Source organism: Eschscholzia californica, unplaced genomic scaffold (genome assembly GCF_041429995.1).
Source record: "Eschscholzia californica isolate CP2 unplaced genomic scaffold, dmEscCali1.0.p SCAF_5, whole genome shotgun sequence".
In the NCBI taxonomy this organism is placed as follows: Eukaryota; Viridiplantae; Streptophyta; class Magnoliopsida; order Ranunculales; family Papaveraceae; genus Eschscholzia; species Eschscholzia californica.
Window position 1 is genome coordinate 45,250,765 of NW_028238472.1, and position 58,159 is coordinate 45,308,923.

The 58,159-nt window shown below is 35.8% G+C and overlaps 4 protein-coding genes and 1 pseudogene across 16 annotated transcripts; all 5 read left to right on the forward strand.

The window, feature by feature from the left end:
* Positions 1-14,762: 14,762 nt before the first annotated feature.
* SULTR3;5 (sulfate transporter 3;5) lies at positions 14,763-20,647 on the forward strand. Its single transcript, XM_086642583.1, has 12 exons — positions 14,763-15,171; positions 15,821-16,028; positions 16,122-16,293; positions 16,376-16,441; positions 17,362-17,475; positions 18,323-18,439; positions 18,593-18,719; positions 19,248-19,534; positions 19,650-19,840; positions 19,957-20,039; positions 20,131-20,207; positions 20,317-20,647. Exons 1-12 carry the CDS (start codon positions 14,856-14,858, stop codon positions 20,494-20,496), a joined length of 1,938 nt encoding a protein of 645 aa, XP_086498709.1. The 5' UTR covers positions 14,763-14,855; the 3' UTR covers positions 20,497-20,647.
* Positions 20,648-21,702: 1,055 nt separating this feature from the next.
* Positions 21,703-33,623, forward strand: LOC147539677 (ARM repeat superfamily protein). Of its 8 annotated transcripts, XM_086638822.1 has the most exons (25): positions 21,809-21,901; positions 21,940-22,121; positions 22,236-22,391; positions 22,484-22,584; positions 22,812-23,022; positions 23,491-23,572; positions 23,938-24,238; positions 24,415-24,517; positions 24,613-24,749; positions 25,391-25,564; positions 26,004-26,209; positions 26,309-26,452; positions 26,558-26,646; positions 27,301-27,448; positions 27,574-27,685; positions 28,473-28,636; positions 29,388-29,578; positions 29,991-30,060; positions 30,171-30,243; positions 31,647-31,748; positions 31,871-31,967; positions 32,062-32,193; positions 32,348-32,556; positions 32,886-33,026; positions 33,167-33,623. In XM_086638822.1, exons 3-25 carry the CDS (start codon positions 22,238-22,240, stop codon positions 33,356-33,358), a joined length of 3,333 nt encoding a protein of 1,110 aa, XP_086494948.1. In that variant the 5' UTR covers positions 21,809-21,901; positions 21,940-22,121; positions 22,236-22,237; the 3' UTR covers positions 33,359-33,623. The 8 variants fall into 8 exon arrangements, with proteins under 8 accessions (XP_086494945.1, XP_086494947.1, XP_086494946.1 ...); XM_086638819.1 differs by lacking the exon at positions 21,940-22,121 and having other exon boundaries at positions 21,703-21,901; XM_086638821.1 differs by having other exon boundaries at positions 21,805-22,121.
* Positions 33,624-35,847: 2,224 nt separating this feature from the next.
* Positions 35,848-48,379, forward strand: LOC147539678 (coatomer subunit beta'-1). Of its 5 annotated transcripts, none has more exons than XM_086638829.1 (26): positions 35,848-36,040; positions 36,299-36,319; positions 36,406-36,467; positions 36,568-36,622; positions 37,161-37,197; positions 37,297-37,622; positions 37,740-37,871; positions 37,950-38,098; positions 38,497-38,565; positions 39,702-39,852; positions 39,954-40,019; positions 41,048-41,236; positions 41,555-41,695; positions 41,783-41,857; positions 42,084-42,260; positions 42,346-42,437; positions 42,527-42,643; positions 42,910-43,024; positions 43,181-43,252; positions 43,886-44,082; positions 44,281-44,374; positions 44,609-44,715; positions 45,261-45,399; positions 45,886-46,118; positions 46,441-47,222; positions 47,679-48,379. In XM_086638829.1, exons 1-24 carry the CDS (start codon positions 36,038-36,040, stop codon positions 46,072-46,074), a joined length of 2,775 nt encoding a protein of 924 aa, XP_086494955.1. In that variant the 5' UTR covers positions 35,848-36,037; the 3' UTR covers positions 46,075-46,118; positions 46,441-47,222; positions 47,679-48,379. The 5 variants fall into 5 exon arrangements, with proteins under 5 accessions (XP_086494955.1, XP_086494954.1, XP_086494956.1 ...); XM_086638828.1 differs by having other exon boundaries at positions 46,441-46,508; positions 47,975-48,379; XM_086638830.1 differs by having other exon boundaries at positions 45,886-46,088.
* Positions 48,380-51,007: 2,628 nt separating this feature from the next.
* Positions 51,008-52,264, forward strand: LOC147539679 (uncharacterized). Its single transcript, XM_086643162.1, has 2 exons — positions 51,008-51,312; positions 51,568-52,264. The coding sequence occupies exons 1-2, from the start codon at positions 51,008-51,010 to the stop codon at positions 52,262-52,264; spliced, it is 1,002 nt and encodes a 333-aa protein (XP_086499288.1).
* A 997-nt stretch (positions 52,265-53,261) lies between these two features.
* On the forward strand, positions 53,262-56,430 carry LOC147539680 (leucine-rich repeat extensin-like protein 4 pseudogene; annotated as a pseudogene). Its single transcript, XR_015224860.1, has one exon. The product of XR_015224860.1 is annotated as a leucine-rich repeat extensin-like protein 4 pseudogene (transcript).
* Positions 56,431-58,159: the final 1,729 nt, after the last annotated feature.

Below are 58,159 nucleotides of genomic sequence, written 5' to 3' on the forward strand. Positions count from 1 at the left end.
ATCCGGAAGTATATTAACTTACCTTTAGTGGTGGCAGTGTTGATCAATGTTGAAGACAAAATTTAGCATTATCTTTTGTTTGGGCAACAATATAAATGGAACAATAACCAATAAATTTTGGCCTTTGGTATAGGACGAAGCAAAGGCAGTGTATTAGACAGAGAGAGCATTCTGTTTAGAATTGGGACAGGTAAACACTATTTTCTAAAATATCTCAACTAAAAACTTTCGTCCCTCCCCACAAACGATTTTCGACCAAAAAATAGAGAAGAGAGAAAAATCATGTTCGACCAAAAACCTGTTCGTCGATTAAAGAGAGAGAAGAGAGATAAACACCCTTAAAATCTGTTCAACCAAAAGAGAGAAAAAAAAACCCTAAATCTGTTTGTTTTGATTAAAGAGAGAGAGAGAGAGAGAGATGGAAACCTAAACCCTAGATGACTAACACAACACTCATCTCCATAGAGGGGCTTGTAATTCTTTGTTATTGTTTGATTTCTCCATAGATTTTTAAGATTTTAACACCGATTTAAGTAACTTTTGAAGATTTCAAGTATCAATATTGCAATGAAGAATACAAAGAAGGAACGGTAAGAGTTCTTCCTCATCTTCTGAACTGATTAAAGTAACTTTTAACAAATTTCGTCCAGAGCGGATGAAAAAACAGAACAATTTCAGCCGGCTCGCCTGAAATTTATTGTTTTTTTCAGCGGACCCTGCCGAAATTTGTTGGCTTTTTCCGGCCCGACCGAAATTTGTGTCTTTTTCAGTCGACCCAACCGAAAATCCTTTACGAATAAAAAATGACCTAAAACCCTAAAACGCTTATTCAACCATAGAGGAAGACAAGAAAATGATTTTTCTTTACCTGAGACATATTATCTTCATTATATATGTCTTTTTTTAAATCGATATCTTCGTTTAAGTCGATGTCCTCGTTTACGTCGAAGGTTTCGTTTAAGTCGATGTCTTCGTTGAAGTCAAAGGACTCTTCTTTCTTGATGTAGGATTCCTCCTTCTTCATTAATGGTGGTTCCTCACCCATGAGATCTTGAGACATCATTAAAAGCTTGAAACTAAGACTATAGTGATGGTAAACTTTGCAAGTTTTTTAATACTAATGGTGATGTTGATAGTAGTGAAGATATTAAGGTTGAGTTGTTTATGTGAGAGAAAACTACAAGTGAATAAAATATTAGATTTATTATTATTATTTTGTTATCAAAGTCCTTATATTTTAGCACTATTTATTAGATGATCCTTATAACGCCCTCCTTAAACTAATTTGGTAAAGGAATGGCAAATACATAAATTGATCTTTCTAACACACTGCCTTTACTAAACGTTGTTCTTCCTGTACCAAAGGACATAATTTTGAAGGAGTGACTCTCTCACTCTCTATTTATGACCTCTTCATAGCAATGAATACATGTTAGATTCTTGAAAACAAAATTAAGTTAGTCTTTTAAGTCAAAAGGGGTCAAATCTGATTGACTAAAGTTTATTTCCTCGGTAACAAATACTCTATTTTCCCCAATGAAAACTATAATCCCCAAGGTGTCTGTGTACTTCAAGTGGTGCTCTTTATTACTTTTGTACCAAACTAAAAAAAAAAATTTAAACACACTTCTCATTTATGTGCCATAAAAGTTTCCCCGAAGTATTGATAGATGAGTATTCTCATTCGGCTATAAGCACCTACGAAATATTTGTTTTTCAAAGTTGAGTTGTCTAGTGGAGCGGGCACCCACCCCAATTAGGTGCCTCATCGGCCAAGACGAGCTTCGGAGTGCTTTTCCCACGAAGTAACATATTGGATTGCCTATCGCAAAAATGAGGGATCCCTATGTTGAGGTTTGGGAAATTTTATACCCATGGAAGCTTTTTGTTACACAAAACACAAAACCACACATTTTTACTATCCACACATCTCCGGAAGCTTAGTAACTCATCGGAAGTTTGAATCTCACGCGACCGGGAGGAAGAGAGAGAGAGAGAATGCAATTAATTGTATATATATACAGTTAATTGTGTGTGTGTGTGTGTGACTGTAGGGGTGGTTGTTCGGTGAAAAAGGTCGTGTATGAATGACACTTGACTTAATCACTCTAAATTAAGTGAAGGGCAATGTGTGTATGTGTTTATAACAAAAATAGTTTGTTATGGTCCCAAAAAGTTTTTATTAGCCCACGCTCAAATAAGGCACCACCCAAAAGGTTATCTTATATCACTCACCTCCTTTGACTTGGACAAAAAGCTGTAATGTGTGCATAACTGCATACAACAAAAGTAGTGTTCATATAAGATTTACAATTCAACTTTTTTTTTTATATATATTAGTTATGTGAAAATTTGAATAGCATTTGTGTGTATGAAAAATGTGCCCCATGACGAAAGGTTTTTGGGTTCGTTAATAGTGGTTGTTGATCATGAAGAAAACGAAGATGAGATCTTCATTTTGAATGTGGGTTTAGCCAGTGACTTAGAACAATTCGATAATGTCCATGCCTTGGGTAAAAATTGGTATAAATAACTTCCAATTTGACAATAGTTCCATCTTAAACCTAATGGTGCTGCTAAAAGCGCCCATCTCTAGAGTTATTAGTGCCCACAAACTATTTTGACTCGAATCAATCAACTTTGACCAAGACAATTTATACGTAGGTATTTTCTACCCTCAGATTGCCCAATCGGACAGAGTAAGACTGGACAATTTGGGACTTTTTCATTCTCTCCGCCCAGCTAGCCTGAATGGTCAAACTTTGAAAAAACTTTGTCTTTTTGTGAATTCCACGTCATCTAGGCACCATTTTGGGGACCGAGCTCGGCGCTCTAGCATCTCCCATTGCTTATGGGAAATGATAGAGTGCCCACCTAGAATGCTCAAATTTCCTCATTTAGAAACAAAAACGGTCCCCACCGTAGTCAAACTTTGAAAAAACCTTGTCCTTTTGTGAATTTCACGTCAGTTGGACACCTTTTTGGACAGCTGGGTACTCTAGCATCTCTGATTTCTTGTGAGAAATGATAGAGTGCATAGCTAGAATGCCCATTAAAATGCGAAAATTTCTTCATTTAGAAACAAAAGCGGTCCCCACTGTAGTCAAACTTTGAAAAGATCTTGTCTTTTTGTGAATTCCACGTCAGTTGGGCACCGAGTTGGGCACTCTAGCATCTTCCCTTGCTTATTCTCACAGATTAAGACAATTTAAAAGAGTAAGCACGCTCTCGCACTAGACCATCTGAAAGACCATTCAAATTGATCTGCCTCATTCGAATCCCTTACTACTTACAAACCACTTCAAAACATAAGAAATAAAACAAACTGATAGTAAACATGGTTTAAAAATATAATCACTTGGAAAACCTTTTAAACAACAAATGAAAAGTTAAAATTTTCAAAAAAAAAAAAAACTTGGTTCGTCTCCTAAGTAATAGGAATCCTAAGATTTATAGTTACTACATTTGATTTTAAACCTCTTCTTTAGAAAAAATTGAAGAAATTGTTTTGAACCTGTGTTTTTTTTCAAAAAGGTCTCTTTGTTTTTCTTTTTCAAAACTATTTTTTCATAAACCTTTTTTATTTTATCTTTTCAGAAACTGTTTTCGACAAATCGTTTTTTCTGAAACTATTTTTCGAAAAACTGTTTTTTCATGTAAACCCTTTTTTTAACCGTTTTCAGGAAAAAGATTTTTTTTTTCGAAAACCGTTGAAAAAATGTTTTTTTTCTTCAGAAAAACGATTTAGAAAACAACTGTTTGTGAAAAACTGGTTTCTGAAAAATTGATTTATGCTGAAAACGAGATTTGAAAAAGTTATTTTTGTAAACACGTTTTCCGAAAAACCTGTTTCCGAAACAACCAATTTGAACAAAAAACGACTTCTAAAAGAGAGAGTTTCGGGCAACAACAGTTTCTGCATAAAAATAGTTTTTGGAAAAAAAACATATGGTTAAAACAATTATTTTGTAATACAACGTGTTTTAAAGAAATATTATTTTGAGTCTATTTTAAGTTTGAAATTTGGGTTTAATTATTCAAAATCCAAGCAAATCTTATGAGTTAAGGCGGGATTTTGGTGTAATACAAATTTTGGACTTAGAAATCCTCAAGATTAAGAGTCTTAGGATTTTTGTGGCCAAACAGGATAAGTAATCTTGATTCATACAAAATCTCATTTTTAGTAGAAATTCTACATCCAAACGCACCATAAATTTAAATTAACACTTAATTCAATTGAAAACAATTACGGTGACTATATGCTATTTTTCATTTTTTTTTCGATGAGACATATGCTATTTTTCATTGAAAGAATGAAACATCCAATTTTTTGTGTAGAGTCCTTGTAACTTTGTTCTTCATTTTTCAAATTTGAAGTTTATAATGTTGTGACAGTGGATAAAAGAGATTTACAAGAGCTAATTAAAAAATTCTAAAGTTAAATTAAGATTAATATGAAATGATAATTAGCAGCCATTTGAAAGCAATCTTTATCATCTTATTTTGCGTAATTTTTTCTTTTCGAATTCACTTCTGCTTCAAAAACAATGCCCTACGAATCCCACCCATGTGGTGGGTATAGGGGGGGCTTTGGGTATGAGAAAGTTACTGAAAAGATTATCGGAATATCCTACAAGCCAAAGAAAAATAATACCCGATCCTCAGAGCAAAAGGTATCACTACCCATTGATGCCCATGCCCACTCAATTCCCCAATGCCTAATGATGTCAAATGGTCAAGAATGAGATCATATAATATATATTCGTTTGGCAAAGATTCAAAGTGCATTGTTTCAAGAACACATAAGTGTTAAGATGCAATCACCAAAGTAGTGTTTGAAGGTTTGAGCTCTTTTTATATTGACTCTTTCAATTGTCAAAGGTCAAAACGAGTAAAGGACGCCTTATCTAACCCTAATTGTTACCCTGCCTTTTTTTACAAAAAAACTTATTCAATAATTATCACTAGATAGTTGGTTGGTTGATATGGGGGTGGTAGTGGGTTTAGATTTTGTGTAATGATGTCTAATAGATATAATGGAGGCTGGGTAGATTGTCATTTATGTAATTTTATTTTTATTATTTCTTTTGTGCTTACTAATAGAGTTCAATTTTGACTTTTATTAACATTCCTCTATTTTGTTTTATTTTCCATTATTTAAGTTGTAATTTCAACCTCATTATGATTCACGAAAAAAAACACCTTGTGCAACAAATCAAAAAAAAAAAGAAAAAACAAATCAATATTAAACTAAGAAATATATCAATTCACTATTGAGAGAGAATGTTAAAATTAGTGGAAGGTAATTTTAAAGGCCCTCTTCTAAAATTATTGCGCTCTCTTCAAGGCACATGATGGAGGAAAAGTATGAGGTAAAGACACATCAATACCACTTTTGAAGGGCTGCTATAAAATTACCCATAAGTGGAAAGGCATCAATTTATGTTATAGTTAAATATTTTTTATTTTGTTGAGGTGCATCATTTGCTTAAGATACATATAGTTTGGCTTTAGACCATGGCGTTTAGGTCATGGTTTAGTTGGAGTTTAGACATATTCTTGTCAAATTTGATAGTATCGCGTGTATCACGTCTTTGATACTTGTTATTGAAATAGAATAGATTTGGATTAGTATGAGGAGGACGAAAAAGAAGAGATAGGACGAAGATGAAAGAATTATCAACACCATTGTAATGACTATCGTATATCGTAGTCAATTTCCAAAAAGAATACATTAAGATACAGAATCACACTAAGTTGCATCCAACAAGAAATAAGATATAAGACATTAAAATGAATAGTTTGAACTTCACTTGAAAAGCAGTTCACCCAAAAAAAAATTGAAAAGTAATGCCAACTTTATGGGGTCTACAAAAGTTATTATGACCGACATTGATATTGCCATGGAACTATAGAAGTGACAAACATGGCCAAAAATATATGTATAATTGGAGAACATTTACTTTAAATTCATCCATGAGGCTACTAAAACAATTTTTCTAATATAAAAAGACTATATCCAAATTACACACGGTACTTCAAAACAATTGGATCAGTACTTTAGGGAAACAAAAAAATTCGGGGGTTTTTAGAATTTTGAGATGGATAACCCGCTGCTACTTTTGTTCTCCAGAGCAGGCCGGGGACCCTTCAAAAAAATGTTTGGTGGTCATGGGCCTCTCTTACCCCAAAAGCTCGCTCAAGAGGCAAGGCTTCTCCGACGCATATTAACGCACCCCCTGTCCCTTCCACAACCAATGTGGGATTAACCTAACAAAAAAATCATATCATCTTCCCCCCCCCCCCCCCCCCCCCCACCCCATTACTATTTGTCTATCTTCTCTTTCTCTACGGCTCTACCTATCTTTCTTTCTGTACTCCTCCCCCTTTACTCCTCTCTCTTTTCTCCAGAGAAGACGAGTGGGTCTCCTTCGCGTGGAACATCAATTTGGTTTGGAAAACCCCCTAAACCAGGGTGTTTTCTGGTTTGAGTGTTTATCCAAAACTAGGTCCCTCAAACCTTATTTTGTTCTGGTTAGAAATCTAAACCAGTTTACGAGTTCCTGGGAAGAGTCTTACCCCTCACTGGAACAATGAGAGAGAGAAAGAGAGAGGGAATGGTAGCCTATCGGCGATGGTAGGCTATCGACGATGGTAGTATGTCAGCGGTGGTAGTATGTCGGCGACTCACGCCGCACTGAATAAAAAAAGGTGATAGGACTTGGGGAAACAAAATTTTATTAGGCTCAAAATTTTGTATCCCAAAAAACTTCTTTGTTTACCCAAAAAGTGGCCAAAATTGAAGTGTTGGAGAACAAATAAACCAAGACCAAATAACATTACCTGCCAGGATTTAGACTTATTCTGCTTATGGTTTACCTTTATTATGGCAAAAGATAATTCTTTGTGCAATATTTTATGTACAAAATAGCTGTATGAGACAAAAAGTTTATGCTTAATCAACAAAACAACCCATGATGATTTAAATTAACTAAAACTAGGTTTCCGCCGCGTCCTACGGACGCGACAAATCCCTCTTGGCTAACGCCTTTTTGGAGAAGAAAAATAAAATTAAACTACAATTTAAAACGAATAACTTACCTCTAACATCTTCAAAATTATCCCCTGCAAATTAAAAACAATCCAAAATTAATTACAGTCAATTTCATTAACTTCAATTTTAATTCTTAAATCCAAAACAGAGGAGAGGAAGGGGGAGAGATACAACCGCATGCTTATGAGGGAGAATATAGGAGTGGGAAATTTGAACAGAATTTAAAGTCTAACCGAATTGATATTAAGGGGAAGTGTGTGCAATCGTGGGAGAGAAGAGTAGAGAGAGATTTGTGGGTGTAGTTATTCTAGGGAGGTTGTAACCAACTATTCAAAAATATTTCATTCTTGACACTAATACACTTCTATTTTGACTGGATTTACACGAAAAGGAATTTCATAACAGCCGTCAGATGTGATCTTTATGAAAATCCCAATAAAAATGGACGGACAGACTTATCCCCTGAGTAACCGACTGAGCTGTTTTAATATAATAGATTTGCTATAATATTGCTTGTAATTGTAACTCGAGTTCAAAATATTATATCTCTAATAGTTCATTCGGTTAATTTGTATTTCTTCCTCGTCGTCACTTCCGTGATAAAAAAAAGTTCTTTCTTAATTTTTTTCCCTCTCTAAACTCAGCGAGTCTCTCCCGGCTTATCATTTTTTTCATCACCGACTCGTCGACTCGTCATATCCTATCACCACCATCACTAAGCATGACTCTCTCCTTCTTCTCTATTAACTCTGTTGATCTATCTTCTTCTTCATTGACTTCTCATCTTCCCGAAATCAAGTTTGTAGATATAATTTGTTTTGAAAAGAAGAACAAGAAGAAGAATAAATACGCTTTTGAAATGCAGGCAAAGACAAACTTTTAGACGAAGAGGAAAACAAAGCTTCATCAAAATATAGGAAGATGAAGCTTCATCAATCTTATTCTCCTCTCTCTAAGTTGTTTATTGCATTGAAGAGTGTAGATCTAATTAGGTTTTGGTTATGGATGAAAGGGTATTAAATTGTGAGAAATCTAGACTTTGGTTTGTTTCATTATTGTTTTTTGGTTCGATTATGAATCAGGAGTTGGTATGTTTGATTATGGATGAAGAGTTGGTATGTTCGATTATGGATGAGACTGATTTGTTTTCATTGTCCATTAACCTCTTCTAGAAGAAGTTCTGTCAGATTTCATGAAGAATAAACTTTCAGGCCTTTTTGTTCCATATTTGCAAATGGAGTTTGCGAAATCTTCAAATGGGGTTTGTTAAATCTGCAAATTGAAGTTCCATTGTCCTAACAAAGCTTACAAGATCTAGAAAGCAGATTGGCATGGTGCAAACAAAGTTTGCATGATCTGTGAACTAAGTTAACTTGCATTGCGCAACCTGAGTTTGCATTCTACGAAGCACGTTTGCAAGATCTGCAAATTGGCGGACATAGTTTAAGAAATTTGTAAACTTAGTTTGCAAAAAAATTGATAAAACGTCGTTTTTTCTGGATATTTATTTAAAAAAAAAAATTAAAAGTGGATCTTATTAGAAAGATAATGAAAAATCTTTTCCAAATGTAGTACCCAACATTTTTCTAACAAGTGGTTGGACTTTCCAAAATGCCCTTAAATTTACAACAAATAATCATCAATAATCAGATAAGTGTTAGTATTATGTTATTTACAGCTACGAACGAGTTAGGTTGTATTTTTCTTAGAAGTCGAGATACAATACTTATTTGTCCCCGAACATGTGATGATACATATTACCCCAAAAGCGATACTTTGTGAATATTAATCTTATTACCAGAAATATCCTAAAAGATAAGGGAAATTCTTTACTCTCATTAATCTTGATGATACTAAGACTCTATCTCACGACTTTATAAATTTAAAAAGAAGTGTTCAACCACTGCACAATAAGATAGTGGACGAGTATTATTCACTATTACATAAAAATTTGATGTGACATTATCTTAACTTGCTATGTAGCAACTCTTTCTTAGAAGTTTAATTACTAAGGCAATGTGGCCCCTATTGTTTGGTGTGATCTGAAAAAGTTTAAGTTTTGGGGAAAAACTAGATGACGTACAAATTCACTTGAGGGGGGATTAGTTACAAATTCCATACATATATACCTAACTCCTTCAAGTGAATATTCTCACAATATTGTATACTAACTTATTAGAACTTCTTTTAGACATTGATTTGAAACTAATTGTTAGGTTTTGTTTGAGGGAGGAGGAGGAGAAGGAGATGAACAGATACCCATTTTTGTGAATAATCACAAATATGTTTCACAAATCAAAAATGGCAACCACCATTTCGGTAGAACGTTAATGACACATTCAACTTCTTTTCTTTCTCTTGCTCTTATAGAAAACGTTAGGTTATGTTGCTAATCCTTGTTATAGATTTATAAGTGAGATGTATCAGATGGTGATCTTTGAAGGTAAGAAGCGGAATGAGACTTTTGTCAAGAGATGCATGATACATAAGGAGACGAGAGTTCCAGTGTAGTCAAAATTTCTAAAAAAAATCAAAATCAACTCGAAATAATTTGGGATTTTTGTGAGAAAGCATACTTTTGGATTTTGTCAACAATCATGGACTTCAGTAGCTACCAAGTTGGTTTCCTGTCTTATAGGTGGCGAGTTCAAGAAAAGATAACATATATTACACTTCAAAAAGAAAATGTAGTTGTGTGTCAAGAGATGGGTGCCCAATGATTAGGTCAAATGCATTATGCACTCCCCCTTGGTATAGGGTGGCATTTGCAATGTGATACCCATAAGTCAAAAACATGGAATTTAAAGATGAAATCAGAGTTGTCCTAAAATTATTTATTAGAAACAAAAAGAACATTTGAGAAACAACATGAAAGATTCAAATTAACAACTAAAAGTACTGAAATGAGTAGGTTTTTAATAATTTCCAAGACATTTTGATTTGAAAATTGACAATCCGTACAAATTACTTAATTAATAAATATGTTTTAAAAGATCAAAATTTGTGAAGGAAATTGCTTGTCTCTCTCTCTCTCTCGAACAGAAGCTATTCCACCGGAGACGCCAATAATTAAGGGTTTCTTGCCACCTGAATCATTCAGATGCCTCCCCCGCATCAGATGGCAAATCTGGAAAGCTTGTTTTGTTTAAGAGTTTATGAGGAAAAAGTGTCACAATTTATTAGTAGGATGAAAATCAATCGGATTTCAAACTGTGTTATTATATGTGAATTTTCAGAATGCCTCTTTCTTTAGAACTAGTAGACTCTTTGGCCCTTTAACTAGTCACGAAAAACTTGCATTTATGAGTAAAAAGAAGAGCTATTATGTGAGAGAGGGACAACATGGAAGGAAGATATCTAACAAAGTGAAAATAGGGACATTTTGAAAATGAACATGATAGAAAAGACTAAAAGTAGACCTGCTTCTAACCCAAGAATCAACCGACCATTTAGAGAGCGAGAAAGTCCATCAATAGAGAGAATCAGAGAAAGAGTTTACCAGGAAATCAAAGATCGTTGATCTCGTTTTAACACCATTAGAAGCCGTCGCGGAGCCATTAGATGTCGTGGTAAGGATGTTGTTTTTTTGTTTGGAAGGTTGATTATATAGCATGATTTTATGGTGCAACAAAAAACCTGAATTTAAACATTCTAAACTAACGGGCCTATCTAAACTAGAGCCCGTTAAAAACTACTTTATTTTTACCTTCAATAATCCAAGCTCAATAAACCATAGATTCCACCTCCGCCGAGAATCAAACCTGTGACTTCGACGGTTTCATGTACATGTCTTACCAACTGAATTATAAGTTGTTGCCCATAAGGACGATGTTAGTTAGTCACATATTTCCTAATGATTTTTGGTGGGAGGTCCAAAGTATAGACTTTAATAACAAGATAAGTCCACTGTTAACACAAAATAGGTCAAAAGTCAAAAAAAAAATACAAATTTTGAAATGCACCAAACAAATCATTTTTTTATAAACCATTTTTTAGGATTTACCAAATAAATCATTTTTGCATGACATCGTTATCGTATTGCCTTATACAAAACGTTTTAAACCTTAATTGTTTTACTGTTAAACTTCACGCAATTTAGTTTCTGTTGCGTGCAAAACAAAAATATTTATGTAATAAAACAGAAGGGAAAACGCTGACTGGGACAAACACCCTTTTTAATAACAGGAAATTGGGCTGGAGACCCAATTTTTTGTTTTTTTTTGTCAAAAAGACAAGTTATCTTTTTTTCCTTCTAGGCACCATGAAAAGTTTGGAAATAGGCTTGAAGGACAATTCTAAAAATCCCTTAATTTTGTATACCTGAATTGACCTTTGTATAAAGGAAAATTTTAGAAACACCCTCAGATTTTCCAAAAACCCTCACATTTTATATAATCTTACTTCTTAGTTACTTATTTTGTTAGGGTTTGATTTTGCGAAGCTTTGCAAACTAGTTTGCAAACTGATTTGCAAACTGGTTTGCACTACTTTGCAAATTGGTTTGCAATCTGGTTTGCCTTGCAGAGCTTTGCAAACTGATTTGCAAACTGATTTGCAAACTGGTTTGCAATCTGGTTTGCCTTGCAAAGCTTTGCAAACTGATTTGCAAACTGGTTTGCACTAGTTTGCAATCTGGTTTGCCTTGCAAACTAGTTTGCACTGCTTTGCAAATTGGTTTGCAAACTGGTTTGCAAACTAGTTTGCAATAAGGTCAGTTTTGTCTTTTCCCTATATTAGATAATTTACAAAAATGCCACAGGGAGCTGAAGCCCATAAAAAATTGTCCAATCCTTTTTAACCAAAGGCCAAAGTTTTTAGGGAGTTTTGGCCAAATTTCCCTTTTAATAAAGGATATTCCCTTTTAATAAAGGATATTGTCTAGAAGCCATTCTCAAAATTTAAAATATAGTCCTTCGTAGAGATAAAGTTACATATTTAAAAATAACAACCGTATCCTTCTTAGAAATAAAATAACTAATTTAAGAAAAAAAAAACAAAATAAATTCAAGAGTTAAAAAAAGAAATTAAAATCTCTCTCTCAATAAAAATAATAACTAATTTAAGAAAAAAGAAATAAAAAAAATAGGCCAGCGCTTTGGGGAAAGCTAAATAGTTTCCGGGGTGTGAAATTTTAAAGGGAATATGTATAATTTTAGAGATTTTCCGGGGAAATAAATTTTGAGGGAAAATAAAAAAAAACACTCCACCTCACCTCAATCTATCTTCACCTCACCTCACCTCACCTCACTCTCTCTCCACCTCACCTCACTCTATCTCCACCTCACCTCACCCTCTCTCCACCTCACCTCTTTGTCTTCCCCGATTTGGTCGCCGGCCGGAAATTTTTCGGCCGGCGACCATGAAGGAAGAAAAAAAAAATTCACTCTCTCTCTAGAAACTTCCGGCGAAGGGAAACCCCTTCGCCGGAGTTTCTAAAGAGAGAGAGAGAGTGAAAAAAAAATATTTTTTTTTTTTTAGTGGTCGCCGGCCGGAAAATTTCCGGGCGGCGACCTAATCGGAGAAGATAGAGGTGAGGTGGAGAGAGAGTGAGGTGAGGTGGAGAGAGAGAGCTGAGGTGGAGAAGTATTTTGCTTTCCCCCAAAATAAAATTGTCAAACAAAATTGACCAATTTTTGACCAAGTCTTCACACCCCGGAAACTATTTAGCTTTCCCCAAAGCGCTGGCCAAAAAATAATACAAAAAAATGAGGGTATCCAGAATATAACAATAAAATTTCGTCACATTTGATTGATACAACTGTCCGTGACCTAAGGCACGGGATATACCCTAGTTTTTATATGTATCCACACATTCACTAAACAACCAACACATAAGCTATACATTTGAGTATTTGTACGAGACAATAACAAATATTCAAAATAAAATAGACTTTTTACTATTTTATACTATTAAGTTTGGACCTTAGATCTATTATATTTTTTTATTTTGGACTAATCGCACACGGACCCCTATTCCCTACCCGGTAGTGCTACAATGACAAAATCCTTGACATGGCGAGTTTTTTTTTTTTTGAATCCAAGGGAAACATATCCATTAATAAGTGATAAAATCACAATGATACAAGGATGATAATAGTCATTTCTCTCCTCTGAAGACTTCATGAGAGTTACATACCTTTAAATGCAAAGTGCCTCATGAATGGAAAGAAATTAGACTAGACACAGACACAAAGGATCCTAAAGATCCGAGAAAAGAGACCCTAAAGGTCTGACAAAAGGATCCTAAAGATCCGTGAAAGGAGACCCTAAAGGTCTGACAATAACGAAATTATTATACTATTAATAGAAATAAACTCAAAGGACGACAAAATAACTGGAAGAACCAACGCCGCTGTCACCGGAAATCGCGGCCGTCACTGAAAACCGCCACCGAAAAACCGTCGCCATCACCAGATTATCGTCACCGGGAAACCGCCGCCATCACCAGATTATTTATCTTCTCTCAATCTCTCGTCTCCCTTTGAACTCTCTCTCTCTCTCTCTCTCAATCTCTGATTTAAGTCATGAACTAATGTTCAATGTCCTTCTCATGAATTCCATCCCATAAGTTTGAATTTTTTGTTTTCTCTACATTCTAACATTCATTTATTACCATTGAAATAGTCATGAAGGAAGAGAAGAACTTCGAGAAATGGGATTAACCTTCTCTAATCACCATTGAAATAACAATTGAAATGCCCATTTCTCAAAACAGACGAGATGATCCCCTATTCACCATTGTGTCACAAGAGGATTGAAAACCAAGAGAAAACCCTAAAGCCGATCTTCTTGATTCACTTTCGACGAAGATAAATACCTCTACAGATACTATCCAATCGTCGTGTCAGCAAGAACCCAGAATCCACAAGTTGATAGGGAGAGAAAATAATAGAAAACAGAAAAGAGGGAAGTATAAAAGAGGAAAATCCGGCAAAGGGAGACCCTTCGGCGGAGAACTAAACTCCGATCTCTCTTTCTCTCTCTAGAAACGGTTATGCAGAGCCGTTCCTAAAATCCCTTTTACATGACGAATTATTTTCACTAAAAGACAAATGTTTTTCAAAGTTCTCCAAAGTTTGACTTTGGTTTGGACCGTTCTTTTACTTGTGTGACTCAATGTATCAAGAATCTTGTCAAAAATTCTTTTTACACTTAGCATTTTCTTCCCTAAATCCTACTGATCCGACAACTAATAATTTATTTTCAATTTCACTATTCCACTTCATTTCATCGACTTAAGGTTTGTATTTTCATTTCTTTTTTCATTGTTCCACTCTTTAACTTGACCATAGATAATACCTTAAAATCAATCTCTCTGTTATCTTCTTACAGGTACCTAAATATTACGAGAATCTTAATTCGAAAACAAAAATGAATTTACATTTATACTCTTCAATACTTGAACAATTCTTTTTAGTAAATATGAAGAAGATCAATAGGTTAAAATAATTAAGAAAATTCTATATTAACTATGATACTCCACATTATGTAAAAATTTTAAACTAACATTAACTTAATATTGGATTGTGTAATAATTTACCAAATCAAATCTCTGTTGTTCCTTATCCCTTTTTTTTACAGAGGAAGAAAAATAAAATCTCTCTGTCCTTTTACCCAACCTTATCCAATTGAAAATTTTATCTTTAATTACCACAAACAGCTCTATTTATACGGTTGCCCAAATAACTACTTTCTCCACTTCATTCTCAACCCTCTCTCTGTCTCAAATTTCCCTCTCTCTCTTTATATCTCTAAGATCCCTCTCTTTCTCTCTGAAAATTTTCTTTGTCTAAAAGAACCCATGACAAATGGTGGTGAGTTACTTCATCATGTTAACTTCTCAAACCCTAGAAGTTTTTCAACCTCGATTAAATCAGATTTAAAAGAGACATTCTTTCCAGATGATCCATTTAAGCAATTCCAGAATGAAACATCTCGTCTTGGTCGTACAAAAAAAGTGATCGAATATTTCTTACCAGTATTCGAATGGTTACCGAAATATAATTTCAAATTATTTCGTTACGATCTTCTTGCTGGAATCACCATTGCTAGTCTTGCTATTCCTCAGGGAATTAGTTATGCAAAACTTGCTAATGTACCACCCATTGTTGGACTTTGTACGTAAATTTCTTCCTTCTTCTTCCAAATTTATCATTTTCATGGTGTTCCTGTTTTTGTTTTCAGATCCTTGTTTAATTATGTATATTGATATTTAGACCTTCTAAAAATTGGGTTAACTCCTTTAAGAATATTTAGTTTCTTCATTTTGGTTATAAATATAAAATGATTTAGGCTATTTTTCCTATTTTGTTTAATGGGTGTGCTTAATTAGAATTGAGTATCTGATTTGATTTTGGTATTAAATTTTATTTTTATTTTAGATATTGAGGTAAATCTAAAATTCTAAGCAGAAAAGGAAAAAAGAAATCTTGATTAAATTTCTCTTGAGAAGGAAAACATTAACCCAAATCCCAAAAATTATTTCACTTCAAATCAAACACAAATACAAGAATTTTGTAGTTATCCAGAGTTAAATCAAGCAACAGGTTACATATCGATGATGAATCTGGTTAATGGTGTCCTTATTCTAGACTCCGGAGGATTTGATGTATCTCTTTTTTGTAGTATTTTTGTTCAAGGGCCCGGCTCTTTAACCCACTAGCTGATGCAAAAAAAAAAAGTGATTCTATAATTATTAGTTAAAAATTGAAAGAATTTATGATTTATCATATGCTTATAAAAATATAATTATATTTTTAATTGCAGATTCAAGCTTTGTTCCACCACTAATTTATGCAATATTTGGAAGTTCAAAGGATCTAGCAGTGGGAACAGTAGCTGCTGCATCAGTGTTATTATCTTCAATTATTCAAGGTGCAGTTTCACCAACTGATGATCCCAATTTGTATCTTCATTTGATCTTCACTGCCACATTCTTCACTGGTATTTTTCAAGCTACATTGGGAATATTCAGGTAAACAAAAAAAAAAAATTAGAATGAGAGATTTGGGGATTTTGTTTTAGAAGTGATTAATAATTATGGGTTGGTTTTATTTTCTTTTTTCAGATTAGGGATTTTGGTGGATTTCTTATCTCATTCCACAATAGTTGGATTTATCAGTGGGACTGCAATTATAATTTGTCTTCAACAATTGAAGGGGATGTTTGGATTGACACATTTTACACATCATACTGATGTGATATCGGTCATGCATGCGGTTTTTACTCAAAGACATGAGGTACAAACTGGGACATCAATACTTAATTTCGTTAAAAAATTTGGAGTTTCTATTCGTGCAATAATTTTGTATATTTTTGCAGTGGAGATGGGAGAGTGCCGTTGTTGGGATCATTTTCCTTTGTTTCCTACTATTCGGTAAATATTTGGTGAGTTTTAAAGAAAACAAATCTCGTGAGCCAAACATTTTGAATCATCCTAAACTTTGAAAAAAACTTGCGTAATTTAACTGCGTGATTATAATTCGGGCAAAGTGAGCTTCAGTATTATCTAGCATTAAACATCTTATATGTTAGTGGATATAGAAAAAAGAAATAGAAAAATTGAAGAAGTGAAAAACGTGTAAGGCATAGAGAGTAAACAAGAACGATCGCGAATAAATGTCCCATCGATAAGACTATGTAGAGGGGAAAAGAAACAGAGAAATTGAAGAAGTGAAAAACGCTTTGGGCTTACAAGAAACACAGAGACGGAGAACAAATGAAAATGATCGCGAATAACGTCTCGTCGTTAAGACTATTGATCTAATCGATGTAGAAACTCACTTGATTCATCCTAGGAGCTTTGGATTTGAAACTAGTAAATAGATTGAGAAAAGATTTAAGACATAAAATTTCCCTATAAACTAAACTATCCTAAGAATTGGTTAACCATATAGTTTTATTTTGGCCAGCGCTTTCGGAAAAGCTAAATAGTTTACGGGGTGTGAAGACTTGGTAAAAAATTGGTCAATTTTGTTTGACAATTTTATTTAGGGGGAAAGCAAAATACTTCTCCACCTCAGCTCTCTCTCTCCATCTCACCTCACTCTCTCTCCACCTCACTCTCTCCACCTCTCTCCGATTAGGTCCATAAAAAAAAAAAATTCACTCTCTCTCTCTCTAGAAACTCCGGCGAAGGGGTTTCTCTTCGCCGGAGTTCCGATCTGTTGAATGATATATAAAATTTCACACCCTGAAAACTATTTAGCTTTCCCCAAAGCGCTGGCCTTTATTTTCATATGAATGATATATATTCTCATCTCTATTATATATTATTTTATGATTGATAAGCAATTTTATTTTTGCAGAAAAAGAAGAAGCCAGATTTGTTTTGGGTAGCAGCAGTAGGACCAATGGCAACAGTGGTGATAGGTTGTCTCTTTGCTTATTTTGCTCATGCAGAGAAACATGGAATCCAAATTGTAAATTTCTCATCTTCTTTCATTTTTTTCCATTAACAACAACAGATTTCACCAATCAAATTATTTCTCGTCCCAAGTTGTACTAACGAAATTCGGAATTTAGAAAACTAAAATACATACTAGTTGACTTGGTAATATATGTTATCGTTATCGCAACCTTGACAATTTCGTTCTTTTTCAGTTCTCGAGTTTTCTCCTTTCTAATTGCAACCTTATCATTTTCAATACGATTCTACCTTCGTCAAAAAAATTTGTTATCATTATTAGCTTAAACTTGAGTATATTTTCGTCATCGAATTAAGGGTTGAAAAAGAAGAAAAGTGAAGGGATGAGAGTTTAATTTGTGATTCTTAGGCTAGTGGTTTGGTCAGTGGGTAGAAAATCAGGAGAACTTTATGTCTACAAATTGGACTTAATTTGGTATTTTGATTTTTGAGTCAACTTTGGTAGCACAATACAAATCTATTAGGTCATCATTTTACTTTTTTTGGGTCCCCAAGTAAAAGTTCCCTTTTGAAAAATGTTTTCTTATCAAATTCAAAAGTTTTCTTTTGAAAATATTTGTATGGCATGAATTTCAAAAGTTCTCTGCGGAAAATTGTTTCCTAACTTTCTTTTCTTTTCGAATTTAAAGTCGGCTAAAATCAAAATTTGAAAAATGTCATACTTCTTTATGAGAATAAACTCTTTTAGTCGGTAGGCCGCTTTTCACCATAATATTATTGATCTATGTTATTATGTTCAAGCATGAAAATTTTTACAATTGATATTTATCCGTTCTTTTACTATATTTATTTGTTTTTTTTAGTGTTTTCGTTCTAATAAAATACATTGTATTATTTTGCAGGTGGGTCATCTAAGCAAAGGATTAAATCCTCCATCGATCCAATACCTAAACTTCAATGCTAAATATTTACCTTACACCCTTAAAGCCGGTCTTATCACAGGAATTCTTGCTCTCGCTGTAAGATAGTTTGTATACTTAGATTAATTAGTATCACTCACTTAAATATATTTTCTTTTTGTAGTTTTTAAATTATTTAAAAATTGTAAAATAATATTAAAAATTAATTCAATAACTATTAATTGTTCACACATTATACTACTAATTGTGTAGGAAGGAATAGCAATAGGGAGGAGCTTTGCTACTTTGAGAAATGATCAAACAGATGGGAACAAAGAGATGATAGCTTTTGGAATGATGAATATTGTTGGTTCTTTTACTTCATGCTACTTAACTACAGGTAAATGATAGTTACCTTGTTTCATAGAACATAGTGGAAAATGTTACATTCTTTACGATTTTGATCATCTCAATCTAATAGTTGATGAAAGTATGAAACATGAAAATAAATTAACATGATAGCTACTCGTAACTCTGTTTCGGTTCTTTTTGAAAATATTTCTTGTATGACTCAGCTGAGGCCCATTAGCCCAATATGTTGATTAGACATGACATGATTTGACAAGTAGAGACTAGAGAGACAATTAATACGAAAAAAAGGAGCGTCTATAGGCCCGTCTTCTCTCTTCGCGTCCCACAGACTAGGAAGGTCTGAGGACTCGGACTGGGCCTAATCCGTGTTGGACTTGAACAACACAGACTTAGGCCAGCCCAAATGCCCTCAGACTTCCGTGGGCGCAGTTCGAGGCGCACAAGGAGTGCCAAGAAAGGGGCGGGCCAAGAGCGAAAAGATGGAGCACCTTTAAAGGCCCCCAAAAAACTCAGTTTGAAATGTAAATGTTTAATTGTTTTATTATTTTTGTCACAGGTCCATTTTCAAAAACTGCAGTAAATTGTAGTGCTGGGTGCAAGACTCCAATGTCAAATGTAGTAATGGCATTGTGCATGATGTTAACTCTTCTATTTCTGGCTCCCCTATTCAGCTACACTCCTCTTGTTGCTCTTTCTGCAATTATCATTACTGCTATGCTTGGACTAATCGATTTCGAAGAAGCTTATCGCCTTTTCAAAGTCGATAAATTTGATTTTTTCATTTGTTTGGCTGCTTTTGTTGGCGTCGTCTTTTTCAATATGACGACTGGCCTAATGACATCGGTATGATTTCTCGCTCTAACGTAATTGTGGTTCATCTTTTTAAAGTCAAATTGGGAGAAAATATAAGTATGAAATTTAACTATACTAATATGTTTTAAAATTGTATCTTTTGTAGGTAGGAATATCCGTAATAAGAGCACTTATATACGTTGCTAGGCCTCCAATTGTGAAGCTCGGAAACCTATCAGATTCGACAATGTATAGAGACGTCGAGCAATATCCTAATGCAAACAATGTTCCTGGTGTCTTAGTTCTAAAATTAGGATCTCCAATTTACTTTGCCAATTGTACTTATATTCGAGAGAGGTACACATTTTAAACCCATTATAGTTTTTGTAATATGGAGTTTTTGATATTGTTATCATATTCTAATATAACTAATATCAATTTCTAAACTTGATTATGTCAAATAAAATTATTAGGATTTCGAGATGGATTGAAGAGGAAAGAGGCATAAAAAAATCCGAGGCTGGCGAAGTTGAGCATGTTATTCTAGATATGGGAGGTACGCAAGAACGTCGAAGTTGGTTAGGTTTATTGGTTTTTCTTTCTATATTTTGTTTGGTTGTTTACTTTAAAAAAATATATATTTGCAGGAGTATCATCTATTGACATGAGTGGAATTGCAATGTTGATTGAAATTCAAAAAACCATTGAAAGAAAAGGAATGAAGGTAAACCTATTTCTTCTTCTTTCTTTGTTTTTCCTATCAATTTATTTTGATTTTATAATTCATATTAAGAACATGAAATTAAAATGATATGAACTTTTTTTTTTTGTAGATTGCACTTACAAACCCTAGAATTGAGGTGATGGAAAAGTTGATGCGCTCAAATTTCGTTGACTACATAGGGAAGGAATCGGTGTTTTTATCTGTCACCGATGCAATCCAAGCTTGTCGTTTCACTATGAGTACTTCAACAAAGCGAAACGAAGAATCGAATAATAATGTAAATCTATGAGAATAAGAAGAAATTCTAATACATTGTTAATGTAAATTAGGTTTTTGAAGTGGTCATGAAATGAATGCAAGTTCATTATTTGTTCCTCTTAAACGTGCTTATATATAAAGGAGATGGATCACAATTGTTTTTGTGTCCATCAATAAAAGTATGCACATATCTTGTTTAATTTAGCTCTATATAGTTTGAGTTACAAAGTAAGGGTGTATATTCATTATCATATATGGTTCCTGGCAAACTGTTAGAATCAAATCTTTGGTGGTTTTAACTGGCGAACCTTGGGTATATGAAATTAATTAACCTAGAACTCCATTGTCATTTGTGATTAATCTGCACTCGTCATTTGTGATTAATCTGCACTCTTCAATTAACGAAACTATGTAAAAAAAGCTCAAGATTTGGGCCCAAATACGAAAAAAATCCACTCGGGAATAATAATGTAAAAAAAACTCAATTTTTAAACTGTTGGCAACACTTTTAAAACTGTTACAACACTTTTGAAACTGTGACAACATATATAATTATGTTCTTAATTATGTGTGAACAAAAACAAATTTGTTCATACATTTACAAAATTGTTGAGAGTAAATACAAAATTGTTGAGAGCATGCTGTGTTTTGTTCAGAAATTTTCATAAATGTTTTGTAATTTCAAATTTTGGGTTTTTTTTGCATTATTATTCCGGGTTGGCCTTCATTTGATATTTTGACTCGAATTTTGGGCCTTATAATTTTCCTCTCTATCAATTCGCCAAATTTATTCTCATAAATCAGGGGAACTAAAATATATGCCTATCATAGAGGTAGAACTAGGTGTAGAAAAAGAATAACTCGAAATTGGGTTGAACACTCGATTTTAAACGTTTTTAAGTTAAAAAGACGAGTTATATTTTGTTTAGTTAAAAGTCCAAAATTTGTATTTTAGTTGGTTAAAAACCTAATATCCCTCTTGCGGTGTTTGCAAAGTTGCAAAGCTCTTACAAACTTCTTACAAGTTATCACAAATTACAAAATACTTAGCGAACTGAAGACTAAAAAAAATTGAGTGATCGTTTTTCTTTAAAACAAAAAAGTTTTGACGACATTTAATGAGAAAGATAATTTCTCAAAGCAAAATTTGTTTTGGTTGAAAATGGTGCTTATAAGTCTGGGTCGCCTCGTTATCAATCCATTCCATAAAGCCCTGGAACGTACGAAAAACGGTCCAGGTCAATCCAAGTTTTATCTCGGGTCCGGATTGGGGCTCTATTCTGAATCAAGCAGACGGATGAGAAATTTCTAATAAGAGGGGGCAGTCAATGATGATTTTGGATGACATTCAAAAGTTCGTGAATATTAATGGCATTCGATCACGGACATTTCAAAGTTTGCAATGGTCAATGACGTTCAATCACAGACATTTCAAAGTCTGCTATTGTCAGTAGCATTCAAGGACATTTCCAAGGTTGATTACTTGATTCCCTACCAACATAGGTTAGATATCATGACATAGCTTTGCCCGGTTCTCTCTACTCCACCGGAGAACATCTTCCTCTCTCTTTCTCTAAAACCCCTCCTATTTTTCTCTCTACACACTTGTTCCCGCGAGATTTCTAAAACGAAATCTACTAAACAAAAGTAGTTTTGGTATAAGAATCTAAAACCCTAACCATCTACAAAAATCTACCTATACTCATTGATCACATTAGAAAACCCAAAATACCTCTAACTCGAAACTATTTTCTCTGCGTTTGCTTGCAGAAATGGAAGAACACCTATGGACATCATCAGATTCAAATTCAACGTATTCTTCAACTCTAGGTCGAGTTATTAATTCTCTTCTAAGTTCTCGTTCTACAAAACTCGAAGGAGCCATTTCTCATCTAGATTCAAGTAGTTCACTGAGAACCTCTACTGGTAAGCAAATTTTCGCTTCTTTCTTTTATATTCCATGAAATTTTGCTAGGGTTGGGTAATTTTATGTTTGAAGTAAATTTAACTTTTTTCAGGTTCTTTGGAGGAATCACTTTGTATTCTTAGAAAGTATGTAAGGGATTCAGTGGATAATGAGGAGCTGTTAGATCAAATTCTTGTTCCCATGATTGAAAATGTAAGATTTTTATTTTCATTTGTTAACAATGTCAGAAATTTTGATCATTTTTAAGCTAAATTTTGTATATATTGTCTGATTGAAACAGTAATATAAGTATATGTTATGTAGTTATGATCTTTGCATTTTATGTTACAGTTGTTATTTCTATGACTTCAAATTCATTTTCACCCAACATTAATTTGTTTTATCGAATCAAAATATTTACGTCTTTTGAGTTTTTTCAGTCATTGAAGGGGAAGGATTCGAGGCACTCCAACAAAGTTTTGATACTTCTTGATTGGCTATTTCAAGATGAACTTATTTTCGAAGCTCTTGCTACTAATCTTGTTGAAATTATTAAGAGAAAGGATGACCGTTATCTGGCCTTTGGTTGGTGCAACTTGATACGTGGGCTTGTAGATCATTCAATTGCTACTAATGAAACTGCAAATACTGGTAAGCGAGTTACTTGATTTCTTAGTTTCCATGGAGTCGACTAGCCTTTGGTTTTGTCCTTAATTGCCTATAATAAAAAATACTATCTTTACATAGGTAGCATGAGAAATGTCATTCGACTAACCAGTGCTAGTGAGTGTACTTCCAATAAAAATTTGACAAATTATGCTATTACAATGGAAGACCTTGTGGACTTAGTAGGTCTACTAGTGGTCCGATTCTGCGATACAGGTGTAAGTGTACAACGCCTTCTGGGAGGACCATTATGTGCCTAGTCAGTAAGGCGGTCCCAGGATACTGCTGCATGTAGAAGAAATATCCTGTGTTTGTTTGGCTTTTATTTCGGTTAGCTTATTCTCTGAATAATTTTTGTGCAGCATAACTTATGTTACTTGTGCTTACTTATATAACATGATTCTTGCTACTCAAATTAAGGCATATTCATTGATTCACTATATATGAATCTAGGGATACAAGTGAAGCACCAGAGTTTATTGAAGATTCTTATCTCCTCTATTCCACATCTATTGTTTGTCATATGTGATGGAAGGTATGATTTTCTTCAAATCTGTTGAAGATTTATTTGTTTTTGTATAATTGATCAGTAGATACAATCGAACTGATAGAAATTCATAAATGTGAATCTAAGAAAACTACTTTTTACTTGATGTGGTGGAAGGTAAGTTCTAAGATGACCATTACGTTGAGTTTCTCAAATAGTAGATTTATCTAAGGAAACTCTCGTGATTATGGTATCACTGACATATGATAATAGAATAGGTCATTTCCTAGTCCTAAGAAGGCATGCTGGTGATATGAGTGAGAACCCCACCTTGAAGGTTTAAACTCCAATTGTTTTCTTAAGTTACTTGTGTTACTTTATCTTGGTTAATCCATGAGAAATTGTTCTTGTAGCAAATTGCAGGATGGATTTGAATTGCCTACCCGGCTTTCAGTGGCTGCTGCCGATTGTGTTCTTGTTCTTACTGAAGCCTTAACAAGAAAAACATGCACCTCAAGTATTAGGAAAGAGTCAAAAAGATCCGCTGGTACCGATAAAGCAAATCTTCTTGCTACTTCAAAACATATTACTAGTGACAATAAGAAAGTGAAATCACTTGCCACATCTCCACAAGGCACTGAAAACATGGAAATGGAGTTTTGGCTTTGGGATTACTTGGATGAACTCATTGCTCTCGTGCTCAAACTCTTGGCTGTATGTTCTGCACTGAGGTTCTTTTGTTAATTCTTCTAGATGTCTTGTATTCTCTACAGTTGGCATGCTACGATTTTAATAACATTTATGTGGATAATAAATGTCATACTTTCCAGCCCTTCCTGTTTAAAGATCCTTGATCAATAGTAACGTTCAACATATTATGCTATCTGCAGTGGAGTAGAAAGAGTCGTCCTTTACATGCAAAAGGATTAGAGCAAGTTTTAAGGTGGTTGCACGAGATACAGAAGCACTACAGTGTCGCTCGCAATGAGGCAGGTTCTGCCCTTCATTTGTTACTTGCTTTGAACATATCAGACTTGCCACATTATGTTAGATTTCCTCTTTATCAAAATTTATTTTACTGGAAACAGGTGGAGATATTGTCAGACTTGGAGCTTCTCTACTGTCTTCTTGTTGGAAGCATTATGGCATGCTTTTGCGCTTGAATGATCACAGATTTTCTAAGAACTACACGGAGATGTTGAACCAGTACATGTCAGGCATCCAGGTCAAGAGAAAACTTTTCTCGATTGAAGTTTATTAGCGCTCTACAGTTACAGCAAAACACTAAAATTTTCTTCTTGGTAAATACACGATAATTGACGATAATGTCCGTGCTAGGGTACTACTGTGAACAAGCAAAGGGGTGGAAAGTACACATTTAGCATCTTATATATGTATATATTAATATATATATATATAACCTGCGAAATTTTAGTGTAGAATATTGATGAAATTAAGGCTTTCTGCTGTGCGAGTTTGGTCAATTTATCTTATTTTTTGCTGATATTGATGTTATGCATATCCCTAGGAGACATTTTGCTCTCTTTGGTTGTTGAATTTTTATCTATCCTTGTGTTATAGCCTTAACCATCATCACCATCTCCTCGGAGTTTCCAGCATAGTTACCAATAGGGAATTCTGATGTCATATTGTCCTATTATGAGCTAGTTGCCAGAGCTAGCAATCACTTAGTTTGGTTCACTACCATAAAATGACATAATTCTTGGAACCTCTTTCGTGATTTTTACAAAATGGTTGTCTCAAGTACAATAAAAGAAAGTTAATATAGTTCTTATTTTATTTTCCCAGAGCATAACCTTTTTTGATATTTCCAGTAGTTGCTTTCTAACAAACAAAAGTATGCAGTTTTACACAATGGAAAACATCGACGAGCAGTCTGGAAATAAAGATGGTGGGATAGAGACCAGAAAGTTTTTCCTGAGTTGCATTTCTCTTCTATTGGGACGCCTTGATAATAAGCAATTTGAAATTGCAATGTCAGAACAGGGGATGCAGTTATCCCGTAATCTCTTATTGCAGGCAAGTATATTGATTTTAGTAAGAAGCCTTACTGAAACTAGTCTTCATCCCAGAATAAATATCTAAATTACTCTTTTTAAAGTTTTGCCAGTGAAAGGATCATTCACGTCTAGCATTTATCTTCTGTAGGAGTTCACTTTAGCAATTCATTCTTATAAGATCAATACACTAAAAGTAACACGATTAGGCTAGATCATTGTCATTGTACTCGTGAAATTGTACTGCACCCGATATCCACTTTAATTTGCGTTCATTTGTTAGTTAGCCATCTTCCAAATATTTAATTGTCTATCGAGCCGACATTTGAAATCTGTGCGAGTTACTAGTTACTACGTTTGTGAGGCAAACCGCTTCTGTGAATTGCTCGTCATGCTTTTGGTTATCATATTGAGAGTTTTTATTCCCTTATAATAATGATGTTGTATCTCTGCTCCTGAAGCTTCAATGTGCCGATGAAGATGTGATAGAGGGAGCTGTTTGTATCTTAAGGGCGACAATCTTGAAGATAAACCATTCTTCGTCCAGAAGCAGTCTCCTCGATACCCAGGACATGGAAGAAATTTTACCATTACTGCTAAACATTCTAGATGAGAGGGATAGCATAGCAAGAGCTGTTATTGCGCTTATTGCAGAATATTGTTACACGTATCCTTTTACTTGTAATGCTGTCATGGACTAGTTGTAGAATTATTTCTTCTTTCGTTGTTCTTCATTGGAATACTTGACTCAATCATGTGTAACCAGAAACACAGACAGTCAGTGCCTTGAGGAAGTTTTTGCACGCCTTGCTTCTAGAAATTCCATGCAGAGAAGGAATGCCATAGATGTTGTTTCAGAAATTGTTCGTGTATCTTCTGATTCAGGAGGCTCACTTCCTCTTTCAATACGGTAAATGACTGTTAGTAACATTACATATTTTAGTTTTTGTCCTTACTTTATTTTATGTTCATTTCTGATAGTTTTAACTCCTTTTCACTTGCATCATAACTGCAGAAAAGATTTAGTCAAGCACCTAATCGAACGCCTTGGGGATGAAGATCTCGTGATTCGTGCACAAGCATCCAATTTATTTCCATTCATTGGTCAGTTTTTCGGGGTTGGTGTCAATATCACATATAGTCCTAGAGTACTCACAATATACATGTCAAACTTTTCCCTTCAGATAAGATTATAAAAATTTTCCATCTTTAAAAAGAAATATAGCGACTATTACAGATACATGAAGGAAATGCGTTAAGATTTACCTTTTTTTGGCTATTGCCTGCTGATGTACTTCTGCTCCAAAATTTAATATTTCATCATTCCTCTGTTTCATAAATATCGTAGTTAAAATATTCATACACAAAGTTAGATATTTGGGATATTATCTTAACGTTTTTTGCAAATTCTTGCTGATGAAATTCTACGTCAAGATAGTTTTTCATTATTTTCTCTATATCAGAAATTTATTTTTAACATATACAACATAAAGAGTTGAAGACATTATGTCATGGATTTAGTCATTCAGATCCATAGTTTTATGCTAGTGTGAGTTTTATTAGTAGGTAAACTCTGCTTACAGTTTCATGTTACTCCTACCAAATCTGTGCTAGTTCATCGGCATATTGAACTTATGTGTCATGTGTACCTTGTGATTAGCAGTGTTGTTGACGACTTGGCTGTACTTCAACAGATATTTTTTACGTGCATCTGTGATTATGTTTTCTTTGCATAATCTAATGATTTTCTTCCTGCAGATCCTGATATAGTTGTGCCTGAATTAGCCCGCCTAGTTTATTCTCCTGATGAACGAATACAATCTTCTGCTAGTGATGCGCTTGGTGCTGTACTGAGATCCCATAATAAGAATCCTGAATTGATTGTTATGCTACTCGACTATCTCAGGTTTCTTGCAAGCTTTTGTAAAACTTTAGTTTAACGTTGAATTTTTGAGATGGCTTGTTTAATAGAAATCTTTTGTCAAGTAATAGCGTTTCATCAGGTCTAATTCCGCTTTAATTTCTCTACAGTATCCTTTCTCAGAGCCTCGATCTTCCAAGAACTCAGACTCAAAATGTTACTGCGGGCTCAAAATTTGATGCTGAAAGAATACTCAGGCTAGTTCCAGAATGGTCAAAAAGTGTATGATCAGTTTACAATTACTTGAAGAAACTTTTACAAAAAACAGATCTTATAATTTTGGTGAAAGATACTTGTAAAAAGAAGCTAGTGGTATGACGGAACTGGAAAATACAGATATATAAGAAATTAGGACTGCAGTTTAAAGGGATTAAGAATCGAAGCAGTTCCTAATTTGGGTGGGTCTGGTGAGGAATTTTTCTTACATGATGAGAAAAAAATATAGACCACCCCCTCTTCCACACACAAAAAAAAAGCGTACTTTCGAAGTTAAACATGATAGTTTACACATTAATGTTGACTTTAAAGTTGCGGTTTAGACCTAAAACATCAAGATTATATTTGACAGCAGTGAAATGCATTTCACAGAAGCATATTCATCTTCGGCGGGTTTTATGCAAGCCATTCTGTGGGCGAGGCAAAGAAGTCTAACCATGAAATTGTATGAAAAACTGATTCAAAAAATTGTATGAAAAACCCACTTTTAGTCACAGTTTTGGATTAATGGGCTCACACCCTCATGGAAATAAAGCTGCACCCAGACAATGGAAGCTATCATGTTTCCTCGGGAATGAACACTCTCAAACTCAAGACAACATAAGAGAAATTTATATTCGTAAAACACTCTTTTACTGACTTGTAACTAATAAGAATGAAATTCCGTACTTATACCCGTAACAGTTTACCCTTCATTCTTTCTGTTTTATGATTCTGGTAGTAATTATTGGTTTTCTTTTGCATTTAGATGTAATTTATCTTTGGGACTAATATTGCTTTTTCATTTTGATAGGTTGAGGACTGGAGCATTTTTATCGAACCATTGCTTGAGAAGATGTTTTCAGAACCTTCAAATGTGATTATTGTCAGGTTTCTGAGTTATTTAAGTGAGCACCTGGCTGAAGCTTCAGATGTGGTACTCCATCAAATTCTCTTATATATGCAAGGACAAAAAGGGTGGGTGGATATATTATTTTCCCTATTATTGTTTAGTCTGCACTCTATATGAGACCGCTGCATCCCTTCCCAGAATATCACAGAAGATACTTTTGTGAATCCCAGCATATGCTGCGAGAATTGATCAACAATTTTGATTTACTTGTGTCTTCACAACATCTAGAATGTTAACTTCTTTCTAGACTATGCTCAAGTCAGCTTGCTGAAGCTTCTGTTGGTACTTGGGACAACAGTCAATTTTGTTGTATTATTAAGTAGCTTCTGTGTCACAGAATTATGCAATCTTATTTGCTCTCAGCCTTTCAGGTTATAACGGTAAGAGTGGACTTAGACATTAGTGTTAGATTCAACTACCAAAAACAGATACGAGCTTAATATATCATTAAACCCTCTTAAGACTGTGAAGCACTATTTGGTTTCTTCTCATCCACACGATCAAAGTTCTTTCATATTAAAAAATGTAGGGTCTAACGACTCCCTCTAAGATTGCAAAATAGTCATCCCTGAAACTTGAAATGGGTTTTGAATTTAAACACCAGCAGAAACTAGGGTACTTTTCGTTAACTTCTGTTGATCTGCCAAAAGGATCATTATATGTTGCTGTTATCAGATTATAAACCACGTAACACAATGAGATATGCCCTGTTACAAATAATACCTTCCTCAAAGGACTTCCATGCAAATGAGATCTGAATTGAATGGTTAACAGTTGAGCTTGACGATTGACATGGCTTGCCTTCCATTTATGCAGTATCGGTGAAAAAAAGTTGTCCAAGAGTGCAGATGAAACATGTGCAAGTAATGGTTCATCAAATGTGAAGGATTCTTTGTTTGATCGCCTCTGTCCACTACTCATAATACGGCTACTTCCATTAAGAGTGTTTGATGCTACTAACTCTTCCCTTATGTATGGTTCGCCCCTCAATCAAGAAATCGTGAATGGTATGGTTTCCTCTGTTTCTTTTGACTCTTTTAGCAAAAAACTTGATCTGAATTGGTTGAGCTAGTTGACAATGAGACTTTGAGTTAGTCCATGCTTACTATTGGAGTGGCTTCAAGACTAATCCAAGTAAAAGAACAGTTGGAAATATATTAGCAGAACGGATGTTAGTAATGCTCTATCTAATGTTTTTTGTATGAAAGTAGAACTGTTAGATTGATTTGTAGGATTACGTAATGCTCATCATTTTCACTTATGATAATCAATAATCTGCTCGATCCATTACATAGAAGACAATTTTTTTTCTTTTTTCTTGAACTTATAATTTGGAATTTTTTTGGGACAAATTTCTATCTACACTAATTACATCCAATGCCTATATGTGCATTACCACTAATGCGTATCTTTTGTCAGGGGCAATTTCAGACAAGGGAAGCACCAACTTGGAGAGTCCCCTGAGTATATCTGCTCTTCTTCTTAACAGGTATATGTTCAAAACCTTCTCCCCCTTATTCTGAATTGTGGGTACTGGGAAACTTGATCTGGACTCTGATATTGCATGAGTTTTTACTATCTGTACTGATTTTCTGTTAGGGCATTTGATAAATACGAATTTGAAGATGTTAGAAAGCTTGCAGCTGAGCTCTCTGGCCGAATTCATCCCCAAGTATGTAACTATTGCCTGACAAAAAAATGTTATTGCGATAATGTCATTCGTGTCATATTATCTGATAGGGAGTCAAAGGTTTTGCATGCTAATTAGTTGTGCAAATCTGTTGCCGCATCTGTTATGATGTAACATCCATCTCAATACCAGGGCACAACCCAGGCCCAGTGGCCTAGTTTCACATGGTACAGGTTTTTTTTTTTTTCGCATGGGCCTTCCAAGATCATCCCTGGCTTTTCTACCAGTACACCTTAGGAAACTATGTGACAAGCCCCTCCACGAAGGCCTAGCCAATATGTAAAACAAGTTGTTAAATATTAACCGAGGTCCGGAATCTTAAGCAACGTGGGACTAAGTGCATTGCACATTAAAATTCTGTTTCACATCATATGATCTGCTTCATACATGCAGAATTACATGTTTATGAGCCCTGACTAAGACTTTAGAAGGTCAGATACATTCATCATTTAGAAGCATGTTGGTATTATCAGGCTTCGGGAATTTTATAAGATTTAATAAGACATGCTCTGATTGACTATTTAGTGGAGCTGACTCAAGTATTCTCTTCGACAAGGGTTAAGTTATATATGTTGTTCCGATTGAGTTCAAAAGAAACCAAGTCATCCAAGTTTCATCCTTATGAGTCGGTGGACCATTTGTTAAGCTGTGTTGTCACATGAAGCCAGCAATTCAGTTTTTTCTATTCGGGTTGTTCTTTTTTACCTAAAAGTTATACTATCCCAACTCCGTATACCATGATCATCTTATAACTGCAAATTGCCGATCAGGGTAAACTGTCCAAAGCCTGATACTTTACAATTCCTATTTTGCTTTCTGGAGGCTTAGAGCATCTCCAATGCAAAACTAAAAAAAAAACTCTAATTGACTTATATGTCAAGTCTCAATTGAGATTTTCTTTCCTATATGGCTAAATTGAGTGTCCCTAATTCAAGTCCTTCTCCAATGCAACACTAAAAAAAAACTCTAATAGTTACACATGGTCAGACATACATTTAATAGGAAAAAGTAGTTGAGAGAGAGACTTTCTATTGGTCCTGAACTTTAAACTTAATGACTGGGATACTTAAGATACTCAAAAGAGATCTCAAAAATGGAGTTTGTAACTGAGACGTCTTAAAATTAAATGGCTCCACATCATCTTAAGATCTCAATTGAGTTTTACATTGGAGAGGTTTTTTTAAAAAAAGCTCTAAAGTCCTAGGTGGCACTTACGATTTTAAGATTGGGTCTTGCATTGGAGATGCTCTTATATTTCTTTTTCAGGTTACTGAACCAAGTTCTTATTATGCAGATTCAGAGTCAACTTGAATAAACATCAGTTAAACTTAATAATCCAGCTTCATGATATAATATCTCAAAATTCCTTTCTTGTGATACTATAGGTTCTTTTTCCAACAATCCAATCTCAATTAGAGTATGCTACACATTCTCGGGATATACTGAAGATAAAAGCTTGCTTATTCGCAATTTGCACTTCCATCGTGGTATGGATACTATTTACTTGTTACATTCATCTTATTCTAATCCCAATCATTTGTTTGTACCCTTTTAACATTTACAAATCCTTCCTCGTAATGTAATCAAGTGAATAATTAATGTTTTCTAGTTGAGGGGAATTGGTCCAGACGTCCATCATAATATGCTTGAAATAAAGAAAATATTGGAAAAGGTTCTCTTGTGGCCCTCTTTAGATAGTGATGAAGGTAGTGCTCTATTGCCTCTGGGCTTCCTTAACTCTTCCTTTCCTCAATTATCTCCGTGTCTGAAGCCTGTGAACTTATGCCCATCTTATTTCAGTTTCCAAAGCGCAACATGGGTGCATTGATTGTCTTGCACTGATGATATGTGCGGAGTTACAATTTCCAGATTTATCGAAGTATTCCACGAAGAGCAAAATAAAGATTGCCAGAGAGGAAACTAGTTCTCATGGTTGGTTTTCTACCTTCAATAATGATGGTTTAGGAGGCAAAGTTATATATATATATATGTGTGTGTGTGTGTGTGTGTGTGTGTGTGTGTGTGTGTGTATATAAGCCCTCTTGTTTCAGCCACATAACTTCCCACTTTCCTATCTCAAATGCAGAGGATGTTTCTATGAAGAATTCAGTCCTCACTTATGTGATCCAGCAATTAACTAGCGATAAGAATGAGTTTGGATGTGAGGGTGCTGTCATGCTCTCATTTCGTCTGTGCATGGCCAATGTCATCATTAGTGCTTGCCAGAAGATCCCAAGCTCTGGAAATAAACGACTCGCTAAAAGAACTCTTCCTGTTCTCATGCGTTCTATTGAGGTATGCTTGGTTCCAAGGATGATTAATCACAGTGAGACCAGATTGCTCGGCCCAACTTTCTGAATATGTCATGAATATGGGTGTGAATTGGGCCAGGGGACGCCTGGCCCCTAGCAAACTAGGCTTTTAACAGTCACAGGCTCCGTCGGCCTAATTACCAAAATACATTTTAGATATGAAATAAATCTAAAATTGTTACATGGGCTAACAGACTAGGGGGCCGGCCCATCCAAGATTAAGCCAGCCGGGTTTGACAACTCTGATACTACTTGTAACTCATTAGTATACCTATTCTGATTATTATCACGTTTTGTTCTTCTTCAATACAGGCGATAACAGACTCAGAGGTCAGAGCTGCAATCATCCAAGTTCTATTCTCAGCTGTTTATCATCTCAAATCAGCAATTCTTCCTTACGCATCTGATCTGCTTAAGCTCTCTATAAAAGCTCTTAGAAAAGGATCACACAAGGTACAAAACTTCAAATTTTCACATCTTCAAAGTTATTTACGGATCAGAATCCAAGTTTTGTTCATTCGTATTTCTTTCTATCAATAAATCATCTATTTCTTAAGCAATGACGTTTGGTATATTTGATCTCTTAATCGCAGGAAAAGATAGCAAGTGTGAAGTTAATGGCATCTCTAATGGCAAGTGAAGATGCTGTTGTAGAGAGTATATCAGAAGGATTGCTCGAAGCAAGTTCGTTATTATCAAGTATTTCGAAGACAAATACTTCTGAAGAATTGAGACAAGTATGTGAGAAGTTACGGGTATGTATGACATCTCCATTTGGTAATTGACATCCATAACTTCTCTAGAAAGAACTAGGCTCATACTATGGTATAGTAAATTTCTCCCTTTTTCGGTAGTGTACAGTCATTATGTATGTGTACAACTTCGTTTTGTGACTATAAATTTATTCGTTTCTAAAAACTGCAGCCTCAAGTAGTAATTTCTTTTCCTTTCTTGGATGTATCACTATGAATTGATAATCTATAGATGGACGTTTTGAAGGATAAGCTACTTGAATGAGAATGGCTATGAAATGAGTGCATGAGTTTGTTATTTCTTGTGAAGCATTCCCTTTTCTTCCCTAGATTTGAAGTTCAACGGTTGTCAGTATAAACCAGAATCTGGGTTGTTTCTTTTTATTACTTTTTTTTGGTTCTCTTGCGAAACAAAAACAAGCTAGAAGTTGCATTCTTTGACAGCAAGCAGCATCAACAGTCACTGATGCTTGGTTTGTGTTGTAGTTATGATCTTTGGCAGAAATTTCTTGACACTAGCAGGGAGATTGTGAGCTTAAGTATTTTCACACTTGAGGGGTGCTATTTAGTAAATTTTCTTCCAGTGCTTGGTCTATGGAGGCCAAAATCTTGAGTGTCGAAGAGTATTATAAGGAGATTGAGGATATTAGGTGGATATGGTTGCAAATTTATTTAGATTGTGTTCGGATGGCTAAAGGACTAATTGTTTTTTCTAGTAGTTTAACATTTCCAACAAATCGAAATTTATTAATTTTTTGTTTTATCACATGTTATACTCCCTTACTAGTTTTAGTAAGGCCGCGACTCTGGGGCATCCAAAATAGACTCGGAAATAAAGACTTAGTCAATCGAGATTGACTAAAGGGGCATCTTTTGTTTGTCAAAAAATAATTCCTATTGAATTTTTAGCTCCTAATCTTCATCTTCTCCTCACTTCCATCTCACAACTTCTGACCACCAACAACACTTTCAACCAAAGACTACCACTCTCTCTCTCTATACAAACCCCGACAAATCTCGGTTTAGCATAACAGTATGGAGAAAGGGAAGCCCCTTTGTCTCCTTTGAATTGAAGAAGGAGCAGATCTGATGTCATGCGGTAGTCATGACGAAGGGGCCTTTCCTTGCGTCATTTTCTTCAACTCAGATCTTCTAAGTTGAAGAAGATCCAAGATTTGTTGGGATATTTAGAGAGAAAAAGATCGAAAGGAGGAGAGAGAGGAAATTGTGAGAAAATAGGTGGTACTGGTGGTTGGTGGTCGGAAGTGTGTCGGTGAAAGTAAGGTGAAGTTAAATAATAGGGGCTAAAATACAAACAGGTTTGTTTGTGGGGTGAGAATAAAGATGTCCTTAAATCAATCTTGAGTGACGAAGTCCTTATTCTCCAGAGGTTATTTTGGATGCCCCAAACCGCATTCGTTAATAATGATTGAGAATTGTTGTACTATCCTCGTAGGTTGTCGAATAACTTGGTCCCCTAGGCTTAGGGATACTAACAGGTTAACTTAGGTCTTCTTATTCGTGTGGTCATAGTTTTCTGTTTTGACTCTCTTCCACGTGTTTGTTTCTCATTTTTTTTTCTCCCTTTCTCCTTGAAGACCTCTTATTCGGGAGGTCATCACAAGAAATATTAAAAGTAATATATTCTGCTTGCTAAGGGGAGACCCATATGTCAGATCAGAGAGAGGAAGTCCGTGCGAGTGGAAGATAGGCTTCCAATTCATTGTCTCATTCGTTCATTCATTCGTTCATTATTTTTTTCTAAGCTGCATCTTAGACAAATGGATGGAGACATAGGAGTTCCCTTGTCCCTGTCGAAATCAAACAGAACGGTCATTTCTTCTCTTTTCTCTGAACATACAGCTAGAGAATAAACTTGTTGGCTAAAGCTTAACCACTCTTTTAATGGATTTGTTATATACGGAGTTCTATTGTTTTTCGTTTTTTCTCGAAAGGTCAACATGTATTGAAAGAGTATGAATCTACGCCTCTTATCCAAGACTTAGAGAGTGGGAACCAACTCGATAGTCGCTCCACGGGTTGTTTTATTGTGAGGATGCCACAGATCAAGGTCCCAAATGAAGGGGCGGAGAGAGAGGCAAAGAAGAAATGATGAGGGAAAAGTGAAGGAGAGAGGGAAAGGGAGAGAGGTATTAGAAAACTTAAGAATGGGTAAGAATATGTTAGTAGGGGGTTAAACAGACTAGTTGGACAATCTGGGGGACCAAACTGGTAATGACTTCACATCTCTGTGCTATTTCGGAATTGACGATAAAACCCAGGTAACCTGGCGCGTCCAATACACGGTACTAAGTCCCAAATTAGCCGTTCGATCGACGAAATGACGATCATAATTCCCTTGTAACCGTCCGATTATAATACTTACGATACGAGTAACCTAATAACCGTTGATTCAGGGGATTCAACCATTTTCATCCTTTTCCTTCCTCAGCTCTCCCAATCTTTTTCGTTATTATTTTTCCAATCCTTGGTTCCGAAGCATTTTACAGCGTATTTAGCGATCGCAGGATAGTGAGAGAAAAAGGAACTCTTCCAAATCTTCCCCCTCTCTCTCTCTCTCATCGCTCTCTCTTTCTCTCTCTAAATCTCTTAGAACTCGATCTACCAGAGTTCGAACTTCTAATTCTCGATCTCGGAGTTTCTCAATTATCTTCATCGATCAGGCGAACTTTTGTTCTTTCACTAGTAAAAATGGTATGGATTATTGAGTTCAGTTTCTCTTGATTTTAATATTTCTAGATTGAAGATACCTTGGATCTGATATTTCTATTAGTTCGATTTGATTTTAGTCGGTTAAATGATGAAAATCTGAAGTTAATTTTTTCATTTTTCAAGTTTGAATCTGTTAAGAGTTTCGAATTTCTGTAAGATCTGGTTTTTAAAGTTACAATTAACCACATTGATTTGTTTTATTTTTCGGTAATTGCTTGCATGTTAATTGCTATGGAGTAGCCTCTCAGACTCGAAATCAAGGTACTGTTTTCAACTTTTTTGACCTTTATTTACTCGTAATGTTCGTCAAGCGAGCTGACTCGTGATTATTCTGATATCTGTAACAGAGAAAACTCGCTCAACGGTCGGAAAGAGTAAAATCTGTGGATCTACATCCTACAGAACCATGGTAATTGAAATTTTGAGTAGCTGAATTACTCGAAATGTTAAGTTCCCGATGAAATTAAGATTCTTGTGAAATTTGATTAACATTGAACTTCTTCTTGCAGGATTCTTGCAAGTCTTTATTCAGGAACTGTTGGAATATGGAACTACCAGACACAGGTAAAGAACTATGGACCTTCTTACCTCACCTGGTTAATGTCCTAAATGCATTTAGAGTTGTAATGTATTGTGAAGTTATAATTGCGATCATTGGTTAGGTTTTTTATTTGTCTGAACCAGGCTTGTTCTGGTTTCACTATCAGCTCTATATGTGGAACACTGATGGGTACCCGAACATATGTATTCAGTTTTGGTGGCAGTTCCTCATAGAGTTGACTATAGATTCTTAGACAGAAGTTGTTTTGAAACTGACCCAATAGGTTAAATGCAAGAAACAGATTATTAAATTTAAATTTCAAGGATTTTACGAGATGCGTTCACTTTCTAAATTTGAGATACATTTAGACTACAAGGGAGCTGTCTCTGCCATGTTTGATGTTATCTTTTAAAAATTTGTCTAAAATTTGTCTTTTAAAAATAGGGAGTTTCTTTTCAGAGACTGCCTATGCCGAATTCCTCTGTGTAAATTCTATGGTAGTATATTATCCTCTGCCTTTTGACCTGATCCCTGAACTTCTATTTTGTGATGTCTTTGTAGACTATGGTGAAATCCTTCGAAGTCACTGAATTGCCAGGTACGTCTTTATCTAATTATTATTATTATTTTTTAATCTTCGATAGTCTTCAGTAATCAGTAGTTCGTATATGTATTTATGGTTGTCATTTACTTGCAGTTCGATCGGCAAAATTTATTGCACGTAAACAATGGGTCGTTGCCGGGGCAGATGATATGCATATCCGTGTTTACAATTACAATACGATGGATAAGGTCAAATTATTTGAAGCACACACAGACTACATCAGATGTGTGGCTGTCCATCCAACCCTTCCCTATGTTCTGTCATCATCTGATGATATGCTTATAAAACTCTGGGATTGGGAGAAGGGGTGGATTTGTACTCAGATATTTGAAGGACACTCTCACTATGTGATGCAAGTGACTTTCAATCCAAAAGACACCAACACGTTTGCCAGTGCCTCTCTTGATCGCACTATAAAGGTGATTACAAACTTTTGTTGGTAATATGAACAGGAAAATACCTAGTCCTTGTTGATTATGCCATGTTCATCACTAATTGGGTTGCTATCATTTAATTTGTGAACTTATCTGTTTCAGATCTGGAATCTTGGTTCCCCTGATCCCAATTTTACATTGGATGCCCATTTGAAAGGTGTGAATTGTGTTGATTACTACACTGGTGGAGATAAACCTTATCTAATAACTGGTTCTGATGATCATACTGCTAAGGTCTGCCATCTGATTTCATCTGTAGGTATTCTAAATATAAATTTTGTGACTTGCTAGTAACAAATTTTGTGGAAACAGGTGTGGGACTACCAGACAAAAACTTGTATTCAGACACTAGAGGGGCACACCCACAATGTTTCTGCAGTTTGTTTTCATCCTGAACTTCCCATTATAATTACTGGTTCTGAGGATGGCACCGTCCGGATATGGCATGCAACCACATATAGGTTTGTTTATGCAGTAGGTTTAAAGTTACAATGTTTTTTTGCTTTACTTAAGGTGATTGACTATTTGTTCCATGTTCCTTCCAATTAATATTCGGTATCTTACATAATAACCTCCATTTTGAGTCTTATGCTAGTTCCTCACTTCGTAAACAGAAGGTATATGTTACAAGTTGGTTTGTCGAATGTAACTGGCTACCGAATTCCTAGTTACTTCCAGCTGATATCTGAGGTTTAAATTAGAAGTTTCAATTTTTTTTTTATCAGTATAGCATCCTATCCTTTGTGATTGAATTGAGTTTGCATAACTATATCATGTCGTTCTTTTCTTACTAAAATGATACTATTTTATGTGGATTGAATTTCAGCTAATATCTCTATCGTTCTTATCAATTTTGCAGGCTCGAGAACACCTTGAATTATGGTCTTGAGCGGGTGTGGGCTGTGGGATACATGAAAGGTTCACGAAGGTAATAGTGTCAATATATTACGCTCCATTTATTTTTCTTGCAAATTTGGACTTATATCATGGATAATAACTATGTTTTTTTTTCCTCGAAGCTTGTGACATTTAGTAATGTAACAGTAGACATCCTTCCTAAGAATTAAACAGCATGAATATCATAGTAAATATTGAAATTTTAAACAGTAACAATTTCACACTATCTTTCAACTTTTGGTTCCAAAACAAGTTAATCTGAAAGGTTAGGACCTTCATTTCTTAATAAAATGGTTAGCGGTACATAAGAATCTTGGTTAGGGTTTTCAAATGAGTCAAAATGGATTTATTGTGACTCGAAACTCATGAAAAATTATTGAAATAGTTAATCGTTAAACCTAAATCAATACTCAATATTCTGGTTCTAAAGAATTAATCAGAACTATTCAAAATTTATATCTGAATTAAATGGTTAATTATTACTTGAAACTCTAGATTACTTGCAAGATCCATTCTCATTGTAGACTAACCTATAAATCAGAAGTTATGGATTTTCTCATCATCACATGATTTATTAAGAAAGTTTAGACGATGAAGTGGAAGGCTGGAAAACTTGGCAAATACCACTAGATGGTTTGTTTGCCCCGGATCACTTTAGAATAGGAGGTAAAGAGACTAGGTTAGCAGCTAGCTTTTTGAGAAGTATTCAGTAGTGGTACCGCAAGATTTAGGATTGCGCTTGAAGAACGTAATTCTGAAAGTCATGGTCAATAGTGTGTGCTAAAGATTGTGTTATACCACCTTTACTGATGTTATTCTAGAATAGAAATGAAGGTTTCTGAAACCTTAGGTTAAGTGTTGGAAACATTGAAGAACCTGAAATGTGTTCATCTCCTTGTACTAGCATACTTCGTAACTTCATCCGTGTTTCCAGTTGCACGTAATTTAGAGGAGGAAACAGCACACCTAGTTTTCTAAATATGATTCGAGTACTCGAAGTTACTCTCCCAAGTCAAATTCTCAACTTTAAAATGGAGAGTCTGAGCTAACTCAGGTTCTTAGTCTCTGTACTACATGGTCTATGAAAGAAAGCATGTGCTCAAGATGCCTTAGCTTACGAGTCTCTTGATATTTTTTATTTATGCGCTTTTCTTTTCTACTTTCCAGGATTGTAATTGGATATGATGAAGGAACCATAATGATTAAAATTGGTCGAGAAGAACCAGTTGCTAGCATGGACAGTAGCGGGAAGATTGTATGGGCTAAGCATAATGAAGTACTGACTGTGAATATCAGGAGTGTTGGAGCAGATTTAGAGGTATATAAGTACTTACCTTTTTGGGATGTGTAACTCAGAACTTGAAATTGGAAGATTTCTTCTGCTTAAGCTGACATGGTATAATACTCTTTTCTACATAGATTGCAGATGGAGAAAGATTGCCTTTGGCTGTAAAAGAGTTGGGGAGCACTGACCTTTACCCTCAAGTAAGTTGGTCTTCAAGTCTCCATTATATTTTGTTCAATTAGAGGGAAGAAATCTTGGAAATTGGATTGCTAATTTCTAGGATGGCCACACCACAATTCAGATTCCAGAACTTCTGTATTTGTTGTAAGTGGCTTATCTGTATAGGCATTGGCTCTATTACAACACTAGTTCAGTACTATTGGTTATCATAAAATAACATTTCTTTATTGCGGTTCTCCGTCCAACTCAAAAGTTCAAACTTTTTTTTTAGAAAGGAAGTTGAGTACAGATATTCACAAGGACTTTGTTTGATTGTTTCTGAGCTCTGAGTTAACCTGTTTCTTATCTTTTAGCTGTTTGGACAAGGTAACATGTTATATACTCATTAAGGTATATGAAGGAAACTGATACTTCCCTAAACGATGACCTTTTGAGGAAAACTCTGGATGCTACTTATTAAGTGGCTGTAGTGGTCCAGAGCCTCTCAAACTTGAGAAAACATCTGTGTGCTTCTAGTTCTATTCAAGCTGCTCACGTTCTTTCACTTTTGCTCTTCTCATGTGTTTTACATTTACCTGCAATTGAAGCTTTACCAATTGAAGCACTAATCTACCTTCTAGTTTTAGATAAGTTCAGATGCAGTAGGTATCCGAGATTGTTATCTTACAAAAAAATTTAAAGAAAACGACATGTTCCCTGGCATCAACTTATTATGTTCACTTGACTAGTGGATACGAAACGAACTCCCAAATGTAATTTTCTTTGGTCGATGTAAAATTTTATTATATGCAAGGAATTAAATTTTGAAATATTTCGGTTGAAATGACCGAAATATACCATTTCCATACCTACCGAAATTTCCATTGAAACCGAAATTTCACTAAGTTTCTCTTAACAATGCCTTGTCAAAGAAATAAAATTTCGAAATATGTCTACCGAAATTTCCACCTAAACTGAAATTTCATTCCTTGACTATATGATGCTTTTAAACTGCAGTAACTTATCTGTAATTGATTCATTTACTGTTCTTTCTGATGTGTGTTTTCAGAGCTTAAAGCATAATCCTAATGGGAGGTTCGTTGTTGTTTGCGGGGATGGAGAGTACATTATATATACCTCTTTGGCGTGGAGAAACAGATCCTTTGGATCTGGGTTAGAATTTGTTTGGTCTAATGATGGAGAATATGCTGTTAGAGAAAGTACATCGAAAATAAAGATTTTCGGTAAAAACTTTCAGGTTTGCATCTATTTTTACTTCGTTGTTTGTAGAAGAATGAAGATTGTACAAGAATGAAGATTGTACAAGTAGCTCATGTTCTATTAGTTATGTAGATGTTATTGGGTTTTATATCCACTGCATTACATATTTGTATAATGAGTGTTAAAATTAATTTTGTGTATCACCTCATGGTGATAGCTTATTTGCGTGTTTAGACGCTTTTGGGTTATTCCAAGGTTTTTATTGAGAAAATTCTCTTATCTGCCACCAGTTTCTTGTCTTTTAACAAATGCTTCACTATTTAGGCAGTTGTGCTAACTTTTGGCCATCTTCCAGGAAAAGAGAAGCATACGACCCACTTTTTCTGCCGAGCGGATTTTTGGTGGTAACTTACTAGCGATGTGCTCAAACGACTTCATTTGCTTCTATGATTGGGCTGAGTGCAGGTTGATTCGACGTATAGACGTTAATGTCAAGGTGACAATTAGTACGACTTGGCTATTTGTTATTCATAGCTGCACTCCAGTTGCTATTTTGAGTTAATGTGTTTCTTTTCGGGAACAGAATCTTTACTGGGCTGACAGTGGTGATTTAGTAGCAATTGCCAGTGACACATCATTCTACACGCTGAAGTACAATGTAAGGACGTTTTCGCTCTTATTCCTATTATTTGGGGCATTGGTGATGGTCAGCCAATTAGTCCTATATTCTTACTGTTCTCATTAAACTTTTTAAAGATAAGAATAAAAATTGGTTTCTTGTTTCATGAAGAAAATGAAGTTAGGTTACCATGGGTAAACAATTTTTGCATGTGATGTTTACTCTTTCAAGCTTTAACTGAGTTGGATTATTATAACTTTGGCAGAGGGATGTGGTTATGGCTTATCTGGATAGTGGCAAGCCAGTAGATGAGCAGGGTGTTGAAGATGCTTTTGAGCTGCTTCATGAAACAAATGAGCGAGTTAGAACTGGGATATGGGTTGGAGATTGTTTTATTTATAGCAACTCTTCTTGGCGTCTAAACTACTGTGTTGGTGGTGAGGTATGCAGGATATGAAAATCTCAATGCATATTTTTCATTTCATATTACGGCATATATTTATCCTGGTACCCATTGTCACTTTCAGGTAACAACTATGTATCACCTGGACCGGCCAATGTACTTACTCGGATATCTTGCAAACCAAAGTCGTGTATATCTCATAGATAAAGAGTTTAAGTGAGTGACACTTTTTATTCTTGGAAGGTCGGATAGCTGTCGTTCTTTTAGATTTTAATGAGCTTTAATTGTTTTTTTTTTCTTCCCAGTGTTGTGGGATACACTCTACTTCTGAGCCTCATTGAGTACAAAACTCTTGTGATGCGCGGAGACCTGGAACGGGCCAGTGAAATTTTACCTTCAGTTCCCAAGGAGCATCTCAACAGGTAATCTTTTACCTACCACATAGTGGCTTGTATTTACGAACTTATATGAGATGTACAAGCAACAACATAACCATTTCTTCTCAATCCACATTAGTAATAGCTCCTTCCCACCAATTATATGTTCTCCATGCACTGAACTGAATCTGTTGGACCTTCAAGATTTCCCCTTTTTTTTTTCCTTTTAAGTTAAATTTGAGTGGTTTGGTTTTTCTTCTAGTGCAACGGCCTTCTTGAATATACTTTTTAACTTCCACTTAACTTTCTAGTGTGGCTCGCTTCTTGGAATCTCGAGGCATGCTTGAAGATGCATTAGAAGTGGCAACAGATCCTAATTATAGATTCGATCTAGCTATACAGCTTGGAAGGTTAGAGGTCGCGAAGGTGAGATACTGTTATCTTTAGGCGCATAAAATAATTGTTGAAGACTTGAAGTGTAAATGACAGTCAGTGCACTGCCAATATCATGTCCTTAAGCTTTTATATCGAGAACCACTATCATAAGTTCTCTCTTACAGAAAGAAACTTGTTTCTGTGTAGGCAATTGCAACAGAAGTGAAGAGTGAATCTAAATGGAAGCAGTTGGGAGAATTAGCAATGTCCAGTGGAAAGGTATTTGTATTGAACCTATAAATAGATTTGGAGTGCCCTCTTCTCTATGACCAGCACATCAGGAGAAAATGGATTGGAAGTACTCGAGCAAACACTCATGCATACTAAAATTTGGAGATAATTGGACACACGAAATAACAACGAAACCGAGATGCTATGTTTACTTTGAAAAATTCTTACTTGAGTTTCACTTCTTGATATGACCACTCTTATTTGTCGCACTTTTTCGTAACGGAGTTCAATGATTTGAATTCGTGGTGGAAATCTCAATGTGAAACTTGAGTAAGCATTTCTCAATTACAAATAGCATTGCCAAAATGAGATACTTAATCTCAATTAACCAGACAGTTTCAGATTTACTCTGGGCAATAGTTCAGTGAAGTTGTTATCAACCAGTAGAAATCAGTTAACTAAGAAACATTCTTGATTGATGAGAAAATTAAGTTTAACAGGGAACAAGGTTGATGAGTTTCACTATCCTTAAAGTTAACTTAAGCATACTAATTTCACTCAATCGGGTTCGTTAATCTCTTCGAAAGGAGATGCAATTTCACTTCCCTTGTATTTTAGCAGTCTGAATGAATGTTCCAAGTATGTATCATTTTTGACTTTAAGATTTCTTTCTTGATGCAGTTAGAAATGGCTGAGGAATGCTTACGAAATGCGATGGACTTGAGCGGTTTGCTACTTATATACTCTGCTCTAGGGGATGCAGAAGGTATACAAGAACTTGCATCTCTTGCCAAAGAACAAGGAAAGAACAATGTTGCTTTCCTTTGTCTGTTCATGCTTGGGAAATTAGAAGATTGTCTACAGCTATTGGTGGAGAGGTAACTTCGCTCATCCTTGTAGCTTTTAAACTCTTAAAGGTTATTAGCCGTGAATTTACATACGAGGAGCAGTTCTTTTGGATTCACAAATGAATGTTGTCCGAGTACCTTAACAGGCGTACAGATAAAAGTCAAACTTTATGCAATCCATTTTGGTACATTAATGAAAATTATTCTGTTTGACAACTTCCATTGCAGCAACCGAATACCCGAGGCTGCTCTTATGGCACGATCCTATCTTCCTAGTAAAGTGTCAGAGATAGTAGCACTGTGGAGAAATGACCTCAAGAAGGTAATTCTGACTTAAACTTTGTTTCCTATTAGGAAAGGACTCTTAATATCTGTTAGGTTTTGTTTCTCTAATTGCTTGGAATATGTTGTTATTTTTTGTGACTATTGTTTTTCTTTTTGTATTATGATACGAGATTAGTAACAACTATGGAGAAAAGATTTAAACTACCTTTTTTCTTTTCTTTACTGCTCTGTGTTAGGGTAGTAATATGTTTTACTTTATGGCTGTCTACAGGTCAACCAGAAAGCTGCAGAATCTTTAGCCGACCCTGAAGAGTACCCTAATTTGTTTGAGGACTGGCAGGTTGCTCTTGCCGTTGAATCCAAGATTTCAGAGATAAGGTACCTGTAAATAACTGTGATGTCTTTTTGTTTCCTTTGACGGTTATTCTATTTTGAATACTACAGTTTGGCATGGTATACATATTTATATATAGTATACACACATGTCTCTATAATGTCTCAAACATATTGAAAGATACTAATTTATGGTGGCTAATGAGTAGAACACATGAATTTGATAGAAACTGACATGTACTAACATGATGTTTATCATGTTTTATTTGATGGTCTTAGTAATTGTGAAACACTCCATATTATTTTTACCTCCCCAGCAAGTGTGGACTTATCTTCTATGACATACAGTTTAAGTGTCTTGATATGTATGAGACACATTTGATTTAGAAAAAAAAGAAACAAAGTTTTTACTCCTAAGTCCTAACAACTCATTATCCGAAATCTTAAGTAATTTTTTTTTGGAAGCAATTATCTTTTTCCACAACAAAAAAAAAGTGAATTATCTTAGAGGTGAAGTGTTATTTTCATAATCTGCTTGTTATAGGGGTACCTGGTCACATTGTTTGATGATTTCTTTTGTTTTGATGCAGGGGAATTCATCCTCCCGCCGCAGATTACTTAAGTTATATAGAGAAATCTAATAGTAACCTCATGGAGTCTTTCAAGACCATGCAACTTGATGAAGAAGAGGAAGATACCCCTCTTGAAAATGGAGGTTCCAGTCATGAGGTATGGTCTTATTAATTTATCCCCTTATTTTGTCGCCGAGTTGTCCTTTAGATTTCATATAACTGATGGTAAAAGTTAAAACTAAGTTTAACAGACATTGCTTTATTATGATTATTATTATTATTATTTATTATTATTATTGTTTATTATTACTATTATAATTACTACTACTATTAACTCCCGTCGCCAGGTTTTCTTTTAGATTTCATATTACTGATGGGAAAACAAAGTTCAACAAATATTGCTGTATTATTATTGTTTATTAGTATTATTATTTATTGTTCTTACTATTATAATTCCTATTATTTATATTATTGTTATTATATTATTATTATTATATTATTATTATATTATTATTATTATTATCGTTTAAGATAGTTCATTTGCGATCTTATTCATTTTTCTATTACAATATTCGTCTAAGGTTCGCTCTTATAATCTTGGGCTTAAAAAATATCTATTCATTTCTTTTCGTTTTCATATTAGGAGGTGGAAGAGAACGGAGAAGACCAAGGAGAACAGCAAGGAGAAGAGCAAGGAGAAGAGAAGGTAGAAGAAGAGACTGTTGAGGTTGACGACGATTCTACAGATGGCGCTGTTCTTGTAAACAGCAACGAGGCTGACGAAGAGTGGGGTACGAATAAATCGAATAATGAAGGAACTTCATCAGCCTAAAAGCAATTGGTTGGGCAAGTCTAATTATCCAATTTTTGTCTCTGGTGATTAGTTAATTTTTTTCATGACCCTTCCATGCTACTCAACGTGATCATTGTTATTTTCAAGTATTATCCTCATGATTAGTTTAATTACCACAGTAATAAATTTAACTATGACTAATTAGTTTAATTATGTTGATCATTGATTTAATGGCGCTATAATTCACCATCAATTAGTTAAACTTAACATATATAATAGATAGAGATATTCATCAAACTAGGTAATGAATTTTGACCTCCGTTATTTGATCTGTGTTTTTCGAGCTAAATCTTGTAGTTCTTATGTATGTTACAGTTAGTAACTGTTAATTTTTTTGTTATGCAGTGCTGACGCCACGATACTAGGTTCCATCAAAGACAACTAGTTCCAGTTGTTTAACATCCTCCCTCAAGGTAACAAAAAACCGATTTACTCTTTACATAATACGCTCATTTGTTTTAAACTCTATAGATCATCATGTGGTTTTCTGGAATTTATGTCTTTCTTCACATATTATGAGGATCGTAATTTTCAAATTTAAGTATAATACTTGGTGGTCTCTATTTTGATAGAACTTCTTTTGCCATCAGTTCTGTAGTGCTATTTCAACTCCTGAAACTTACATGTGAAAGATGTCTATACCAAAGAGGGTTCTTGATTAGTTTGAAAGTTGAAACTACTTTATCTTGAAACATAAAACTTAGTCAATCTTTGACATGGGTTTGTCCACATAGATCTGCGAACTAAAAGGTGCACTTAGGATTGTACTTGTTTAGAAGACCTAGTACATTACGTAATTTTCGTATAATAGTTAAATTGTACATGTTCACCAGAACTAAGTAGTTGGGATCAGTCGATCCCCCCCGAGTAACTCGGGGATGGGATTAGAATCGGGATCGGAATCGGGGTTGGGATCGGAATCAGGATCAGGACCGGATCAGGATCGGAATTGGGGCGTACTCGAGCTGATCACGTGCCAAGACTCGCGTTGGCATTACTTCCGATTGTCATAGTTATTTTAAATTATTAGATTAGATTAGTCAGTTTGGATGCAACCCATGTTCACTTAGGACCAGAATTAGCTTGCGGAATGGATCTGACTATTTGGTCCCTCAATTAGATTTATGGTGTGTTTGGCTGCAGGATTCCTAAGTAGGATTCCTATCAAAAGTGGAATTTGGTAGGAATCATGAATCCTTGGTCTGTTTGGCTACCAGGAATCCTAGGACTCTTGAATCCTAAGGATTCCTAATTCCAAAATTTGTATTGGACCAAAATCCCACCCTACCCCTTAGGATTTGCTAGGATTTTGGATTAATGAACCTAAATTTCACACTTAAAATTAACAAAAAAATATTTCCTTCTACAAAATCATTATTTTTTTTCAAAATCATTATTTTTTTCAAAATTCATATTTTTTTCTAAAGACATTTAAAAATACTCAAATAATAATAAATTATAGAATTCTTAGTTGCCAAACAAGCCAAAATATATTACTTGGATTCATGAATCCGTGGAATCATGAATCCCAAGGACTCATGAATCCGCGGATTCATGATTCCGCCATCCAAACACACCATTAGCATATAGCCTGACCCAGACCCGTACTGCTAACCCCCGCTGCATCTGTAGTACCTAACACAATGGATAAATATTTACAGCTGGAGATTTGCTGTGCTGATTTTTCAGGTATCAGATACACTTAGGGCATCTTGAATACTTACATTAGGTTTTGGCCTTCCTTTTTATTTCCCTTTACTAATAATTCCAGCCCATGAAAGGTATAGTGACAAAAAGACGAAACCTAATGCACAAAATATTATGCAAGACAGCAGGAAAGAAATATTCCTGAAATTGTTTTCTTTTCCTTCTTTTACAGGATCTTTTATTATCAAGAGTGGTCCTTCGAGAACGGAGATATCAGATGATTAGGTTATTGAAGGGATCAGTGGTCTTTGTTGGCGAGTAGTCGGTGGCTTTTTTGTGATAGAATTTTTGTCCAAAAATCAAATTGGAGACAGCTTATGGAAAGGAACAGTTTTCACAATTTCATATTTAGTTATTCTCTATTTCGTATCATGCTTGGAGCTTTCCTTTCTTTTCTTTTTATAGCTGTAGATTCTAAATCAAGGGTAGTGATGCATTATGTTTTAGTTTAGTAGGTATCATGTTGATGATGAAGATGAGGACTTGTCTAGCTTTTTGTTTTGGTTTTCCTTGCAATATTTTATGTTATTTTGACATATTAATATTGTTATGCTATAAATAGAGTTTTTTTTTGCTATTAAAGGAACCAAACTAGTGGTCCTCTTTCAACAAAAAAAAAAAAAAAAAAAAAAACTAGTGGTCTTGGAAGTTCTCTAACAAACTAGGGTAGTATTGAAGGTGTACTATTTTTACTATAATTGGCGCTCCATTTTACACATGAATGCCCAAAATCACCTTTGACTCAACCTTGCCATTTTGGCAATGTTTTTGGTGAGGTTGTTCTTTTGACTTGGAAGATGCTCTAATGGAACACTATATCTAGAAATCATATTGGTCCATGTGTTAATTGGGATCATCTTTCTTAAATTTCAAACTAAAGACATTCTAAATTTTTTGTGTTTGAAAATTTGTCTACGGCTTTAAATTTTGAAGTTTGTTGAGGTGATACTTAGAGAACTCAAGATGACACTCTAATTTTAGAGTGCTTTTCTTGAGAGTATAATCGATGTCCTCATTTTATCATGGAGTGTCTAACAAAGTGTCCAACTAGAGAGTTTTTCTCTCAAAATCTCAAGTAATACTCTAAAATTTTGGTTTTGTATTAAAAAGTAAATGCTAAATGTATATTACTTACTGGACAAAAAATTATCTACTGTCCGATAAGCCAACTATGTGTCAACGATGGTTGTATCATTTGACAACTGTTTTTTTTTTTTCTGATTGTTGACGTGTTACGAGACCGTTGGAGAAAAGGTAGGAAACTTAGGTTAGGGGAACGCGGTGTAGGCAACTTGTGGCCGTCGATCCAGCATTGCAAAGGGTTCAAAATGGGGCCCTACTCACATGGCTCTTTCCTCTTTCTTTCACAAATAATATCTCTTTCTTTGATGATCATTTTTTTTTGTTAAGGGTCTTTCTTTGATGATGAAATTTGTTCACCCACCACCATTTATATTTTTAACAATTCTGTTGTATTTTTTGCCCCTTTCTAAGATCTCTTGTGAAGGTTCTCGCCAAAGCCATTCATCTCGGAGACCGCAACACAAAATTTTTTCACGCCAAAGCCATTCAGAGAAATCGTAAGAATCAAATCACCTCTATCAAGCGGTCGGACAACTCTTGGGCTAATGACTTGGAGGAAGTGGCCGATATCTTTTCTAACCATATTCAGCAGATCTCCACGACGAGGGGGTCTACTATCCCGGAGGGCTTACTCAATCTATTCCCGCGACATATCACTACCACCCATAACATCAATCTCATAAAGCTGCCGCTGGAGGATGAAATCCGTTCCGCGGTATTCTCGCTGAAAGCTGATGCTGCCCCCGGTCCGGACGGATACCCGCCTTTCTTCTACCAATCTAACTGGGACACGGTCAAGCAGGATGTTATCAACATGGTTAGTATTTTCTTCTCTCAAAACTATCTTCCGCCTGCTTCAAATCACACCCACATCTGTTTGATTCCTAAAACCAAAACCCCTCAAACCACTTCCGACTATAGACCCATCAGTCTCCTAAACACCACTTACAAAATGATCACTAAAATCCTGGCCAACCGGCTTAAGATGGTCCTTCCCGAGCTTATCTCCCCCTTCCAAGCTGCGTTTGTTCCTGGCCGGCAGATTACTGATAATATTATCATTAGCCAGGAAGTGGCGCACTCGTTTAAAAGACAAAAAGGGAAGAAAAGCTACTTTGGTTTAAAGTTGGACATGTCTAAAGCCTTTGACCGGGTTGAGTGGTCCTTCTTAGCGTGTATCATGTCTCAGTTGGGTTTCTCGGAGCAGTGGATTAATTTGATTCAGACCTGCATCTCCACCTCCTCTATGGCCATTCTCATCAACGGTCGCCCAGGTAAAAACTTCAATGTCTCCAGGGGTATTAGGCAGGGCGACCCGCTATCCCCCTTTCTTTTTGCTCTTGCTATGGAGGGCCTCAGCCGTCTCCTGGAAGCAAAAAACAGTCCTAACCAGTTCATTGGTTTCAAGTTTCCGAATTCAGACTTTTCCCTCTCGCATCTTCTTTTTGCTGATGATTGTCTCATCTTCGGACTTAACTCTCTTGACAACATTAATAACCTTCACAACATTTTGAATACTTTCAGTGAGGCCTCGGGCCAAATGATCAACTATACCAAATCTACCATCTTCTTCTCCAAGAACACCCACCCTAAATTCAAGCGGCTGATAACTCGTAATCTGAAAGTTCACCAAGCGTCCTCCATGGACAAATACCTGGGCACTCACCTCTTCATCGGAGGCCATAAAAAGCAAGTCTTCTCATCCCTCATATCCCAGATTCAACATAAACTTTCTAAATGGCACACTAATCTTCTCTCCCAAGCTGGCCGCTCGGTAGTGATATCCACTATTGCTGCGGCCGTTCCCCGATACCAAATGCAATGCTTTGCCATTCCTAAAGGCATTAGCAATCGCATTGAGACCATTCAACGGTCCTTCTGGTGGGGAAAAACGAAAACCATCCACACTATCAACTGGCAACAAATATGTAAGCCCCGCAAATTTGGTGGGCTGGGCATTAGATTACCGTCGCTGGATAACGAAGCCTTCCTCAGCAAACTTCTTTGGCGGACACTCAAAAACCCTGATTCCCTCTGGACGAGGATCCTTAAAGCTAAATACTATCCGAAAGTGACTAAGCCTTCTACAGCTAAATCTAACCATTCCTGGTTCTGGAAATCCATGATGCAGCGATTAAATCAGGTCCAAGAGCTCATCTTTTGGGATGTGAATAAGGGGAACAATATTAACATTTGGGAAGACTACTGGATACCGAATCACCAGCCTCCGATCCCGAACGTGCACAACTGCAGTTTAATTACGGTTGATCAACTTATCAATAATAACCAGTGGAACGTGACCCTGATCCATCAATTTTTTGACAACGAGGTCGGCAAAGCGATCTGCAGTATCAATCTTCGACATGACAGGGATGATACAATGAAATGGTCACTCACAAAATCAGGTAACTTCACTATCAAATCTATGTATTTTCACTTAAGAACTAATAATACAGACCTCAACCATCCTGAGTGGAATTATATTTGGGAAATACAAACGATACCTCGAATTAAACTATTCCTATGGAAATGTTGCACCAACGGTCTCCCCGTTCGTGGTAAGATTGGCCAATTTATTGGCAATGTGTTCAACTGTGGCTTCTGCGAGCAGACGGAAACGTTATCTCATATTATGCTCCATTGTACTTTTTCCCGTACTATCTGGTTCTTTTTTAATATCAGGGTGGAAGGTATTGATAACTTGCAGGGCTGGATAGTGCAATGGAAGTCCCTCGAACCAGAATTGCAATCTCTGTACGCTAATATTATGTGGTTCATTTGGAAAGCTAGATGTGAACAATGCTTCTCCTCGAAGAAACAAACTCCGACCCAGGTAATAAACAACATTAAAGTTTCGGCGTGGGCCATTAAGATACCCAAACCAGTTAGGATGAGAAGGGACCCGCCGGTCTGGCTCCCTCCTGAATACCCTTACCTGAAATGCAACGTTGATGCATCCTTTAAGACACTTACTGAGACGGCAGGTTACGGCGGCATCATTCACGATTATAAGGCTCTCTTTGTTTCCGCTGTGACGGGGGTCATCAGGGGCCAATCAGCTGAAGAATGTGAAGGTCTAGGAATTCTCAAGAACCTACAGTGGGCGCGACAACTTCAGATCACTCACCTAATTTTGGAGAGCGATAACCTCAATATCATTCGTTTCCTGAACAACGCTAACTCGGTTATTGAATGGCAGACGGAGAAACTAATGGACAGCATCAAGGAGATTGCAGGTCAATTCGTTTCGCTCAGATTCGTCCACACACCCAGAGACGCTAACAAATGGGCGGACAAATTAGCTAAGTGGGGTAGGCATAACAAGTGTAATAGGATGTGGAATGACTGGGGGGAGCTAACGAAGGAGTTAGCGGTGTAATGCGGTTGCTGGTGGGTGTTTTTTGGTTTTCCTCTCAACAAAAAAAAAAAAAAAGATCTCTTGTGGGGCTGGGTTTGGTAACCTCTATTTGCTTGAGGTGGATAGGATCTCAGCTAATCAATCAGCTTATTGACAAAGTGGTATTCAAATATTTTATAGAATACAGTTCTTTGATTTAGTGAATTCCTAAAAGTAAATGCGCTTCCATACCGTTCTTTGTACAGAGTATTACACAATGATTAACAAAAGAAAATTATCAACACAAACACATTATATAATATAGAGTATTACAGTTAAGAGCGGAGTCAAAATTTTATGTTAGACGTGGGCCACGTGACTGACCAACGTTACAACCATGAGAAAGAGAGAAACCAATTTATATGACTAGTTTTTTCAGTTGATTGACTATACATGTTAATCGAAAGTAGTTTAGCACAAAATACATCGTCAACAAATCAACTAAGTGTCCATAGGGTGAGATTTTTTTATACTAAAAAGAAAATTTTAGGAGATATAACAATGCAATAATCGTAATGAATCATTGTGTAATTAGTTGCAAAAAGTGGGTGAAAACAAATGAAATGAAATCATTGGGTTAGCGGGCAAAAATCTAATTGCACAATAAGGTTGTAGTAGTGACAAATTAGAGGAGTGGCTTAAGCAATACCATCAGAATTATAGTCTCAATCTCAAATTCACTCAAATACCTATGATGAGTTGAAATTAAGATGTTTTTTAACATCTAAAGGTAACACCACAAAACTATATTTGCAACTAAAATTGAGATAAACTTACAATTTATGAGTATAAAATTTCAATCTTAGCTGGTATTCAAAAGTCAGTTTAATACAACTCCTATAATTCTTTATTACGAAAACAAAAAAATTAAAACTTTGACATTCAAAACTATTCTTTAGGTAAGCCAGTGGAGCAAGTAGGTACTAAACTATAAAAGAAAGAACAAAGAAAAATTATTTAGATAAAGATATATGAAGATATAAATACAAAAAAAAAATAGAGCCGGTGTATTTATAAAGCTAAATGAGAAAATGAAAGAACAAGTTGGTATGCTTTTTGAGCTGTGATTTAGCTGGTATTTTGTATACAAATAATACCCCCATAAACCCTCAACCTCAACTCCTCACATTCTATCTTCTCATTCTTTCTTTCTCTAAAATTTATTTGTCAAACCTCTTTCAATTGAATAAGTAGATTTTGAAGTGAGACTTGTTCAAATAATTTCTAAATTTAGGTCATCAATGTTCAACCTGAGATGAAGAATAAATATATACTCATCTTATTAGTGACTTTCTTGATTATTTGTTCAACTATTTCATTATCATTTTCATCAAAAGAAGAAGAAGAACAATTTTTTTCTAAAAATGGAGATTTAACTGAAGCTGAAGTGAAATATATTCGTCAAAGACAACTTTTATATTATAGAGATGAATTTGGTGATAGAGGTGAAGAAATCACAGTTGATCCTTCACTTGTTTTTGAAAACCCTAGACTTAAAAATGCATACATTGCTTTACAATCATGGAAACAAACTATTCTTTCAGATCCATTAAATCTTACTCTAAACTGGATTGGATCTGATGTTTGTAGTTATACTGGTGTGTTCTGTTCATCATCACTTGATGATCCATTGGTGAGAACTGTTGCTGGTATTGATCTTAATCATGGAGATATTGCTGGTTACCTTCCTGAAGAACTAGGGTTACTCACTGATTTAGCATTGTTTCATATCAACTCCAATCGATTTTGTGGTACTGTTCCTCACAATTTCATTAAATTGAAGTTATTATTTGAGTTAGATTTAAGTAATAACAGATTTGCTGGGGGGTTTCCTCAAGTAGTACTTAAATTACCTTCATTGAAATTTCTAGACCTTAGGTTTAATGAATTTGAAGGAACAGTTCCTAAAGAACTTTTTGATAAAGATCTTGATGCTATCTTCATTAATCATAATCGTTTCGCATTTGATCTTCCTGAAAATTTCGGAAACTCGCCGGTTTCTGTAATTGTTCTTGCTAATAACAAGTTCCATGGATGTATACCAGCTAGTTTAGGTAATATGAGTGGTTTGAATGAGATTATATTGATGAATAATGGATTAAGAGCTTGTTTACCAACAGAAATTGTATTATTGAAAAATGTGACTGTGTTTGATGTGAGTTTTAATCAATTAATGGGGTCGTTGCCGGAGAAGATAAGAGAAATGGTGAGTTTGGAACAGTTGAATGTAGCTCATAATATGTTTTCAGGGAAGATACCTGCAAGTATATGTTTGTTGCCGAATTTGAAGAATTTTACTTATTCGTATAATTTCTTTAGTGGTGAGCCACCGGCATGTTTGAAGGTTGGAGATTTTGATGATGAACGGAATTGTTTGCCCGGACGGCCATCGCAGAGAGGTGTGGGGCAGTGTAAGTTGTTCTTGTCACATCCTATTCGTTGTAGTTCGTTTAAATGTGGTAGTTCTTCGTCACCTGTGATTAGACCTCCAGTTCCAGTTCCTTCACCACCTGTTGTTGTTACACCGTCACCACCGGTTACTTATTCACCACCGTCACCACCACCATCACCAATTTACTCATCTCCACCACCACTGCCTTCGCCTCCACCACCAGTCTACTCACTGCCACCCCCTTCACCTCCCCCACCAGTCTACTCGCCTCCACCACCACCTCCATCACCACCACCCCCGTCACCTCCACCGCCAGTATATTCACCACCACCTCCATCACCACCACCACCGTCGCCTCCACCACCTTCTCCACCAACCTACTCTCCACCACCACCACCACCACCTTCCCCACCCCCTCCATCCCCACCGCCACCATCTCCTTCTCCGCCACCACCTTCCCTACCATCACCAATTTACTCACCCCCACCACCTCCACCAATATATTCACCACCTCCGCCAACAATGTCCCCACAACCGCCAGTTTATTGTGTTAGACCACCACCACCTCCACCTAATTCACCACCACCTCCACCTAATTCACCACCACCTCCACCTAATTCACCACCACCTCCACCTAATTCACCACCACCTCCACCTAATTCACCACCACCTCCACCTAATTCACCACCACCTCCACCTAATTCACCACCACCACCACCACCAAGTCCATACTATTACAGATCCCCACCACCACCTCATCATTCACCTCCGCCGCCAGCTCATCATTCGCCTCCCCCACCACCTCATCATTCGCCACCCTCACTACATCATTCGCCTCCTCCACCCGTTTACCACTATGCATCACCGCCACCAGTATATCCTTCCCCACCCCCACTTCCACCTAATTCTCCCCCTCCACCACCTCCATGTATAGAACCACCACCTCCACCACCATGTGAAGAATATTATCCACCACCACCATCACCTTCTCCACCACCACAAGCTTACTACCATTCTCCACCACCACCTGTCTTCCACAAAAATCCACCACCTCCTGCCCCAACTTATGAGGGGCCATTGCCCCCAGTTGTTGGGGTTTCATATGCATCTCCTCCACCACCTCATTATTATTGATTCTTTTGAGAATTTCCTCCTACCCTTCCATCCATTACATGGAAATATAGTGTTTCAGTTTATAATCAATACCCCTTTTCGTGTAACTCTTCTCTGTTCATCAACTGTTACTCTTTCCCAACCACCGATTCTCGTCGACCAGGGGATCTAATTAGCAACAAAAGAAACATAAAAAAGTGGAGGAATTCATTGCAAATTTGTTCTCCGGGTTTTGCATTTTTGGTTTCTCTCTCCAAAGGGCAAAACAAAAAGATTCATAGAGAAGAGATGCAAGGGAGAAATTCCGAGATGGAAGGAATTCTTTTCATATTTTATTTTGAAATTCTTATGGAATTCATAGCTGTGAATAAAAGTGGGGTTCTAGAAAGAGAAAAAATAGGTTGCAGACTTGCAGGGAGACCAATATATGTATAGGGGATGAGATACTTGAAGAAAAAATTGTGATCATAATCTGGGATTCTTAGATGTTGCAGCTACAAATGTTCTTGCTGCTCCTTCAGCTAATAGTACCACTATTACTTCTGTTTTCTGGGTTTATTATGTTCTATATACTCTTTTCTTTTTTCCACATTCATACATTGTTTATTTTACTTTTGAGTTTTTATAGAATGATCTTCCATCAGTTACTTATATTCATTTTCATAGTGTTATTGTTGTTGTTGATATCTGTTCCAATATATTTTTTGTATACAAACTTGTTACTGTATGAGACCGCCACCGCCACCGCATTCACTAAAAGATACAAATGCAAGTAGAAGTAAAAAGATGTTATATAATGGGTAGATGATGAAGTTTATGCTCGGAATGTTTCAGGCTGAAGCGGGATCTCTTGTAGTCTTTAACACCAAGGGCTCAAGCGTACCCAAGTCAGCCCGCTAAAATATAGCAAAAGAGGCATGTGTCACGGGTTTGGGCGTCATGGGCCTTATAGGACACTGAGTGAATGTCTCTGATATTAGGCTTTTGGGCTTTTTTCACCCTTTGACCTAAGGGTCCCTTAGCCAACATACCAACATTTGTGGTGCGCACTACACACAAGGCTGAAAGTCCAGTACAATAAAGGGACTGGTCTCATCTAGGGGTGTTCGTTGGTGACTTGGTTCGGTATCCGGTATTTTGGTGTCATCCGTTACCAAACCACTCATGGTTTGGTTAGTGATTTTTCAAACCGTTACCAAACCGCTCAGGGTTTGGTTCGGTTAATAACCAAACCATCACAAGCGGTTTGGATACCACTGGATACCAAACCATCCATAAAAACAACCTGTTCTACATGAAAATCGGCAAATCGAGTTACTTTCTTTATACATTGACGTATAAAATCAAGACAACACTCCTTAAAAATTTGGAGAAACAATTAAATTAACATAATACATCGAAAAACATTTGAAACATTAAAGGCATGTGCAGGCCACCGACCAAAATATTTTATAGTAGCTAGTAACATTAAAATGATTGGTTCGGTCTACTTTTGCACACCCCTAGTCTCATCCGAATAGTGACTCCAAGAATATACACCATGAATATATAATATAGAGAAACATCAAGAATTGAATAAGGACTATCCTGAAAGAGTTAATTCCTATTTGGCCCCCTACTTTGTGACCAGCTTCCTTTATGACCCCATTTTTTTTGTAAATTCAAATATGACCCCCTTTTCTTAACACAGTCAGTCAACTTTTATTGTTAGTCTTTTTGTTTCCATTATTACCCTTGTTTATAAAAGAGATTTTGGAAATTCAAATTTGACCCCCTTAAAAAATGGGTTGATTCTCAAAAATTTAAATTTAGAAAAAAATTAGGGGTCAAAACAGAATTTCTTTTAAAAATACCAAAACACACTTCTCTCACCTCCATGTCATCACCAATTTGCCCACGCCATCACTCCCCTGCCACCTCACCATCTTCTCCGGCCATGGTCGCCGGACGGCAAAAATTCCGGCGATCATTTTTTTTCTTCTCTTCTTCTTCTTCTTCTTCTTCTATCTTCTTCTTCTTCTATCTTCTTCTTCTTCTTTCTATCTCTTCTTTCTATCTCTTCTTTCTTCTCTCTCTCTCCCTCCTTTCTACTATGTTTCTCTAATGCTCCGGCGAAGGGGAGGACCCCTTCGCCGGAGCACTGGTTTCCAGACGAAACCGACCTGGTTTCGTCTGGAAACCAGGCCAGACCAGGAAACCAGACGAGATCTGGTCCAGACGAGACCGGCCTGGTTTCGTCTGGAAACCAGGCCAGACCAGACGAGATCTGGTCCAGACGAGACCAGATCTCGTCCGGTTTCAAGACCAGACGAGATCGTCTGGTCTGGCCTGGTTTCCAGACGAAACCATGCCGGTTTCGTCTGGAAACCAGT

What these genes read in the sequence shown, in the direction of transcription:
- LOC147539678 (XM_086638829.1), top strand. An exon ending in CTGATGATCATACTGCTAAG is followed by an intron (nt 37,872 to 37,949) that starts GTCTGCCATCTG and finishes TTGTGGAAACAG; the next exon opens with GTGTGGGACTACCAGACAAA. An exon ending in TTTTCGGTAAAAACTTTCAG is followed by an intron (nt 41,237 to 41,554) that starts GTTTGCATCTAT and finishes GCCATCTTCCAG; the next exon opens with GAAAAGAGAAGCATACGACC.
- LOC147539679 (XM_086643162.1), top strand. Translation starts at nt 51,008, where the DNA reads ATGATGCAGCGATTAAATCAGGTCCAAGAGCTCATCTTTTGGGATGTG. An exon ending in AACTTCACTATCAAATCTAT is followed by an intron (nt 51,313 to 51,567) that starts GTATTTTCACTT and finishes TTTTAATATCAG; the next exon opens with GGTGGAAGGTATTGATAACT.
- LOC147539677 (XM_086638819.1), top strand. Translation starts at nt 21,868, where the DNA reads ATGGTCAATGACGTTCAATCACAGACATTTCAAA. An exon ending in TTCACTGAGAACCTCTACTG is followed by an intron (nt 22,392 to 22,483) that starts GTAAGCAAATTT and finishes AACTTTTTTCAG; the next exon opens with GTTCTTTGGAGGAATCACTT. An exon ending in TCACTTCCTCTTTCAATACG is followed by an intron (nt 26,453 to 26,557) that starts GTAAATGACTGT and finishes TCATAACTGCAG; the next exon opens with AAAAGATTTAGTCAAGCACC.